The sequence below is a fragment of the Lissotriton helveticus genome, chromosome 8 (assembly GCF_964261635.1).
Source record: "Lissotriton helveticus chromosome 8, aLisHel1.1, whole genome shotgun sequence".
Taxonomy (NCBI): domain Eukaryota; kingdom Metazoa; phylum Chordata; class Amphibia; order Caudata; family Salamandridae; genus Lissotriton; species Lissotriton helveticus.
Window position 1 is genome coordinate 600,807,214 of NC_136069.1, and position 72,089 is coordinate 600,879,302.

The following is a 72,089-nucleotide window of genomic DNA, read 5'->3' on the forward strand; positions in this document are numbered from 1 at the left end:
AGACAACTACAGCTTAAGAGCCTGTATCATCGTGCTTGATGTGAGACCCAGGAGGGCTCTTAAGCAAGGGTCCTCTAGCAAGTCCCATAGAACACGGCGCACCAAAGCCAACTACTCAGCTCATAAAGACCCTGTGGTATTAATTTCCCTGCTACCACCTTCTTTAAAGGCTGTATTGCTGGACTACCGTACCTCAAATCAAACCTTCTCAGTGCATTTACCAAACTTAGGAACCCAACTTTTACCCACTTCATATGACTGCCCTACCTCAGGTTCCAAGCAAAATGAATCCCCAGATATTTGTAATCTTCAGCCTGCTCTAGCGTAGGGTTATCCAGAAATCAATTGAACTCTAGCGTACGCTTTGAGAAATTCAAAGTTTTTGTTTTCTCCACGTTTACAGAGAGAATTCTTTCTACATAGGTGTGCAAAGTTTCTAACTTTCCCTTCAACCCAATCAGGACGAAGTCGTCTGTATACGTTTAACAAGGGGGAAGCGCCCTGCCTATTTTGGAGAAGGAATCTGAACTGCCTAGCATTTTAGGAAGATCTGCGATGAAAAGGCTAAAGAGCTAGGGGGCCAGCACACAACCTGGCCTCAGTCCATTACTCACTGGGATTTTAACTGTTAGAGAGCCTAGGCCATTTATATTTACCTGTACCCAGTTATTCTCATGCAGTCGATGTTTCATTTTTAAAGGACCGTGGTCAATGCCCCAACATGCCAACTTATCCCACAGGAGCCCATGATTAACTCTATCAAAAACTGTCCTAATTGTATGTGGCTATACTCTATGGAGATTCATGGCTCCGTTATCTCTGGGAGCTATTTGGATGTGGCTGCTGATAGTGGTTTTACTCAGTTTATGGTTTGCAATTTTCATTGATTTGACTTTTGTTTGCCAGTTCTCACGTCTGGAGGTGAAGCCTTTCAGTAGGGAAGGGAGTTGCACGGCTCCAAGTTCATTCTATTTGTCCTCTCGGTTTTCGGTGTAATGTCATGCCCATAGCCATGACCGGTTTTAGGAGGCAGGCTATTTTACCATGAAGAGTGCGCGTCCGCTCAGCAGACGAGCTCAGCGGCTGTACCACTGTTGTATCGAAGGTGCACCTAAGACCCATCTGCTCCTGTCCACACCTGGATGGCACCAGTGACCCGGGGTCAACTCCCCTACATTGCACCAAACAGGAACTGCTGGATCACTTCGGGACCTCGCCTAATGCCTGAAGCCATTCACTGAGCCTCTACAATGTGGATTTGTGCTGCAAATGCTGTGGGTTCTCAGTTTCGGAACTTTCATTTCAAGGAAAATAAGCATGTCCATTCCGTTTTTTGTGCTCTTTTTCCTCAGGAAATTTCATTTTTGTGGAGAAATTTCTTTATTATGAATTGGTGTGCTTAAATATCCTCATTAAGTGAATATTATTATATTCTGTCTATGCTTATAATTTCTCTTGATTAGGCAGGTAGACCCTACGATTTTCTGCAATATACTGGTGTGCTCTGCCCCTCATAGAGTTGAAATCTTCTTCTCCTTACAGTGTATCCAACTCTGCTGTACTGCTTTTGAGGGTTTAAACCATGCACTGAAATGAAAGTTCCAGTTGGATATAATCAGAGAAAAATAACTAATGCGCAGAAAAAATGCTTCAAAACATTCTGAATGAAGGTGCCTTTAAGTATATATGCATGGTAGAATTAAAAAAGGTACAAAAGGGGGTGGTGATGGACGGAGCATCTGAACCAATCAAACACTCACACCCACTCAACAGATCTGGGTTTAATCCATCACCGTTCTTTAGCCCACTCTGCCACCCCAGTTCAGACATGGCCATATGCAAATCAGTCTGACCCTGTGCCTCATGGGAACAGTCCAGCCCGAACTGCCAAGCCATGCCTTCCCAGGACCGGAAACAAGCTTCTGAGGACCGGTTTCTGGCATTTCAGCCGTCTTCAGCCCGGCTTGCTTGAATCCGGTGGCAAAGTGAGCAAGGGACTCACGTCTGAGCATACCCTGCCAACTTATGGCGAACAAAGGGGTACAAAAGGGAGTGGTGATGGATGGAGCATCTGAACCAATCAAACACTCACACCCAGTCAACAGATCTGGGTTTAATCCATCACCGTTCTTTAGCCCACTCTGCCACCCCAGTTCAGACATGGCCATATGCAAATCAGTCTGACCCTGTGCCTCATGGGAACAGTCCAGCCCGAACTGCCAAGCCATTCCTTCCCAGGACCGGAAACAAGCTTCTGAGGACCGGTTTCTGGCATTTCAGCCGTCCTCAGCCCGGCTTGCTTGAATCCAGTGGCAAAGTGAGCAAGGGACTCACGTCTGAGCATACCCTGCCAACTTATGGCAAACAAAGTGGTACAAAAGGGGGTGGTGATGGACGGAGCATCTGAACCAATCACACACTCACACCCAGTCTACAGATCGGAACCCCCTTTTTTACCGCTTTTGGCCGCCATAAGTGTGGCAGGGTATGCTCAGACGTGAGTCCCTTGCTCTCTTTGCCACTGGATTCAAGCAAGCCGGGCTGAAGATGGCTGTAATGCCAGAAACCGGTCCTCGGAGGCTTATTTCCGGTCCAGGGAAGGTATGGCTTAGCAGTTCGGGCTGGACTGTTCCCATGAGGCATAGGGTCAGACTGATTTGCATATAGGCTTGTCTGAACTGGGGTGGCAGAGTGGGCTAAAGAACGGTGATGGATTAAAGCCAGATCTTTTGACTGGGTGTGAGTGTTTGATTGGTTCAGATGCTCCGTCCATCACCACCCCCTTTTGTACAGAATTAAAAAAGGGCTATTTCACCTGAGGAGGAAAAGCTTCTCTGTATTCAAAATGGCGGCCGCAGACTCAGAGAAGGAAAAAAGACTTCGATGACATTTTAGCACTGAAAGTGATGCAGCGTAGATGCAAAGAACGCCTCCAGCGACTCACCATATCGTGATGGAGAGATGCTCCAAGTCTTGTCCCTCGGTAAGCGCTGGAAGCACTCTCAAATTGCATGAAGGTACCCCGGTCTGCCGGAGCTCCGCCATCTTGAAACGGCACCGACACCAACCCCCCGCAATCAGTGACTCTGACACTGTTGTACATTAAAAATTGCGAATCACAATTTGAGACTTGCAATCAAGTGCAAATTGCAAGTCGCAACTGATCGTACATCTGGCCCTAAATGTTTCTATTTATGGATCTGGACTGGTTGCTCTTATCAGTATTTTTTCTTCCAGCATAATGTTTTCCTCCCCATATTTTTTTCCTTTTTCTACATGCACTTTCTTGCTACGAGTGGCTGGGATGGGTTGCATTTCCTCAGGTTTACGGAAAGAGCCAAGTTTACCAATCATGGTTTTCTTTAAAGGCCTGTAATCCATATGTTTCAGGGCAGTTTTCACAGCTGATTTGCCAGTTACATTTAATGAAACATCATGGCTAGGACCTCTGCAATAATTATGCATGGTAGGTGCAGAGTGTTTCCCTTTACAGCTTTTAGTTAGACTCTTCCCCCTCTTTTCCTTGTGTTTGTAATAACTGAACTTTGCACGTGCATGGAATATAAAGTATGAGAAATATGAGAATCTTAGACTCGTTTTTTCCCATAAAGTTCACCTCCATTGAGATCAAGGGACTGTTCTGACCACTTAAAGCAATGCACACATTTATAGAAATGCCAGAATTAGAATAATGCTTGCAAAAGGAAACACAGATATATTCAGAAATGAAGAATTGTTGTAGAGAATCGAGTATCCATTAGTAAATGTGAGATAATAGTTCCCTAACTGTACATTATAACAAGGAGTTTCTTGACGACAAAGAGGTATGAAATCCCCAGCCGAAAGCTTTTATGAGGTAAAGGAACTCCATGGTAACTTATAACAGCTGGAAGTATTCTATTTCTTATAATACATGGTATTAGGTAACCCCTTCTTTTATTGAATGTGACTTAATGTAGTGATATTTCTTGCATGGTACATCCTAGGCCCTGATTTGCCTTCTGGTGCTTCTGATTTTATTGGTACATTTGGGAATTTAGTGAAATAAAGCAATTACACAGAATCATATATAATTGGTCAAGTGGGAATGCCAAGTTTCAAATCCTAGACCTGGGCCACGAGTTCACATCGCCTGGGAAGGTAGGTGGGTTTCCGAGACGATGACCATTTAGTTATACACAGGTCCCTGGAACAGGTTCATTTACCAAATGAGCTACCTTCCCATTCTACTGGATTCTCGAAATATATTTTTAGCTAGGTTTGAAACTCCTCATTTAACGAGCTATAAATTAGTTTCTCCAGATTCAGGTACTGGTTGGATAATGGAAAGGAAGTGTTTAGCGATCAAATAAAATGTGGCTTTGTGGCTCGTGGCCAACCACCAACCAAGATGGCCGCACACTAAGCCAGCTCTGCGGCTGCATAGCATATAATCCCTTTTCACCTGACATTATCTGCATGTTTCGAGTTGGCCCAACCCCCGGATGTTAGCGGAAGATCGCATGCACCCCCAGTGGAGGCCAGGACTGATCGGGGATGACCTAGTATGAGGTTCGATGGAAGTGAGAGGCCGAACCGTCCGGCATCGCATGGTAGGCCCGGCTCAGGCAAGGAAGAGGAACAACGGAGACGTTGCCGGGTGCAACATTTGGACAAGACCGGAGCTCGGTCGCTCAGGGGCATGTGAATGGGACAGAAGCCTCCAGGAGAGTGCAGAGCTGCATGCAGTCAGCGAGGAGGGGAGCAGAACCGGAGATCAGCCACCCTACAAGTTGATGGCAGTGTGGCTCAGAGACGGGTGGAATCCTCGCCCTCCCCTCCCCCCAAGCAGAAGGAACTGGGAGAAGCTGGGGATCATTGGAGCAACGATCGGCCATATAGCTAATGGTGGGGGGAACTACCGGGAGCTAGTTGCACTAGATGAGGGGGACAAGGGGCCTGAATAATTTGGAAGAATCGGGGCAATTCGCAAGAGAGATTGGAGCCGAAGACTCTCTGGACCCAGAGGCCACATAGCACAGCATAAAGGAGAGACCGCTGAGGATTTTAATAAATGGACTGTGGCGAACTTTGAGTACCCTGAGCAGAGGGAGAGGCCAGAGAGGGAAAATGCTGAAGAAGTGGGAACTGGCCATGCAAAAGCAAGGAGAACTCACATGCGTAGGGAACGAAGAGCCTGCCCTGGGCCCAAAGGTGATCGTCCTGTGAAAATGGGTTGAAGATAAAAAGCGGCACGACAGTGGGCCCACTGATCATATAGAAGACTTAAAACCGACCCCTTGTCTGATGGGCATAGCCGGGCCCCAGGAGAGGTCAGAAAGGGCTACACTGTTGCTAGGTGAAAGGATCATAAAAGATAAGGGGTGAGGACAGCTACGGTGGTGACCTCCTCACCTGGATCTGGATAAGCGCCTTATTGAGGTCCCAGCGCGCCCAGAATGGAAGTTTAAGGGGAGAGACTGATCAAGACGAAATCAACTGGCCCGACAGTGAAGTGAATTGGGCACCTCGGAAGTGAGCTCCCACTAACCTAGTGACCCACTCGGAGAAAAGAATTCTGAAGGGCGACCACACAAGGAGGATTAATCACGTTGGACATGGTCAGGAATCGTGGGCCTAGACCCACACAAACAAATAAATTCAACACATATCCGATGAGCATGACATCCTCTGTGTCCCGGGATGGAGTGGACAGGTCTGGCTGCCCAGCCTGAAGAGGAACCCTTTATAAGAGAAATAATGGCAGCCATTAGGGCACCTTGGAACCAAAACTAGATACTGTGACCATAGACGTAAATCTGTTGAGCAGATCTCCACAACATTTCGGATAAAGTTAAAACGACTGAAACTCAGATTGCCGGGCTTGAGTCCACATGTAAGAGGATGGAAGAGTAGGTGAAGACACTGACAAAACAAAATGAAATCCTCGCAGCAAAGATTGAACACCAGGAAGGAAGATTATGTAGGAACAACATCAGAGTAGTGGGAGTACCAGACGGAATCAAGGGTCCAAGTTTTGATCATTTTATTGAAGACTTAATAATAAACACCTTACGCCCTAAAAGACTATCCAACTTCTTCTCAATAGAAAGGGCCTATAGAGCGCAGGGTCCAGGACCAAACCAACCAGGAGCACCTCCACAAACAATAATTGCAAGAGTACTTAATTATAGGGATCTAGATGAAATCCTGCAGGCAGTGCAAACACACCGTTATCTTCAAATTGAAAATGCGATGGTCCGGCTGTTTCCGGATTTCACCCTCCAAGTTCAGAAACAACTGCGGAGTTTTGAGGCGATCAAAAAAGTGTTGAGGGATAAGAACATCAAATATATGATGATGTACCCAGTTGCGCATAATTTCTAAAGGTAAATCCTGGCATTTCACCTCACTGTATAAAGCACGGATTTGGGTGGAGGGATGGAGACCAGTGACTTACAAAGGGAGGAACCCGACAACTGGAAGAAAACAGAGCCCATCAGATTAATGTCGGTCCCAGGAGCACACAGAGAGGCTGCACTCAGTCCGGTCCCCATGGGGGCTCCTGAGGAGCTCAGGGAATTATGTTGACCACGCTACATCCCCCACTTGTGTGGGCGATAAAGGACCTGGTATGATGAGATATAATGGAGGGTAAAAACTGAGGGGGGCGTAGGATTTTGTAACTTAAATGCATAATACCGACCTGAAAGGGGGAGTTCTGTGGAAGTAACACCATTCAACCCCTATGGAGAGGTCATGAATAAGGGATGGATTTGCACTGATATCCTGCAGAAATTGGTGATTGCGGCAAGCACAGCAACCCACGTTTCATTCAATCAGTTCAGTGGTGACAGGCACTCTGCAGGGCAGCAGGGAGGGGGGTTAGGGAGCGAGGTCTTTGAAATGTTGCTCCTAGTTAATTCACTGTATCACTGAGGGAGGGAGAAGACAAGAGACTGCCTAATGAGCCAACTAGGCATTAATGTATCCCCAACCTACCAGGGTAAGCGAGGGGAGACATATACCACACCTATGTTAGCATGGCAGGCACATGTAGAGGAGTATGGAACATCTGGGCCTGGAATGCCAATGGACTGGGGAATAAAATCAAGCGAACATTAGTATTACAATTTGTTAAAAGACTCTCCCGGGATGTGATCCTACGTCAGGAAACTCATCTAAAAGGTACACAATACAAGGCGATGTATCGCCTCAGATACACTATGGTGGCCCATTTAGGATTCACCACTGGCTCCAGAGGGTTGGGAATACTGCTTAAAAAATCATTGCCATACATAGTTCACTCCACATGGAATGATTCACAAGGTACTTACGTGGCCGTAACCGGCACATAAGAAGGGAAATCCATCCAGATCTGTTCCATGTATATTCCACCACACCTCTATGCATGCACCCTGCTGAAGATAAGATCCCTACTTTTGTAATGGCATCTGGAACACTGCTGCTGGGAGGGTACATGAATGATGGGATGGACCCGGAGATAGGCTGAAAAGAGGGGCCCATGGAGGTGGAAGTGGCCCATAGGCTCCTTTGTAGATGCCATGGGTACTGGTGAACCTTAGGAGGCAGCACAATCAAACTCAGAAATAATACACCTACCTGACCACGGCACACAGTAGCTACTCTTGCCTGGATTACCTACTCACACATGCCGCTACTGTGGTATTCTCTAGGGAGGCCAATCACTATGCAAGAGCAATCTCGGACCACTCCCCGATAGGGGTCCTTATGCAGGGTCCCCAAAGTAAATTCCCCGAATTGACACCTGGTATCTCCAGGACAAGGATATAAGGGAAAAGATAAGGGAAGGAGTTGAGTTGTATTTTGCGGAAAATCAGGACTCAGTGGATCGGCCTGGGTCATCTGGGAGGTGTGTAAAACTGTTTTCCGTGGACAGGTGCAGTCCTTAATAGGGGGGAAAAAGAAGGAACAGAAAGTAGAATATGATGAAGCAGAAAGAGAAGTATGGGGTACAGAAGAAAGAGTATTGGCAGAGTATTGGCAGAGGGCACGCCTCCCCGGGTTCATTTGTTGAAACCTGAACAGCACACATTCAGGGGGTTGGCAGAGAATAAGGCCATGTGCCATGCTCTAGCGACGCAAAGGCACTTGTAAAACGTAGGTGATAAGGCTGGTAAATTACTGGCCTGGCTTGGGTGCTAGAAGTAATTAAAAAAGAGGGCAGGATCCAGACATCCAATGCCCAGATAGCAGCGACTTTTGCAAGCTACTATGAGGAAGTATACACCTCAAGGGCCACCAAGACAGAACAGGAGTGCGAGATGTTCCTTCAGGGACTTAGCTTACGTACAATTGAGGCAGAGGATAAGGAAAGGCTGGACCTTGATCTAACGGAAGAAGTGACAGCAGTCAACCGTAAAATACAATCTGGTAAGGAGGCAGGCCCAAATGGACTGCCAATAGAATTGTATACACTTTGTGCATCCAGAGTAGCCAAACCTATGCTAGTAATGTACCAAGCAGCAGGCCTGCCTCCCTAGAGATCATAGAACAGCCGCAATAGTGGTAATCCATCAACAGGGCAAGCTAGCCGGGAAGTGTAGTTCTTACAGGCAAATATTACTTCTAAATGTAGAGACCAAAGTGCTGGCTAAGATCCTAACGAATAGGCTTAGCACGGTAATCACTTCCCTGGTACACCCAGATCAATTGGGCTGCATGCCCCACAGAAGCACCTGATTGAATTTGCGGCGCCTGTATGGAGTGCCTTATATGACCGGTTTAAAAGGGATGGGACCATCGGCCCTCGTGGCCTTAGATGCCAAAATGGCATTTGATAACATTAAGTAGAATTTTGCATGCGCAGTACTGTCCAGGTTGGGTATTGGACCTAAGTTTTGCGGATGGATTTGCCTCCTTTAAAGCTCCCCCTTGGCACGGCTCTGGGTGAATGGGGTAGAATTGAGGGAATTCACCTTAAGTGAGGATACAGGACGAGGGGTGTCTACTCTTGCCTATGCTATTTGCACTGGATCTAAAACGACTGGCAGAATGGGTTTGGACAAACACATAAATAAAAGGAATAAGGACACCGGGGGGATGGGTGGAGCATATTTTACTCTACGCAGATGACATTCTGGTTTATATTTCGTGACCCTATAGCTCTGTCAGCAGGATACTGCAAGTGTTTGAGGTGCTTGGATCCTTTTCTGGTTATAGTATAAACTGGTCCAAATCGGTGGTCTATCCGTTATCGGGGGGAACCTCGGCTCCCGCCCGACTGTACAGCTGAAGTGGAGTTGAACAGCTTCAAATACCTGGGAATACATGTAACCAGGGACCCACAAGATTAGTTCAGGTTGAACATGACCCTGCAACTAGCTAGGTTGAGGAAGGATGTAGCCCTTTGGATCTCGTTGCCTATCTCGTGGATGGGCAGAGCTGCTATTTTTAAAATGATGACACTCCCTAGATTCCTCTCTGTCTTCCAGAACACCCCATTTAGGATCCCACCAGACACATTCCGGAGAATACATAGGGAGGTTTCCTCACTATTGTGGAAGGGTTTGACTTCAAGAATACCACTTAAAAAACTCCAAAGGGGGGTCTTTGAGGGAGTACTAGGGGTCCCGGATATCAGGCTATACTACTGGGCCTCACAATTGCAGGTGGTTAATGATTGTGTCTTTGCTGACCAGGGGGAGCCAACCTACCACATGGACAGGTAGGCGATGGGTCAGGGCGGATATGACGAGATCCTGTATAAAAAAAAAACCAATGCATAATCTGCTGACATACACTCCCACAGTGACACAGGCCTGGAGGGAGCCAACACATTTCCTGGGACGGACCGATAAGATAACATCCCAAACTCCTTCCGCTATGGCATAGCGATGCGCTGAGCTAGGTGGGAAGCTTGAAGAGATTCACTAGTTGGGAAACGATCAGCCTAGACCATATGTAGGATTTATGGAGAGGGCAGTCCTTAATGTCTTTTGCAGACTTTCGTCAAGAATTTGGCACAGTTGAAACAGAATATTTTAAGTATCAGCAATTGGGGCATGCCCTTTGAAAACATATAATAGAAGGGGAACAAATACCTGAGGTGGCCCCATTAGAAGATATCCTACTGCTGGATCCCATGACCAAAAAGAGAATCTCCCTGGTCTACAAGAAATTACTAAACAACTCCCAGGACCCCCTTAAGAAACTAAGAGTGACATGGAGAAACGACCTAGGAGGTTTAGAGGATGATGGGTGGGTTGAGGCAATACAAAGTCCAAGAGAAGTCGCTATTAGATCTCACTTTTGTCTGGTACAACTGCGTATTCTACACAGATCTTATTACTCCAGGGCGGCTTTGTGCAGGATGGGGAGGGCGGAGACACCCCAATGTGTGCGTGTGTAACCATGAAGGGGCTGTCCCATAATGCAAGAATACTGGGCACAGGTAGCGGGGATAATCACACATGTAATAACGCAACAGGTCCCACTGGATGCCAAGAAGCTCCTCCGAACATCAGTGGGGAGGACCCATGGCCTAAGTTCCAAAATGTTTGGCTAACTCTGGAAGCAATGGTGGCAAAGAGGAATATAGTGAGAGCCTGGGGCCTGGCAGATCTACCGACTAGGGAGGAGTGGCAATCTGATATGCACTGGTGTCAGGCAGCAGAACGAGTGTTGTGCTAAAGCAGGGGGTGTTTTGGAAAGTGGGAGAAGATCTGGGGGAGTTGCAGGCATACAGTGGTCTCTGAGTTTGAGAATATCAGAGAATACTGGAAAATAGACAGTAGCTAAAAGGCCTTCTGATCATTTCCCACATGACCTCCCCCATCTCTCCCCTCTTTCATTCTGGAACGAGCATAACCAGTGATTTAACAATTTGGCTGTGAAAGCATCAGCAATGTGATACAAGTTTAATGATTGGATATTGGATGTCTGTAAAAAATAATATCAGTTGAATACCAATTGATGCTAAAACTCCTGTGTATGTATTATGATGCTAATGTGAATTAAATGAAGTAAAAAAAAGAAAAGAAATGTGGCTTTCGATGGTTAATTTGTTGTATTCGGAGGACCTTCATACCATGAGAATCGGTGGGGAAAAACAAATTGAAAGGGTTTATTTAATGTTTGTCTCCTTCCCCCATCTCTCTTCCCGGCTTCAATTGATGATGTGAGGAAGTGTACACCATGATAAAGTGACAGCCAAGAATTGCGATATCTATTACAGGCTAATAGCGAACATCCAGGCACAGAGCTCAATGCTTTAGGTTAACTACGACCTGAGCAGAAAGGTAGGACTCTGTTCTGAACATCAACCCAAAACTCTCTCCCAGCACCCAAGAATCTCCTGGAGTCCTGCCTCCTGGCAAACTACTAACTGCCTTTCTTTCTTTGCAAGGGTAAGGTGGGTGTTATCAAGACGTATACTCTGTGTTAGGGATCAAAAACATAGAATGATTCAAAGCAAATATGGCGACCGCCAAGAGAGGTCTGACGTTCTCCATTCTGTGCTAGGTCATGAGTAGCAATGGCATGAAAAAAGGCCAGAGGTATAGACACACACTGCTTGGTGATTTTTCAGTTTTTTTTATGCAGCTCAGCACAATGGCTCCTCCACTGCTTATACTTGTTGTTGTCTTCATGTTCCTTCCCTCAGGTTAGTTGTTAGAAGGAGCAGTCATACCTCTTCATTATTTTTACCAGTTGTTTCCCCTGGGCCCAGTCGCCTTTACCTCCTCTGGGACAGCAGTCCAGAGACCTGGTAGAAGGTGAGTAATAGGTGGGTAAAATTAAAATCCCTTTCCTGTGCATGTTTTTTTTTTATAAACTGTATTTAGATTCTGTTACCATCTCCTGATCTTGTTCTAATGTGTTATATGAATAAATAGGGCACAGTGAATCAGTGGAAGGACCTTGAAATTAAAGTTACTGGTGGTGACTGAACTGGGGAAAAGTTTATCGAGAGCAAAATAAACAATGACATTGTAAATAAACTTCTGCATCTCAGCTTGACTGTGAGCTGCAGAATTTGGAAGGAGAGATGCGGGCAGGTGGGGAAGAGCATGAGTGGCAGGGTGACTTCCATTTTGGAAAAACAGCATTTATGCATAACCTGAGGCCTATTTAAAACATGTTAAAAAAATGTTTTTCTACACATCATCTAATATTTGTTGCAATATTACTATATAAGTGTGTACATGTTAATGATGGACAAAAAAATAAAGCCACGAAAATCTTTCACACATATAAAGTGGAGATGTAAATGTATAGCAATAGCAATGAGATGTGTATTAGAGTGATCTCAGGGTTTGATACAAATCACAGTAATTTGCATGTAGATGACTTATCTAACATATTTGTAATATACAACTCTTTGATTTTTCCAAGTCAGGTGTCTGGGATTAGACTGAAGTACTTGAAACGGTTGTATGAGGTTGCAACACATATCATCATCATCATCACAAGCTTTATTTCGACACAAGAGTCATAACAGCAACATGAAACAAAGATAACACAGCCATGAAACTACATATAGATTAAAAGAGAAAGAAAAATTACAGCGACATAAATACAATTGTTTGTCATAAAATCGAGTTAAAACTAGAAAAAAATACATAGCTTTAAAATGCATGGAGAAAGCTTCAAGGTACTTGGGAGATTGCCAATATTTAAAAAGATAAAAATAAAGTGTTTGTGCGTGATAGTATTTTCAGCAGTAAACGTTGATAGTTTATAAAGTTGGCTGCTGGCTGAACAGATACAACTACTACATCATATTTACAAGTGCTTTTCTTCCTATCAGCCACACTTGGCCCAGATGCTTTGCCATACAACAAGATATAAGAGGTCTGGTGTCAGTTTTAAGAATGCGAAGTGCAACATGGTGATCCCGTGTTCCAAACTGCTGGCAAAGCGGGCTCAACCATTTTTCCTGCAGTAGTTTGTACGACGGACATGCAAACAGGATGTGTGCAATGCTTTCCACAGGGCAATCTTTTCCATTATTGGTGGACCATTTTGTCGTCACTTCCCCTACTGGGAGAGAGCCGTCCCTGATGTGCATATAGAGTACTCTATCTCTTGGCACTTTAATTAAGTCCAGGTAGGGCTCAAAGAAAGTATATACTTTGCTTATGTAAGTAGAACTCTGTTGTCAATTTACCCATATTAGTTCTTCTAATATCACGTTGGTCCACCCATTCCCAATAGAGGCGTATAAGTACCTCCCTCCTTGGAGGTTCCTGGCTGACCCAACAACCACTAAGCCCAATTGCCGAAAGCATATTTTTGGTATCGCGTATCCAGCCTATTTTCCCCCCGGTATCAAGCCTAGTAACCTCAGTGAGTGCCTCTGCGTATGGTGAGAGCTCAGGTGTCCTCCTAATGCGGCTCAGAATAGTAAAGGGCGCAACCTGGCTATGCCGCTTATCGACCGCCAACCCATGTCCAAAAATAGCGGGGTAAGGGGGATGTATTTTGGTGCTGACACTAGATCTCTTAGGAATTTATGTTCTGCTATGGAGAGCTCATCCAGTTTGTCATATCCCCAGACTTCGGCACCATGTAGGGCAGCACTGACCACCTTTGCATTGTATATATGGAGGGCTGGGGCTACAGGTCTTGTGTGGGAAAGGCGACGTACGCGTGTAGGCCATCAACAACTTACCCAGGTGCGGCCTCCATGACATTTTATCAGATATCCTTACACCTAAGTAGTCAAAGGTAACAACCTTTTTGAGGGGAGTCCCTCCTAAAAGTGGGCCCTTCCTGCATGCCCTATGAGGACTGAAGGCCATAAAGTTGGCTTTACTGGCATTTATAATAAGACCCGAGTTTCACAGAAGAGATGGAATCTGTCAACTAGGTGCTGTAGCCCTGCCGGGGTCTTAGATATCAACAACATGTCGTCCACGAACAACAAGGTTGGTATCTTTATCCCCCCCCCAGGGTAGGTGAATCCGCTGGCTCCTCTAAGAGGAAGTCTACTACACCATTCACATATAGAGAGAACAGGGTGGGTGCCAAGACTCAGCCCTGCCTTACACCTCGCTTGACAGGGATGCGCTCGGTAAGTTGACCCTGGTCTCCCCACCTAACCTGGGCAAAGGTCCCCTCATGCAATCGGATGAATAAGTTGAGGACAAAGGGGGGCATTCCCATTTTTCCGAGTGTGTCCCTAAGCCTGGACCTAAGGACCAGGTCAAAGGCAGTCTTCAGATCAATGAATCCTAAGTAAAGACTGCCTTAGCCTAGTACCATGATCTTCCAGTAAATCTGATGAAATCTAAATACTTGATCCATTGTCCCAGTCTTTGCTCTAAAATCCGCCTGAAACTGGGAAAGAATGTCCCTTTCTTCAGACCATCCCTGGATCCTTTGCACTAGCATCCAACCAAATACCTTCTGCATGGCATCAATCAAGCTTATTGGTCGATAGTTAGCGGGATCATCCCTGTCTCCCTTTTTGTATATTGGAACTATTTCGGCGGACTTCCATGTCGCTGGGACAACACATATCTTCACCACATAGTCGTAACTACGCATATACCATTACCATGCACGTCTTTACCACAATATACATAGAAATATGGTATGTGAACCATTACAACGTATATCATTACCATGCAGGTTTTTACCACACAACACAATGTTTTTACTATAAATATGGATACAAATATTAAAATGATATTTACATAGACATAATTATAATGTGAGACATATTTTTTTAAACATTTTAATGAAAACTTTTGCTAAGTGCATCACCACGCAACAGAACACAACACAATGCAACACAACACAAATCAACACTATGCATCACACGTCTTTGAACATTTTTTCAAGCTGATACTACCACACAACACAAAGCAAAGCAATGCAACACTGCACATATTATTCAAACATTATTATATATCAACGCAATACAACGCAAAATATCGGAGCGCTATGCAAATGTTTCCAAAAAAAAATGTTATGGAAAGCAACACTTCACAACATGGCACAAACATAATATAGAATAGTAAAGCACTTTTCACACTTGAAAATTCAGACTTATTCAAATTTCTGCATGAGCAAACACCCTGACCCCAACGAAAATGGCTGCCAAAGTCTGTAAAGAAGGTCAAATACACGTTACATTTCACCACAAAAATAATTATAACTTTAGTAATGTTTTGCTTGAGTATAAAACGTAGTTTCCAACACTAACTTTACTGTAGCTTATGGCTAACACTTAAAAAAAATATAAACAGAAGTCCACCATTTTGTAGACTGTGGTTAAAAAGGACAATTTCTTCCACTGAAGTCAATGGGAAACCGTGGGAAAATGTCTTAAAATTGCAAGTTTAAATGTTTAACCTTATTTAAAAATGTGTTTTATATTTATTTTAAATGTATATTTTATTTTATTTTCTAAATATTGTTAAGAAAAATAATAATTATGTTAAGGAAATTATTATTATTTTTTTTTAATATCTTTATTTGCATCAAATGGACACATGAGAAAAATAAGAACAAAAAAAAAACATCATTTACAAAATTAATCGATTTCTGTAGCAGCTATACATAAACATCAGATATTCCATAAGTAATAAACATAAAAGAGGTCATACAAAAAAGAAAAAATATTGTCACATACTATAGAAAAACACTACAGAAATGACAGGTGCTATTATTAAGCCATAAGCAAACCCCATATTCTGTCAACTTTAAGTTTAGCTTGTATACCCCTTGAAGCAGCAAGTGCAACCTCCATATTGTATGTTTCCTTAACTAGGCTCCACCATTCCATAACCGTAGGTGGATTTTTTTGAATCCAAGCTCTAGCAATAGTAAGTCTTGCACAGGTAATTAGGATATTCAGCAGGTCCCTAAATGCGATACCCCCACAGATACCCACCAAAACATCAGTGGGTGATAATATGATATTTTGAGCAAGTCTATCAGAAACCACCTTAATTATACCATCCCAATAATCCTTAAGATGAGAACAAGAAAAGAACATGTGGACAATATCAGCACCGCTCAAATCACATTTAGGACATTTCGTACGATCCCCAAAGTTGTTATTCGTTGTCCATTTAAGAATTCTCTCGGGAGTATGGTATAACTGACAAATAGTTTTAAACATTTGCAGTTTTAAGCTAGAAGATTGAACTGCCAGATTTAGGGCCATATGTAGGTAAATTGCCAATACCGAATCCTTAATACCGATTCATACCGAATCGGTATTAAGAATGAGGTAAACGTGATGTAGGTAAAAATTCGTTAAACATTACCGATTCGTTGCAAATCGGTATTAAATACCGATTGTGAACTGATCGGTAATAAAAATACATACCGAAAGGCTATTACCGAATCGGTGTTACCGAATCCACACCCAAAATCGGAATTACCGAATCGGTAATTCAAAAAATAGCGTTTTGGTGAATCAGCCAATCCTGATACACCCATTTACTTCCCAAACAGGAAGTTGCCACACCCAGCCAGGTGCACAGGGCCTGGAGCACACTGTGAGGCAGGCAGGCAGGCAGGAGAGCTGAGGAGCCAGCAGCAACACAGCCAAGAAAATAAAATAAAAAACCACTGAACAAGCATTGCAATGGCAAGCCAGGACAAGGAGAAGGAGGCAGGTGAAAGAAAAAGAAAACTCAAGTTCAGCGACAAGGAGCTTGAGATCCTGATCGAGGATGTCACCCAAGAGTACCACAAGCTGTTTGGAGCCCAGTCCCAACAAGTGCCAGACGCACAGAAGAGGCAAATATGGAGTGGCATTCGGGACAAGATCAATGCCATAGGTGTGACCCTGCGCACCATAGAGGACATCAGAAAGAGGTGGTACGACCTCAGAAAAGCAGCAAAACAGAGGATGGCAGAGAGACATAGGCTGGCTGGGAAAACTGGAGGAGGAAAAAATCGAGTCCCAGTGCCAACACCACTGGAACAGATGGTAGAGTCCACCATCCAGCGGGAGAGTGTGAGTGGCATAGAAGACGCAGACAGCTCCGCCAGAGCAGCTAGAAAACAAGGTAAGAAGCATGCCCAGCATGCTGCCCTAACCCCTCCCCAACCCCAACCCCCATAGTGGTAAATGTGCTCCCACTCCACACCATGTCTTACTGCTTACCTGCAATGCATTCTGGGTGATGTAGTCAGTGTGAAATCATGATCAGGACTGTCAGGGCAGCTAACACAATAGCATGGTAATAGAATTGGATAGGTCAGGATAACCACTGTGCACTGTTGGCATGTACTTTAATGCAATGGCATTGCAGACAGAGCATTGAGAATATTTACATTTGTGTCATTTCAGGCGAGTCATCTCGCAGTGCAGCTGAGGGCAGCAGAGGCAGGTCAGCCAGGCCAGAGGGGAGTGAACAGGATGAAGACAGCATGCCTGCAGGGAACACCAGCTCTGCGCCATCGCAGCCAGCCAATCCTCCACCACAGCCATCACCACAGCGCCAGGGAGGTCCGCAATCCCCTCTCACTCAGTCACCACTGCGACGTTCACCAACACCACCACCACCACCACAGTCAGGCAGGAGGCATGCCGTGAACACCCTCCAGCAGATGGAGGCGTCGGAGGAGGAGGGCAGCCAGCGCGCACAAAGTCCTATCGTAGAGAGATCCAACAGGGAGCGGGCTGGTTCTGCATCCGAGGGTGCGAACATCTCATCACGACGCCGCAGGGCAAGGCCAGACAGTCCAGTGGCAGTTGAGCAGGGTGACAGTGTGTTTGCTGGACTGGAAGGCAACATGCTGAAGGTCCAGCGCCTGCAATGGAGGGAGATGAAGTCATTACACAGGGAGGTGGCAAACATTAACAGACATATGCACAAGATGGAGAAGGGTATCAGTGCCATGGGGGAGAATATGTCTGCAGGGATGGAGAGGGTAGCAACCTCGGTGGACAACCTCTGCAGCCAGCTGGAGCAGGACCGTGTTGGCATGCGCCGGGAGAGACAGAGACTCCAGGACTATACCAAGTCGGTGAACCGGCTGGCCACTACGACATCACTGATGTGTCGCCGGTCCATCGCCATGCAGGAGGAGATGGCGCATTGCAGCAGGGATGTGGCCAGGGGGATGGTGTCCATGACCTCAGTGCTAGAGCTCATGCAGAATGCTAAGGCCTCAAATATGGAAGGGGGGGGGACAGTGAGGAGGCTACCAGCCGTGGTAGCATTACACCCTCACCCACCGAGTGCAGGAGGCGTAGTGGACGTAATGTCCCAGCACAGGAACGGTCCGACTCACAAGTCTGTGTCGATGGGGAACATGCACGTGCAGCACAGGGACGCAAGAAGTGAAGGACACTGGCTGTCCACATGCATGTGATGGGTGATGTAACCCATGTCCAATTGGACAATGCTCACAATGCTGGAGGTGTGCCAAATAAACACCTCTACATGTAATTTGAAATGCCTCAGTGTCGTTACTCACTCAGAAATAGTGTGATGTAATCTCTGCCCGTCTATGTCTCCCATCATGTTCAATAGCAGCACCAGCCGCGCTGGGCTCTGGCTGAGGGTTGTCCTCGTCCTCGTCGTCTGACTCAGTTAGTTCCACTGCTGTTCCTTTTTTAGTGGCCAGATTGTGTAGCATTGCACACGTAGCAATGATCTTGCAACATTTGATGGGGCTGTACAGACGCGCACCTCCTGTTTTGTGGAGGCAACGGAATCTGCTTTTGAGCAAACCAAAAGTGCGCTCCACCACGTTGCGTGTGCTCCTATGTGCCACATTGTATCTCCTCTCCCTTCGGGTGGTTGGGTTCAGATATGGTGTGAGGATAAAAGGCCGGAGGGCATATGCGCTGTCACCTATGATGAGAAGTAAGTGGCATTGATTGGTGTGACCAACAGCTTGTAATGCAAGAGGGAGATTGCTGTACTGTTCCTATGTAGGAAAAGGGGGGAGGGTTTAACTGGCATGACCGGAGGTGTTTGAATGGCACCTTGGGGCATCCATTATGTTGGATGTATTTGCCTCACACACCCCGAAGGATGTCATGCTTCATCATCGGCGTTTGCTCCTCGTCGGGGAGGCGGTGCAATCCCCGACGGGCTCACCTCGAGAGGGGCTCTTTGGCGGAGATCTTTTGTCCAACAGCCTTATGGTGAAGTGGGGGTGTGTGGGCAGGACTGTGTGTGATGATGGGATGATTGCTAAAATGTAGCTGGGGGTACCGGAATTCACTTTATTCTGGGGGTCCCCTGGCTGCAATTAAAACGTGGGGCTAGCTTACTAGGTGTCAACAAATTAGGTTGAGTGACACTAGTGAAGACTAGAGGTCATAAGTGGTCGACATGTTTCTCGCAGTGGGTCAAGTTACCCGCGATTCATCAGGACCTTATAACAAGTGAGAAGAGGGGAACATGCTCATGTCATGTATGTGGTGTGTGTTACCTCTGTGGGGTATCCTATGCCAAAAGGTCAGGGAAAACATGCCACATGAGGGTCGGCGGGATTAGATATCAGGGGCGAACCCATTAGGTGAGGCTCAGCATGCCTGTATCCTCGCTGTGTGACCTACCCGTCCCCGCCGACCCTCATGTGGCATGTTTTCCCTGACCTTTTGGCATAGGATACCCCATGAGCATGTTCCCCTCTTCTCACTTGTTATAAGGTCCTGATGAATCGCGGGTAACTTGACCCACTGCGAGAAACATGTCGACCACTTATGACCTCTAGTCTTCACTAGTGTCACTCAACCTAATTTGTTGACACCTAGTAAGCTAGCCCCACGTTTTAATTGCAGCCAGGGGACCCCCAGAATAAAGTGAATTCCGGTACCCCCAGCTACATTTTAGCAATCATCCCATCATCACACACAGTCCTGCCCACACACCCCCACTTCACCATAAGGCTGTTGGACAAAAGATCTCCGCCAAAGAGCCCCTCTCGAGGTGAGCCCGTCGGGGATTGCACCGCCTCCCCGACGAGGAGCAAACGCCGATGATGAAGCATGACATCCTTCGGGGTGTGTGAGGCAAATACATCCAACATAATGGATGCCCCAAGGTGCCATTCAAACACCTCCGGTCATGCCAGTTAAACCCTCCCCCCTTTTCCTACATAGGAACAGTACCGCAATCTCCCTCTTGCATTCCTTGTACTAAATACGGACACAAGCTGTTACTGGACCTTCCACCACCCTGAGTGGTAATTGGTGTCCGTTGATCAAGAGATCAATCTTCCTCCCTCTTTCTTGATAAATACCAACAGCTTGTGCCAGGGTGTACATCAGGGTGTGTGACATTTACTTACCAAGTATGTATCCGTCGGCAAATTCACCAGCAAGCAGACATGTATGTATGCCACTGTTCCTGAAGATGTAAGCATCGTGGGTACTCCCGGGGTATTTTGCCATGATGTCTGTTATTATGTGTTTGGCATTGCAGATCACCTGCACATTGATTGAGTGGGTGGATTTGCGGTTCCTGTAAATGTATTCACTTGCTGCAGGTGGGCAGATGGGAATGTGGGTCCCATCGATGCAGCCGATCACGTGGGGGAAGTGGGCAAGTTGATAGAACTCCAGCTTGGTTCTCTGCAGCTCCGCCTGCGTACTGGGGAAGGATATGTAATCGGCCAGTAGGACTCAATAGCCAGAGGATCTTTGTTAGGTTTCAAGACCAACGTAACTGTAGCCTCCAACCAAGTTTGAGGGATAGGTTCTCCTGTCAAATATATTTTATTAAATAAGATTGTAAGGACAGGCAGAACAATATCTGAACCTATTTGGTAAACTTCAATTGGAAGCCCGTCTGGGCATGCTGCCTTTCCCTTCGCCATTTTTCTTAACTGGTTATGTACCTCTCCCTCCTTAACCACTTGGATGCTAATGACAAGGGTAACTCGTCATGGAGTTTCCATTGATTTCAATGGAAATTACATGAAGAAGAACAAATACCCTTAGCATCCAAGTGGTTTTAATATTAGAACTCAAAAAGGAACTATCTGCCGCTGTTAGCTGAGGTAAATCAAGTTGTTCCAGCCAATTCCCGGCACTTTGGGGTAAAGGGTCGCTATCCACTGTATATAGTTTTTGCATAAAAGTTTTTATCTCATCGAATATCTGGTCGTTATTATACAATATAGTGCCTGTACTATTGATTTTTAACCCACTTATTTGGTTTCTGGCCCTATCCGTCCTAGCCTTCCACGCTAAGAGACGTCCACACTTTTCTCCGTACGAGAAGTTCTGCAACTTACTCGCATCCCACCTATCCTTAATAATCTTATCAAGACTAGCCTGATATTTCGCTTTTAATCCCTCTAACTCTTTCTGAATAAAAACCAGGTTCTCCTGCTGATCTAGCGATGCCATCTGCAACTGCTGTTCCTTTTGTTTTATTAAGGATACAGAGTCCTCCTCCGCTTTTCTCCTGACCTTATTCCTACTAATCATAGCAGTAGTAAAATAACCCCTTAAGTACGATTTAAAAGCTTCCCACACTATTTGGTCAGATGCAGTGGCACTATTAAACCTGAACTATTCAGCCATCTGCTTCAAGATATTATCTTTTAAATCTTCTTGGAGAAGTAGGGATCTATCTAAAGTCCACCGTCTACTCCGCATCTCCTGCTGAATCTTAATTACTATCTCAACTATTGAATGATCAGATAGAATAGCTGGGATTTAAGAAATGGTATCGATCGCCGGAAAAATACCTTGGTCTACTAAGAAAAAATCGATACGTGAATGGTGTCTATGTCTATGGCTATAAAACGAATAATCTCTATTTTTAATCCTCCAAACATCGAATATATTAAAATCTTTCATAATATTTTTCAATTCTCTCTTCGATTTGTATGGAGGAGAATAAACAACCCTGGAGGTGCGGTCTAGGCTTGAATCAAAAACTAAATTAAAATCGCCTCCAAGGATGACAGGTATACTCATAGCGGATAGGCTAATTTTCAAATTTAGGAGAGGTCTGGCGAGTCTTGGTTAGGTCCATAATATGCTGCGCAGGCAAATCTCACATTATCCATGATCAGGGAGGCGGTTAACCATCTACCTGAACAATCTGTTTCATGACTTTCTACCCTGATCCCACAATTAGCCCGAATAATCACTGCCACTCCCTTAGTGCTTCCACTTTGTCTAGAACAGAGCAAGTCTTGAATCCACTTTTGATTTTTAAAAGCTTCCCTGCATTCTAGTAGTTCAAGGTGGGTCTCTTCTAACAAAAGAATATGCGCCTCTGATTTATTCAAGAACTCGCAAATTCTATTCAATTTCCTTCCCTCTCTCAGACCATTCACGTTCCAAGTTATTATTTTTATTTTATTAGTAGTACTGACCATTGGATTCAGGTAGGTATTTCAAATGTGTCTCAACGCTAGGCCTACAATTTCTATTTAATAGAGTTTTCTCCAGTTTTTTGGTTCTATGAGGAATATATTTTCTTATTATCAGCCCCCCCTCCTACTCCCTCCCCCTTGAGGAACCCCCCCTCTTGGACTTTGGCGATCATATCGCCATTGTGAGATTCTGTCCCAAACTCGAATTCTACCTCTTTACAAGTGTTTACTAAGTGTGTTTACTAAATGATGTGCCTACCACTCTAAAACGTGACCTCAACCTTGGCTGATGAAGGGTGATGCGCTGAAACCGGTCCCAGGATGCTTCTTTCTGGTCCAGGGAAGACCTGGTTTGGCAGTTCGGGCTGGACTGTTCCCTCAAGGAACAGGGTCATGACTGATTTGCATATGGCTAGGTCCAAACTGGGTGGTGTGGTGAGCAACAGAATGGTGGATTAAACCCAGATCTTTGTAACTGGGTGTGAATGTTTTCATTGTCCAGCATTCTGTCCATCAATTGTTTCTTTTGCATATGTCGGCCTTAGTGGGAAGGGTATGCCTAGACGTGGGTCCCATGCTCACCACACAAATGGATTCAAGCTAGCCTGGCTGATGAAGGGGAAGCCCTGAAACCGGTCCCAGGATGCTTGTTTCCAGTCCAGGGAAGACTTGGTTTGGCAGTTCAGGCAGGACTGTTCCCACAAGGAACAGGGTCAAGACTGATTTGTTGCATATGACTGGGTCCAAACTGGGGTGGTGTGGTGAGCAAAAGAATTATGGATTAAACACAGATCTTTTTGACTGGGGGTGAATGTTTGCATTGTCCAGCATTCCGTCCATCAATTGTTTCTTTTGCATATGTCACCCTAATTGGGGAGGGTATGCCCAGACGTGGGTCCCGTGCTCACTACACCACTGGATTCAAGCTAGCCTGGCTGATGAAGGGCGATGCCCTGAAACAGCCCCAGGATGCTTGTTTCCCTTCGAGGGAAGACCTGGCTTGGCAGTTCGGGCTGGACTGTTCCCACAAGGAACAGGGTCAAGAATGATTTGCATATGGCTGGGCCCAAACTGGGGTGGTGTGGTGAGCAAAAGAATGATGGATTAAACCCAGATCTTTGTTTACTGGGGATGAATGTTTGCATTGTGCAGCATTCCTTCCATCAATTGTTTCCTCTGCACTTTGTAAATATGGCGCAACGTGGAGCATTTTGTATTCCGCCACAGCTTCACAAAAAGTGGCGCAGCAGTGGCGCAAAGGGCTCATAAATAAGCAGCTCATTTCTCTATTTAAAAGGATGGTGTGGCATGCATGCATTCCCACCAACCTTCTCTTTGGGTTTACCTCATCCTAAGAACTCAAAATTTCTATCTTTGATGTGCAAGCTCGTAACTCAGGATATGTGGTCACCGTGGCCTAAATCATTGAGGACATCAATACCTTAATCACTCTATGTGTTGATTGTTGTATAAGTCTTTTCCTCTGCTACTGTGTTTTCTTGATTTTCCTCACATGTCTTGTGTTTTATATTATGTAGGAGTGTAATTGTTTTAATGATTTATTGATGTGATTAAATCTATTTATACATTGTACATGGTTTCCTTTGATATTATGTTTTTTTAGGTCTTCTTTCATCTGTTTCTTTTTCTATTATCTCAGTATATGTTTGATGCCCACTTTATGGATTTTTATTGTGTATATAAGTATTGATCTAGAGCCACTGTTTGGACAATTATCATTATAACCCGTGGCTCTTGTACTAGGGTTGCCCCTGTGTGCTGAAAACATTAAGAGCTTTTTAAGCAATGCAAAGAGATTGGAAGAATATCCCCTTACGTGCCGGTAGCCAGTGAAGCTGAGCCAGAGCGAGAGAAACCAGAATTATATTTGAGAACTCTTTTTACCATACGTTCAGCGGCGTCTGCAAAACTTGTAACTTGTTTAAAAGTCTCTGCTGTAGGTTGAAATAAAATGTGTTGCAATAATCAAGCTTTAAAAGAGCTGTAATCACCAGTTGCTGTAGCTCATGGGGAATGAAGGAAACATCATCCTCAGAATGTTAAGAGTAAAAAGAGAAGAGGTCAGCTCAGTGGTATTTTTCTTGAATGTCAATTTATCATCAAAGGTAATACCAAGTTTTTAGCTTTGGAGACGGGTGTAGGCAAAGCACCCAATTCCTGTGGCCACCAAGTAGAGGACCAGAAAGAAATAATATTGCTGAATAAGAGCAGTTCAGTTTTCCTGGAATGGAGCTTTAGGCAATTGTTGGACATCCAATTGCTGATCTCCTTCATACAGCCAAATAATCTATTAGCTGAAACTTCTGGGTTGTTGGTCACTGAGACAGTTATCTGTGTGTCACCTGCATAGCTGGCCACAGAGAAACCTAGCTTTTTGATTGATATGACCAGTAGTAGAATAAGCGTAGGGCTCAAAGATGACTCCACATGGTAGCAAAAAGGCGTTAGAGGAAAAATCATCCAGAGCCACAGATTGCATCCTAACAGAGAGAAAGGATTTTAGTAAAGGCAGAGCTGCTCTGCTGATACCGAGAAAATGGAGTTGGTCAACCTGTATAACACGGTTGACTGTATTGAATGCAGCCGAGAGATCCAGAAGAATCAAGGGTGCATTTGATCCTGCATCTAGATTGATTCTCAATTCTTCTGAGGCTACTATTACGGCTTACTCCGTGCTGTGGTCAGCCCCAAAATCAAACTGTGAGTGATACAGAAGGCCATTGGTCTCCTGGACTGTGACCAATTCTTTGCTAAGCCCCTTCTCTATGATCCTAGAAGGAAAAGGAAGGTGAGAAATCGACCGATAGTTGTTTGGGTCCGAGGAACACAGATTAGGTTTCATAAATAACGGTAGAATGGATGCTATTTTCCAGGTCTTTGGAAATAGCCTTGGCTGATCATTTAATCTCATTTCATTAAAAATAAGAGCGAGTTGGTTGGCTAATACCTTGGGAGGCAAATGTGCAAACTTAGGGTGGCAATGATCCAGAGCAGAACCTGACTTTATTGATAGGACAAGGTCCAAAACTTGATCGGTCGATATGGATGAGAATGATGAGAGAAGAGCAGGAATATAGCCAGTACTATCATTCTTACTATGAGATCCTAATGGGCCTTCTAGATAAGCCTCCAATTTGAAAGGCTCCGGAAGGGAGGAGGTCAATATCTTTGTTGCAGTAAAGCCATTATAAATGCCTGCGACCTTAGCCACAAAGAAGGTTGCAATGGAATCACAGAGTTTGATTGCTAACAATTTTTGACTCACCAATGTTGGATCATTTTTTTTTACCGTGCCGAAGATCTCTTTTTTTTTTCCTTTTTATTTGATGTGTATAGTATGCTGCTTTTTCTTACATTGTTTGAGTCTTATACTCACTAATTTTTAAATTACTTTGTGGTCTGATATTTAAACAGACGTCAAATCTATGAAATAGAGTGTCGTTTAAGGAAATTGTACTCTACCGTATCTGAACCAAACCCATAACTACAATTTAAATTAGAAGATCAAAGTTATTTACTGAATACTACTGACAAAAAGTGAATGTTTCACAAATGACCTCAAGATATTTAAGCGATACAAAAGGGGATGATGGACAGAGCGTTTGAGCAAATCAATTACTCACCCCCAGACAACTGATCTGGGTTTAATCCATCACCATTCTTTAGCCCACTCAGCCACCCCATTTCAGACATGGCTATATGCAAATCAGTCTGACCCTGTGCCTTATGGGAACAGTCCAGCCCGAACTGCCAAGCCGTGTCTTCCATGGACCGGAAAAAAGCATCCTGGGACCGGTCTCGGATTCATAATCCTCATCAGCCAGGCTATCTTGAATCCAGTGGCCAAGTGAGCAAGGGACTCACGTCTGAGCATACCCTGCCACACTTAGGGCGAACAAAGCGATACAAAAGGGGATGATGGACGGAGCGTTTGAGCAAATCAAATACTCACCCCCAGTCAACTGATCTGGGTTTAATCCATCACCATTCTTTAGCCCACTCAGCCACCCCATTTCAGACATGGCTATATGCAAATCAGTCTGACCCTGTGCCTTATGGGAACAGTCCAGCCCGAACTGCCAAGCCATGTCTTCCATGGACCGGAAACAAGCATCCTGGGACCGGTCTCGGATTCATAATCCTCATCAGCCAGGCTATCTTGAATCCAGTGGCCAAGTGAGCAAGGGACTCACGTCTGAGCATACCCTGCCACACTTAGGGCGAACAAAGCGATACAAAAGGGGATGATGGACGGAGCGTTTGAGCAAATCAATTACTCACCCCCAGTCAACTGATCTGGGTTTAATCCATCACCATTCTTTAGCCCACTCAGCCACCCAATTTCAGACATGGCTATATGCAAATCAGTCTGACCCTGTGCCTTATGGGAACAGTCCAGCCCGAACTGCCAAGCCATGTCTTCCATGGACCGGAAACAAGCATCCTGGGACCAGTCTCGGATTCATAATCCTCATCAGCCAGGCTATCTTGAATCCAGTGGCCAAGTGAGCAAGGGACTCACGTCTGAGCATACCCTGCCACACTTAGGGCGAACAAAGCGATACAAAAGGGGATGATGGACGGAGCGTTTGAGCAAATCAATTACTCACCCCCAGTGAACTGATCTGGGTTTAATCCATCACCATTCTTTAGCCCACTCAGCCACCCCATTTCAGACATGGCTATATGCAAATCAGTCTGACCCTGTGCCTTATGGGAACAGTCCAGCCCGAACTGCCAAGCCAAGTCTTCCATGGACCGGAAACAAGCATCCTGGGACCGGTCTCGGATTCATAATCCTCATCAGCCAGGCTATCTTGAATCCAGTGGCCAAGTGAGCAAGGGACTCACGTCTGAGCATACCCTGCCACACTTAGGGCGAACAAAGCGATACAAAAGGGGGTGAAGGACGGAGCGTTTGAGCAAATCAATTTCTCACCCCCAGTCAACTGATCTGGGTTTAATCCATCACCATTCTTTAGCCCACTCAGCCACCCCATTTCAGACATGGCTATATGCAAATCAGTCTGACCCTGTGCCTTATGGGAACAGTCCAGCCCGAACTGCCAAGCCATGTCTTCCATGGACCGGAAACAAGCATCCTGGGACCGGTCTCGGATTCATAATCCTCATCAGGCACGTTATCTTGAATCCAGTGGCCAAGTGAGCAAGGGACTCACGTCTGAGCATACCCTGCCACACTTAGGGCGAACAAAGCGATACAAAAGGGGATGATGGACGGAGCGTTTGAGCAAATCAAATACTCACCCCCAGTCAACTGATCTGGGTTTAATCCATCACCATTCTTTAGCCCACTCAGCCACCCCATTTCAGACATGGCTATATGCAAATCAGTCTGACCCTGTGCCTTATGGGAACAGTCCAGCCCGAACTGCCAAGCCATGTCTTCCATGGACCGGAAACAAGCATCCTGGGACCGGTCTCGGATTCATAATCCTCATCAGCCAGGCTATCTTGAATCCAGTGGCCAAGTGAGCAAGGGTCTCACGTCTGAGCATACCCTGCCACACTTAGGGCGAACAAAGCGATACAAAAGGGGATGATGGACGGAGCGTTTGAGCAAATCAAATACTCACCCCCAGTCAACTGATCTGGGTTTAATCCATCACCATTCTTTAGCCCACTCAGCCACCCCATTTCAGACATGGCTATATGCAAATCAGTCTGACCCTGTGCCTTATGGGAACAGTCCAGCCCGAACTGCCAAGCCATGTCTTCCCTGGACCGGAAACAAGCATCCTGGGACCGGTCTCGGATTCATAATCCTGATCAGCCAGGCTATCTTGAATCCAGTGGCCAAGTGAGCAAGGGACTCACGTCTGAGCATACCCTGCCACACTTAGGGCGAACAAAGCGATACAAAAGGGGATGATGGACGGAGCGTTTGAGCAAATCAAATACTCACCCCCAGTCAACTGATCTGGGTTTAATCCATCACCATTCTTTAGCCCACTCAGCCACCCCATTTCAGACATAGCTATATGCAAATCAGTCTGACCCTGTGCCTTATGGGAACAGTCCAGCCCAAACTGCCAAGCAATGTCTTCCATGGACCGGAAACAAGCATCCTGGGACCGGTCTCGGATTCATAATCCTCATCAACCAGGCTATCTTGAATCCAGTGGCCAAGTGAGCAAGGGACTCACGTCTGAGCATACCCTGCCACACTTAGGGCGAACAAAGCGACTGGACTGTTCCCATGAGGCACAGGGTCAGAGCTGATTTGCATATAGCCAGTGTCTAACCCAGGGTGGTGTGGAGTGCAAAAAAACGATGGATTTAGGCCCAGATCCTTGTACTGGGGTGAATGTATGACATTGTTCTACATTCTGTCCATCAACTGTGTTTTTTGCAATTTTCACCCCGAGTGGGCTGGGGATGCTCAGACGTGAGTCCCAGGCTCTCCACACCACTGGAGTCAAGCTATCCAGGCTGAATGAAGGCTGATAGCCAGAAACCAGTCCTTGGATGCTTGATTCCGGTCTGGGAAAGACATGGCTTGGTAGTTCGGACTGGACTGTTCCCATGAGGCACAGGGTCAGAGCTGATTTGCATATAGCCAGTGTCTAACCCAGGGTGGTGTGGAGTGCAAAAAAACGATGGATTTAGGCCCAGATCCTTGTACTGGGGTGAATGTATGACATTGTTCTACATTCTGTCCATCAACTGTGTTTTTTGCAATTTTCACCCCGAGTGGGCTGGGGATGCTCAGACGTGAGTCCCAGGCTCTCCACACCACTGGAGTCAAGCTATCCAGGCTGAATGAAGGCTGATAGCCAGAAACCGGTCCTTGGATGCTTGATTCCGGTCTGGGAAAGACATGGCTTGGTAGTTCGGACTGGACTGTTCCCATGAGGCACAGGGTCAGAGCTGATTTGCATATAGCCAGTGTCTAACCCAAGGTGGTGTGGAGTGCAAAAAAACGATGGATTTAGGCCCAGATCCTTGTACTGGGGTGAATGTATGACATTGTTCTACATTCTGTCCATCAACTGTGTTTTTTGCAATTTTCACCCCGAGTGGGCTGGGGATGCTCAGACGTGAGTCCCAGGCTCTCCACACCACTGGAGTCAAGCTATCCAGGCTGAATGAAGGCTGATAGCCAGAAACCGGTCCTTGGATGCTTGATTCCGGTCTGGGAAAGACATGGCTTGGTAGTTCGGACTGGACTGTTCCCATGAGGCACAGGGTCAGAGCTGATTTGCATATAGCCAGTGTCTAACCCAGGGTGGTGTGGAGTTCAAAAAAACGATGGATTTAGGCCCAGATCCTTGTACTGGGGTGAATGTATGACATTGTTCTACATTCTGTCCATCAACTGTGTTTTTTGCAATTTTCACCCCGAGTGGGCTGGGGATGCTCAGACGTGAGTCCCAGGCTCTCCACACCACTGGAGTCAAGCTATCCAGGCTGAATGAAGGCTGATAGCCAGAAACCGGTCCTTGGATGCTTGATTCCGGTCTGGGAAAGACATGGCTTGGTAGTTCGGACTGGACTGTTCCCATGAGGCACAGGGTCAGAGCTGATTTGCATATAGCCAGTGTCTAACCCAGGGTGGTGTGGAGTGCAAAAAAACGATGGATTTAGGCCCAGATCCTTGTACTGGGGTGAATGTATGACATTGTTCTACATTCTGTGCATCAACTGTGTTTTTTGCAATTTTCACCCCGAGTGGGCTGGGGATGCTCAGACGTGAGTCCCAGGCTCTCCACACCACTGGAGTCAAGCTATCCAGGCTGAATGAAGGCTGATAGCCAGAAACCGGTCCTTGGATGCTTGATTCCGGTCTGGGAAAGACATGGCTTGGTAGTTCGGACTGGACTGTTCCCATGAGGCACAGGGTCAGAGCTGATTTGCATATAGCCAGTGTCTAACCCAGGGTGGTGTGGAGTTAAAAAAAACGATGGATTTAGGCCCAGATCCTTGTACTGGGGTGAATGTATGACATTGTTCTACATTCTGTCCATCAACTGTGTTTTTTGCAATTTTCACCCCGAGTGGGCTGGGGATGCTCAGACGTGAGTCCCAGGCTCTCCACACCACTGGAGTCAAGCTATCCAGGCTGAATGAAGGCTGATAGCCAGAAACCGGTCCTTGGATGCTTGATTCCGGTCTGGGAAAGACATGCCTTGGTAGTTCGGACTGGACTGTTCCCATGAGGCAAAGGGTCAGAGCTGATTTGCATATAGCCAGTGTCTAACCCAGGGTGGTGTGGTGCAAAAAAAACGAAGGATTTAGGCCCAGATCCTTGTACTGGGGTGAATGTATGAAATTGTTCTACATTCTGTCCATCAACTGTGTTTTTTGCAATTTTCACCCCGAGTGGGCTGGGGATGCTCAGACGTGAGTCCCAGGCTCTCCACACCACTGGAGTCAAGCTATCCAGGCTGAATGAAGGCTGATAGCCAGAAACCGGTCCTTGGATGCTTGATTCCGGTCTGGGAAAGACATGGCTTGGTAGTTCGGACTGGACTGTTCCCATGAGGCACAGGGTCAGAGCTGATTTGCATATAGCCAGTGTCTAACCCAGGGTGGTGTGGAGTGCAAAAAAACGATGGATTTAGGCCCAGATCCTTGTACTGGGGTGAATGTATGACATTGTTCTACATTCTGTGCATCAACTGTGTTTTTTGCAATTTTCACCCCGAGTGGGCTGGGGATGCTCAGACGTGAGTCCCAGGCTCTCCACACCACTGGAGTCAAGCTATCCAGGCTGAATGAAGGCTGATAGCCAGAAACCGGTCCTTGGATGCTTGATTCCGGTCTGGGAAAGACATGGCTTGGTAGTTCGGACTGGACTGTTCCCATGAGGCACAGGGTCAGAGCTGATTTGCATATAGCCAGTGTCTAACCCAGGGTGGTGTGGAGTTCAAAAAAACGATGGATTTAGGCCCAGATCCTTGTACTGGGGTGAATGTATGACATTGTTCTACATTCTGTCCATCAACTGTGTTTTTTGCAATTTTCACCCAGAGTGGGCTGGGGATGCTCAGACGTGAGTCCCAGGCTCTCCACACCACTGGAGTCAAGCTATCCAGGCTGAATGAAGGCTGATAGCCAGAAACCGGTCCTTGGATGCTTGATTCCGGTCTGGGAAAGACATGGCTTGGTAGTTCGGACTGGACTGTTCCCATGAGGCAAAGGGTCAGAGCTGATTTGCATATAGCCAGTGTCTAACCCAGGGTGGTGAGGAGTGCAAAAAAACGATGGATTTAGGCCCAGATCCTTGTACTGGGGTGAATGTATGAAATTGTTCTACATTCTGTCCATCAACTGTGTTTTTTGCAATTTTCACCCCGAGTGGGCAGGGGATGCTCAGACGTGAGTCCCAGGCTCTCCACACCACTGGAGTCAAGCTATCCAGGCTGAATGAAGGCTGATAGCCAGAAACCGGTCCTTGGATGCTTGATTCCGGTCTGGGAAAGACATGGCTTGGTAGTTCGGACTGGACTGTTCCCATGAGGCACAGGGTCAGAGCTGATTTGCATATAGCCAGTGTCTAACCCAGGGTGGTGTGGAGTGCAAAAAAACGATGGATTTAGGCCCAGATCCTTGTACTGTGGTGAATGTATGACATTGTTCTACATTCTGTCCATCAACTGTGTTTTTTGCAATTTTCACCCCGAGTGGGCTGGGGATGCTCAGACGTGAGTCCCAGGCTCTCCACACCACTGGAGTCAAGCTATCCAGGCTGAATGAAGGCTGATAGCCAGAAACCGGTCCTTGGATGCTTGATTCCGGTCTGGGAAAGACATGGCTTGGTAGTTCGGACTGGACTGTTCCCATGAGGCACAGGGTCAGAGCTGATTTGCATATAGCCAGTGTCTAACCCAGGGTGGTGTGGAGTGCAAAAAAACGATGGATTTAGGCCCAGATCCTTGTACTGGGGTGAATGTATGACATTGTTCTACATTCTGTGCATCAACTGTGTTTTTTGCAATTTTCACCCCGAGTGGGCTGGGGATGCTCAGACGTGAGTCCCAGGCTCTCCACACCACTGGAGTCAAGCTATCCAGGCTGAATGAAGGCTGATAGCCAGAAACCGGTCCTTGGATGCTTGATTCCGGTCTGGGAAAGACATGGCTTGGTAGTTCGGACTGGACTGTTCCCATGAGGCACAGGGTCAGAGCTGATTTGCATATAGCCAGTGTCTAACCCAGGGTGGTGTGGAGTTCAAAAAAACGATGGATTTAGGCCCAGATCCTTGTACTGGGGTGAATGTATGACATTGTTCTACATTCTGTCCATCAACTGTGTTTTTTGCAATTTTCACCCAGAGTGGGCTGGGGATGCTCAGACGTGAGTCCCAGGCTCTCCACACCACTGGAGTCAAGCTATCCAGGCTGAATGAAGGCTGATAGCCAGAAACCGGTCCTTGGATGCTTGATTCCGGTCTGGGAAAGACATGGCTTGGTAGTTCGGACTGGACTGTTCTCATGAGGCAAAGGGTCAGAGCTGATTTGCATATAGCCAGTGTCTAACCCAGGGTGGTGAGGAGTGCAAAAAAACGATGGATTTAGGCCCCGATCCTTGTACTGGGGTGAATGTATGAAATTGTTCTACATTCTGTCCATCAACTGTGTTTTTTGCAATTTTCACCCCGAGTGGGCAGGGGATGCTCAGACGTGAGTCCCAGGCTCTCCACACCACTGGAGTCAAGCTATCCAGGCTGAATGAAGGCTGATAGCCAGAAACCGGTCCTTGGATGCTTGATTCCGGTCTGGGAAAGACATGGCTTGGTAGTTCGGACTGGACTGTTCCCATGAGGCACAGGGTCAGAGCTGATTTGCATATAGCCAGTGTCTAACCCAGGGTGGTGTGGAGTGCAAAAAAACGATGGATTTAGGCCCAGATCCTTGTACTGGGGTGAATGTATGACATTGTTCTACATTCTGTCCATCAACTGTGTTTTTTGCAATTTTCACCCCGAGTGGGCTGGGGATGCTCAGACGTGAGTCCCAGGCTCTCCACACCACTGGAGTCAAGCTATCCAGGCTGAATGAAGGCTGATAGCCAGAAACCGGTCCTTGGATGCTTGATTCCGGTCTGGGAAAGACATGGCTTGGTAGTTCGGACTGGACTGTTCCCATGAGGCACAGGGTCAGAGCTGATTTGCATATAGCCAGTGTCTAACCCAGGGTGGTGTGGAGTGCAAAACAACGATGGATTTAGGCCCAGATCCTTGTACTGGGGTGAATGTATGACATTGTTCTACATTCTGTCCATCAACTGTGTTTTTTGCAATTTTCACCCCGAGTGGGCTGGGGATGCTCAGACGTGAGTCCCAGGCTCTCCACACCACTGGAGTCAAGCTATCCAGGCTGAATGAAGGCTGATAGCCAGAAACCGGTCCTTGGATGCTTGATTCCGGTCTGGGAAAGACATGGCTTGGTAGTTCGGACTGGACTGTTCCCATGAGGCACAGGGTCAGAGCTGATTTGCATATAGCCAGTGTCTAACCCAGGGTGGTGTGGAGTGCAAAAAAACGATGGATTTAGGCCCAGATCCTTGTACTGTGGTGAATATATGACATTGTTCTACATTCTGTCCATCAACTGTGTTTTTTGCAATTTTCACCCCGAGTGGGCTGGGGATGCTCAGACGTGAGTCCCAGGCTCTCCACACCACTGGAGTCAAGCTATCCAGGCTGAATGAAGGCTGATAGCCAGAAACCGGTCCTTGGATGCTTGATTCCGGTCTGGGAAAGACATGGCTTGGTAGTTCGGACTGGACTGCTCCCATGAGGCACAGGGTCAGAGCTGATTTGCATATAGCCAGTGTCTAACCCAGGGTGGTGCGGAGTGCAAAAAAACGATGGATTTAGGCCCAGATCCTTGTACTGGGGTGAATGTATGACATTGTTCTACATTCTGTCCATCAACTGTCTTTTTTGCAATTTTCACCCCGAGTGGGCTGGGGATGCTCAGACGTGAGTCCCAGGCTCTCCACACCACTGGAGTCAAGCTATCCAGGCTGAATGAAGGCTGATAGCCAGAAACCGGTCCTTGGATGCTTGATTCCGGTCTGGGAAAGACATGGCTTGGTAGTTCGGACTGGACTGTTCCCATGAGGCACAGGGTCAGATCTGATTTGCATATAGCCAGTGTCTAACCCAGGGTGGTGTGGAGTGCAAAAAAACGATGGATTTAGGCCCAGATCCTTGTACTGGGGTGAATGTATGACATTGTTCTACATTCTGTCCATCAACTGTGTTTTTTGCAATTCTCAAGATATTTAAAGCCTCAAAAATGTATTGTACTATCTAATTAATCGATGTTTGAGGTAAAACAATTCTATAGAATTTGTCACAGGACCGCCTTGCAATTTTGAAGCTGCAATTTACTCATCAGATTATCAGGTTTATATTATAACTCAATTTTATAACAAACTGAAACAAATGATTAAGGTTAGTCTACTGATCTGACAGATCAATGGAAAAGTATGTGATGAGGTGGGGTCTAACGCTAGCTTTTATTACTAAAACTGTGTCAACCATAAGGTGTTTCATCATGCTTATTACACTCCGGGAAGATTATCTAAAATGTTCTCCCAATTAATGCACAGCTGTCCATGGTGCAGTCATATGTTAATGTTAATGTTATGGGGGATTTATAAAGCGCGCGGCTACTCCGAGGAGTGTCCCGGCTCTGATAAAGTCCCCCTTGAAAAAAGAGACACTAGTCACTCACCATCCTGCACATCTTCACAGCTGATGGAACAGCCAGGTCTTGAGTTGGCGTCTGAAACGAAGAAGCTCAGGTTCTTGTCTAAGGGAAGGATGCAACAAATTCCATAGTCTGCCCACTACCACCTGGAAGGAACGACCCCCCATCCTGGTCTGAGAGAATTTTGACACCAATAACAGATGTTGTGTCAATGACCTCAAGGTCCTGGCTGGGGTGTAGGGTAAAACTCTCTTCCTGATGTACTGAGTCCCACTATTATGCAGCGCCTTAAAGGCCAACACAAGAGACTTAAAATCAATCCTGTTTTTCATTGATAACCAGTGAAGAGTTTTTTAATGACTCGGCATGTGAGACCTAGGCCCAGCCAGAGAAATCGCTCTGGCTGCCGCATTTTGCACGGCCTGAAGGCGTCCCAGTAAGTAATTTGGAATGCCCAGGTAAAGTACATTGGCATAATCCAGCCTTGACATAATCAAGGCTTGGACTACCGTCTTCCTATGGGACAGTGGTAGCAGTGGTAAGAAGTTCCTCATCATTTTTAGGAGCCTAAAACACGTGCCAGCCACAGATTGAACCTGTGACTTCTTAGAGAGATCCGAGTCAAGCATGACTCCAAGATTCTTCACAGTGGTGACAGGACTGGATGGAGATGGTTGATCCTGGGGCCACCAATTACGCCATTAATCTCCAGGGGTATGACCCCAAAAAATAATTTCGGTTTTGGCAGACTTGCATGACAGTTGATTCTGTCAAAACCAGTCAAATACCTTAGTCAGGCACTGGTGTATAAGACTTTCATTAAATGGCTTATCCTTTTCAAACATGAACAATAGTTGGGAGTCATCGGCGTACGTTATAATCTTAGCCCCGAGTTTCTCCGCTTAAGGTGCCAGTTGTGCCATATAAATATTAAAAAGAGTTGGACTCAGAACTGAGCCATGAGGCACTCGACATTCAGCGAAGGAATATCAGCTGAAAAAGGTGGGGATCAGACAGATTTCTGACGGTCTTTCAAAAAAGCGGAAAACCACCTAAGAACCGTGCCCCTGATGCCACATTCCCTGAGTCTCTGAAGGAGCCGTCCGTGGGGCACGGTATCAAAAGCCGTGTTAGCCGATATTAATGTAAACCATATGCATATGTTTTTTTATAGTTCATTGATCATCCCCTTCTGGTATTCAATCAGTGAGTGGTTAAAAGAAATATTGAGGGTGGCAGCAGTGACTGATGAATCCTTGGTTCTTTTTGTAGCTAGTAATGAACATATCAACAAAACAGTAGTAACAGACATGCAGTTCTTTCTGCTTCAAAGGCTAAGTTATCATTGGCTAAAGCATGGAATTCATACAGCTCCACAGTTCAGGATATGGCTGAGGGAATGAAAAAAGATGCAAGTATGATGGCTTTTGCAATTGCCAAAAAAGAAACTCAGAGCAAGTAGAAAGCAGAGATTTGGAATATTATTTGTGCACAGATGGAGACAATGTGGATCATACTTAGTTACACCTGTTTGTTGCAAAGGCTGATATGTTATATTTTGCACAGTTGCAGTTTTGAAATAAGTATTTATGGAATTGTTGGTAGGTAATATGTACATTGAAACTATTGCTTTCTTCTGGGGGCGTGGCCGAGCCCTCCATGATGGCGGATCGCTTCTTCTAGAACTCCGGCTGCTGGCCCGCATCAATAGTAGCCCATGTAATCCCCTCACCTTATCCAGCGGCAGTGGGGGCAGAATTCGGAACTGGAACACCTCAGGGCTGTCCCGATATGCCCAGAATTCCGAGATGGGGTTCCAGTGGCATCTGAAGCGCTCCATTTGTGCTCCCTGTGCGCGGCCCGACAAAATGGCAGCCGCCGGGTAGAGTGACGGCGCCTGAGAGCAACCAGATCCCGGTGGCTCACGACCAGAGGTCTCCAGCGACGAGCCTGCGGGCCCAAGGTGAGGCAGCAGTGTCCTTGCGCCGGCGATCTGGCGCCGGTCGACACCTGCGGAGCCGAGGGAAGAGGGGCCTGCGGCGCTCTGACAGACTGCACCACCGGCGGGGTGCCCATCCCCGCCGGGTTATAATGCCGCCGCTGCGGCCCTGAACATCAGTAGGAGCGCCAAGAAGAAGCTCGTCGGGTCACTCCATAATGCGACAAAGCCAGCCGCTCCAGTGAAGAGAGAACGAGCGTCCCCCTACTCGGGGGACCCCGGCGGGGCCCAGAGCGAACTCCCCCCCCCTCCAGCGGGCCCCCCAACTGAGGCCGTGTCTCCCACGTTGTACTCCCTGCAGAGGAGAGGCCGCATGCATCAGGGGTGCCGCGAAGAGACTACGCGGTAAGGAGGCCCGCCACGCGCACCCTGGAACACCCAGCAGAAGACGGTGCTGCCCCGGTGGCTGCGGGTGCCCAGAAGGCCTAGCGGGGTGAGAGGAAGCGTCAGGAGTAGCCCATCATCACCGAGCCTCAGTTTCTCCCTGAGCAATACCCAGTTCCTCACCAGAGAACAGGAAGGGCCCAACGTGACACCCCAGTGCGTATGCGACGTATGGACACGGATGTGTGTCCCCCCCATTTCTTACCAGCTGATGGCCCAAAGAACACGAGTGAGCGGAGGGGGGCGAGCCAGCGGGTGACAGCCATGCGAGAGCTGTGGGAACCCGGACGACCTTAGCATAGAGGGTCGGGAGACCGACGTGGCGACCTCCCCCCACGGAACAGAGGGGCCATAAGGGAGGGCGAGTTCTCAGCGGTGACGCCGCGGCACGACACGCGACTCACCAGGGCTGTTCGCCGCGGGATCGAAGTCACGGTTTTGCCGTGCCTCTTGACCCCACCTCCTGAGAACAGCAGCTACTGATTAATGGAGGAGTAGCGCCCTGGTCTGTTAGACCTGCACAAAGCGCGTGTAGTGGACCTGATGGCGCGGTGTGTGGCCACGAACGCTCAACCCTGCCTGCCCGCCATTGGCCCCGTAGTCTCCTATAGAGGATTCAGAGCCCCCCATCATGGACCGTCAGTGAGCGGTGGGGACCACCCAGGCGGTAGACCAACTGATGATGACGCCTCAGCCGCCAGCCCCGACTAAACCGCGAGACGAGCACGCCAGTGAAGCCGCCACGTCCAGGAAATTAGACCAAGTCCTCGCGGCTATAGAACATTCCAGAGTGGCGATGGAGAACAAATTTTACACTCTAGCTGCTGATCTCAATCTCCTCTGAGATGACCACAGGAAGCTGATGGACAAAGTCACCCAGGGTGAAAAGACAGTGCAGGCATTGGAACCGCAAGTACAGCAACACCACCGCGACCTTGCAGACCTACAATCCCGGGTCAAGGCCCTGGAGTATAAGACGGACGATTTGGAGGGACGCTCCCGGAGGAGCAACATCCGAGTCATGAGTCTTCCAGAGGGGTGGAGGGAGCCGACCCAATACAATCCATCACGGACTGGATCGCGACCTTTACACCTGCCAAAGACTTGACCCCCTATTTTTCCATTGAACGAGCACACCGGGTACCAGGGCGCAAGCCCAAGCCGGGCTTGCCCCCGCGACCGTTCCTGCTGAAACTCCTACACTTTCGAGGCAGGGACGCCATTCTCCGGGCGGCTAAGACACATGGGCGACTGCAGGTGGAGGATAAACAAGTGATGCTCTTCCCCAACTACTCCTGAGCAGTACAGCAACAGAGGGCCACCTTCCAGGCGGTAATGCGCACACTTCGCCAAAAGAGCGTCCAGTATGCCCTCCTGTTCCCGGCCAAACTCAAGATCATCCACGATGGCGCTACACATTTCTTCACAGACCCAAAAGAGGCGGATGCTTGGGTGGAGCAACATGTCTCTCACCGCCCGACCATGGCAGACACACAAGGCAGTCAACCTGGGCGGCGGTCGCGGAGACAGGGCCGGAAAGTCACCCTGACGCAACTCAGTGTCCGATCTAGTAAGACTGGGACTGGTTTCCCAGACCTTACACAGATCATAGCGGAGCGCAGAAAGGCGATCCAGGCGGTGTCCGCTCTCGGCTCCGTGGAGGTGGGGTGGGATGTGGAGGGAGAACCCCGCCTGTTCAGCTCTGAAGAGGAGGTCAGCGATGCACCGGCCTCCTGTGAAGGTTCCATATCGCCCCCGATAGTGACGCCTCAGACTGCGGACCTGCTGGTGTAACAGTGATGGGAAAACCGGGACCACACGGTATCATGGCGTATCTCGCAATGGACCGCCATGTATACCCTCTACCGCCCAGTAGGTCGTCTACGAAGATGAGTTAGCTATTGGGGCTCCACACGAACTCGGTGCTACACAGCAATGCCCCAAATCTGTCCCAAAGAGCCGAAATGCCTGAGACACCAGAGGGAACACTTACGAAGCCAATCTAACTTAATAGCAGAGCCGGCAGCAATAAAGAAGATACCCAGCCACAACAACGGACTAAAGAACTCACATGACGAACCGTTTGGATGTATTGCCCCATGCAATAGGTCCCCCTCGTTGGGAATGTTCCCCAGAGTTATGGTTTACCCCCCTTTACTTTTTTACTTTCCTGGGCACCATGGAGCTGGCGGGAGGAGGTGGGCATGATCACTGCACACGCCCCCGGATTGATGAGGTGGGGGAGGGCCAAAGGGAGGGACAGGTTGGGAGGATATGGTCATTCCACAGAAACTGCGAACTAATCAGGTGAAGCATGGTGCCTAAATTGCCGAACACAGACCTCAAATTTATGTCCCTGGGGGTATGCACACGACCCCTAAGAGATACTTGATATATACCTACATCAAACGGCATCAGGCACAGGTGGCCCTCCTACAGGAGACGCACCTGACGGAACAAGAGGTGGGCCGCCTTCATAGAAAGTGGCGGGGCATTGTGTGCGCCACGAAATATTCCGCCTTTGCCAGGGGCACATTATTATGTATTAGACCTGGCGTGCCATTCAAAGAACAGGCCAGACTGATAGACAAGGACGGGAGATATGTAAGAAGTAAGAAGGCCAACCGATACTTTTGGGTAGTGGGTATGCTCCGAATACAGAGCAAGACCAATACTGGGGCAAGCTAACCGCAGTGCTAGCCCGTAACACAGCGATGCCTTGGCTCCTAGGGGAGGACTACAACTGCACACTAGATCTACACTTAGAGAGGTCGCACCCTCCCCCACCACATTCCCCGGCACACAAACAAACAGAACATTTCCGCAAATGGGTGGAGCATTGGGCGCTGGCAGACGCCTGGAGAGTGCAGAATCCGACTGCCAGATTGTACTCCTTTCACTCCATTCCTCACGACCTACGAGTGAGACTTGACAAGTTTCTGTGCTCCGCAGATGTTCTGCCTAAAATACAACACACTGACTATCTGGGGCGTATAGTATAAGATCATGACGCACACACCGTGACCCTTCGCTGGAGACCACCCCACCCCCCGGTCCCCACATGGAGACTCCCCCAGGAATGCCTTACTGACCAGGCCTTTCGCCAAAAACACGGGGAATTCATCCAGGAACACTTTCTACACAATACAGGCTCCACCTCATCCAGAGCAACAGAGTGGGATGCATACAAGGTTAGCGCCCGTGGACACTGTATTCAACAGGTAGTAAGGGTACGGAGAACACTGGAGCAGGCATTACATACGACAGAGAACGCGATGGCAGTTTTGTCCTGCGACGCAGACCAGGGGACGGCCACAATTGAGCAGGTTGCGGCGGCGAAACTCGCACATGCAGAAACACTACGAGACTTACGAAAATAAAATTTCCAAATGTACGCAACATGGGCACACAAGGAGGGCAACAGAGCAGGGGCGCTTCTAGCGTGGGTGGCCAAACATGACACAACCTCACACCCCATCACAGAGTTAGTGGATGAGGCAGGGCGCCTCCACACCTCCCAACTAGATATCCTGAGAATATTCCGCACCTACTACGCAGAAGTGTACCGTAACCCCGCACCGGCGACGCCATGCACGCTAACACAATTTATGGGCGCACTAACGCTCCCCACAATCTCCTCGACAGATAAGAAGAAACTAGACAGTAAGATCACATCCTCCGACATTAAGCGCGCTATTGGGTCTCTTGCAAGGAGGAAAACACCGGGAATGGATGGGTTCCCATTGGAATACTATAGCACATTTGCGGCCCAGATAGTGCCCCACCTAACGTCCACATACGAGGAAGCCCTATCAAAGGGTATCCTGCCCGCATCCTTCCGCGAATCCTTGATGGTGACATTTCTAAAACCCCACAGAGACCCCACGCACCCGTCCTCGTACAGACCCATCGCAGATTGTAAAATTCTGGGAAAGATCTTAGCAGACCGCTATAGCCAAATTCTCCCAGCCCTAGTACATCCTGATCAATGCGGATTCGTACCCAGGCGTAACACCTCACATAATCTGAGACGGCTCTTCCATATCCAGGACAGAGCGCAAGACAGATTCCCCCATGCAGCATGCCTGATCTTCGATCTGGAGAAGGCGTTTGACCCTTTGATGTAGCCTCACTTGTTTGAGGTCCTCCGGAAGCTGAATATTGGCCGCATTTTAATGGCATACACAAAACTCTTATATGAGGGACTCACCTTCCGGATGAGAGTTGGCAAGCTTATCTCTGCTCCATTCCCGTAGAGAGAGGGACCAGACAGGGGTGCCCACTCTCCCCCCGCTTGGAGGGAGCGACATGGGGGGTTCCGATCGCGGGTAGGACCCACTGCGTATCATTATACGCAGACGATCTGCTAATTTATGTCCGAGACGTAACGGGAGATCTTCTACCTCGATATGGAACACACTGCAAGACTTCGGAGACACCTCATATCTCAGGGTCAACTGGGAGAAGTTGAACATTTACCCACTCAGCCCCCACCTGGCACCGCACGACGTAGTGATGGGCACTCAGTCCTTAAAATGGAGCGAGGCGGCCCCAGATACCTAGGAGTGCGGCTCTATCATTCCCCGACAGATTTATACGAAGGCAATCACCTTAACGTGCTGGCGAGTCTGCGATCTGCGGTGGGTTTCTGGAAGACTTTGCCCCTGGCACCTATCGGCCGGGTGGCCATAGCAAAAACTATAATGGTACCCAGATTGCTTTACCATTTCGCCAACCTCCCAGTGATCCCGCCCTGGTCATTCTTCCGGGAACTGGATACCCTGCTTACTACGCTAATATGGGGCAACGGTCGGCGCAGAGTAGCTTTGCGTACACTATACTTGCCCACCACCGGCGGAGGCCTGGGAGCCCCGTCCTTTGAATCATACTTCCTCACTGCGCAGCTTCAATGGCTGTCCCACTGGACGGCAGAGAGATGCATCAGGGAGACGATAACGGAGGCCGGCAGGATATCTCTTCTGGTCATTAGAAGGATGCTCTTGCCTGGAACCAAATCGACCCGCACACACCTGAATCAGGTCTCCATAGCGCGCAAATGTATGATGCGCATCCATAGAATGTCGAAAGACAGGCCACTCTATTCCCCACTGCTTTCCTTGGTGGGTCTCCCTCGAGGGGAAAAATATTACACTGCTAGGGCCCTACAAATCTGGACTGATCACGACGTAACGGAGATGGAAGCGTTGTTCCACGAAGGACACTTGAGAACCTACGAGCAGCTGGTCGACTGGTATGATCTCCCGCGCTGACAATTTTTAACGCATAGGCAACTTTTGGATAGTACTCGCCCGTTCTGGAATTTACTGGACGGAGAACCACCCACGCACCCGGTACTCCACACGATACTCCGTATAGGAGCTGGCAGACACCTAGTCACATGGCACTACAAGGCCATCAGAGAATTGACTAATGTCTCCCTTGATAGCCTAAGGCAATCCTGGGAAGACGATGTTGGCAGGGTATTTCATGACAGGAATGGACGTGCTCTCTGGAATATACGAAGAAAGTGTCCAGGAACGCGCAGTTCAAAAACATACAGTTTAACATACTCCATCGGGCCTACCTCACACCAGACAAACTGCACCGGTACTATCCGGACACACAATTTAACCGCCCCCGCTATCAAGCAATGGAGGCGAACTTCAGGCATATGTTCTGGGACTGCCCATCCCTGCAACAATACTGGACCAAGATACACCAAACACTCCTCACACTGGTTAACCTGCCACACATTGATACATGGGAGGTCTGCGCAATGGGAACCTACAAAAGGAAAAAATCTGAAAAATTGCAACAGCGATATGCATCCCTCGCCCTGGTCCTTGCGAAGCGAGTTATCGCTATGCACTGGAGAGCCCCCTCGGGCCCCCCGGAAGCAGCCTGGAGAGGAGCGGTAGGCAAGTGGGGGACGGCAGAAGAGGATATTCTGTGGGAAGAAGAAGTGAAGGGTGCACGCAAACATCCCATCTGCCTAGAATGGGCACAGCTGCTCATCCAATTTAAACAAGAGACAACACTAGATGATACATCTAGGCCATCCCCACCTCAATCCCGCGGTTCCTCACAGCACCCCAACACACCTAGTCAGATGATGAGAAACTAAGCTCCCTGACAAACCGGACGTGACATGCCGAGCGCCTACCCCTCATGGGGACATTGCCCGCTACCCCCAACAGAATGCTGTTATATACCTAGTGTAACTTCTAGTTCTCCTGAATTACTTTTTGTATGGACCTTATGGACAGAAACCTGAAGGTTAGCTTTGAAACCTTAGGGTCAAGATCATGATTTGTGATCTGATACACATCTCTAAAACTAGGTTTCCATTAGTAGTGACTGTATGGAAGCTTCTAATAAAACATGTAATTAGCAAGTTTATAAATACCAAGTGTATGCCTAAATTCACTACAAACCTGCTGAGTCTTTAGCAAAACTGCTTGTTCATCCCAGGGCTCCACCTAAAGTATGATCTGTTATGTAGGAATCGAATGAGGGAGACCACAATCCTAGGAGGTAAGTATGATAATGATAACCATTTTTAAGAGATGATTGATCTTCCTAAACTTTCAGATATGATTAGTTATCTTTAATACAAATGTATTTTGCTTGCACAACTAGATGATTTTGGATTTCTCAGCATGTGATCAGCCAAAATGTTGGGGCATATTTTGACCATGTTTTGTAAACAAAATATGATGACATTTTCAAGAGGGAAATTAACATATACAGAGTAAAGATACCTGTACCCATCCGCTGGCATGACTGTTCGTCAGCCTGGTCTAGACTTCAGCGGTATGACTGACGAATCTCTGTCAAAACTCTACCGTCTCCATCGCTCTCATTGTACTCTGTCAGCAGAGTATTGCTGTAAAGCTGCAGAAGGAGGCTTTGCAGACATGACTCTGCTCAGCCAATTGTGACTTTGCTTTCTGTCTGTGTCTTCATAGTGGTTAACCCTCCATACCTGAGCTGGTGGTATTGAAAGTATAAAAGGCTCAAGCACAGCCCCCGTACCTTATCTACTCAATCAAGGAAGACCTGATTCTGCAAGGCTTTGGCTGTCTGCTGCTCGATTTTGATAATGAGACAAGACAACCAACACAGAATAGAAGGTAAAAAAAACTGTTGCATCGCATCGGAGCTGACTCCTCTTTTCAAAATGAATGTTTTTGCCTTTAAATGTTTATTTTCTTAAAGAAGCATACCATATCTACATGTTAGCCTCTCTTAGGGGCTTATTACGATGTCTGGGGTCCGACACAGATGGCTCGTCGGTGTCGGACCCACCAATATCTGCCCTGGTGGTCCGCCAGCCGCATTACGATGTGGCGGGCAGAGGCATCGGGCAGAGGAACTGTCCGACATGCTTCTGACGGGCTCAAGGAAGCCGTCATTTTGGGCACAGCCATAGGGATTACAATATATTTTTCTGCCTGCCCTTTCATGGCGGTTCACCCACCATGAAAAGGCAGGTGGAAAGTGACTTTGGGGGGCCCCTAGCAGGGCCCCCTTCGCCCTGGCTCTCCGCTATGAGGCATGGGGGCACCAAACCATCCCTGCACCATGCTTCAGGCACCGCATGGTGCTGCCACACAGTGCACGGCAGCCAGACCACCGACTTCTAGCCGGGCGGTCCTGCTTCCGCCGCGGTGCCGGTCGGATGAGAGTCCGACTGGCATCGTAAAAGGCCCCTAATCTCTGTTCTTCATAAATGCCTCATGAAAATGCTAATGTTGATTGTTAACTTATACATTTGTCCATTGGTACCTTTTTACATAAATGTTGTATTTACTAATTTTCAAGAATGTGTAGTATAACGATGCTTTACTGTTGCCATTTCATCAATCTCGAAAAAAAAGGTCTATTTTAAAAAGTTAAAAAGATTAAATGCCTTTTAACATGGCATTCTAAAAACTATAAGTACAAAAATAAATATTTTTTCTACATTATTGCTGACACAAACTTTAAAAAAAAATAAGAATCTTATCAGACGTTTATTAGTTTTTGTGTCACTTTCTATTGCCCAAAACATAAAGCACCAATGATAATCAAGGGTTGTGTTACTTCAGGCCCAAATACAAATTTTCGTCTGACTGCAATGGAGCTCTGCTCCGATACACTTACAAACAAGGCTCGGTCGATATTTCTACCTTTGCACTTTGTCTTTCAAATGGAGCATGGAAGCCTTAGCGGTTACAAGTAGCAGGCTGTGTCCAGATAAGGCTCCATGAGCTGGGCTAACTTTTTGAGATGTCCTGCGCAAATACATTTGGTGCTGAGAAGGACCAAGCAAAGAACTACTACAATCTGTGGGGCATATTATCAAGAACGGCGTTATGAATTATCGCCGGTTTAGCGGCAGAAAACTGCAGCTAAAGCGACGATAACAGGCTTGATTATATGCCCTGGAAAATTCCAATAGAAGTCCATGTTCTGGTGTGAACATGGACTTCTATTGGAATTCTCCAGGGCATATTATCAAGCCCATAATCGCGGCTTAAGTGGCAGTTTTCTCTCGCTAAACCGGCGATAATTTTAACGCCGTCCTTGATACTATGCCCCTTTATTCGGTCTGTGAGGCACCCTTGCTGGCCTCATCTTGCAGATTTCTCCCAGTCAGAGTTCAGAGTCAATACTTAATTTAAGTACGCAATCATTTTTGGTGTTTCTCTATTTTTTCAAAAATATAGACCCTTCTTCTTCCTAAGCTTAGCATGGCTTCAAGGACAACAGCTCAGACCTACCACTTGCTCCAGCAGTGCACATTTGCATGGCCCACCGTTTTTCATTTTTTGTATTTTGGTTAAAATTGTATAAACCAGCTTGAGGATTATGTGTGTGCAGACACACACAGGAGGGCTGGGACCATTGCTAAGTCCAGCAACTCATTCTCCTGACTTCCAGTGGCATTTTCTCCTGTTTTTCATGTATCTATTGCAGATATATTAAAAAAATTTAATAAATAGGTAACACATTGGATGTATTGGTGCATTTAGAATTCATCTTATTTAATTGTCTTCACAATATACTGTGTGCAAAAGTATCACATCTATACTTTAAATATTTTTCATTCACATGACCACACAGCTGTCTTTGTAAAAAGTCCACATTTGTAAAGCGCACAATCACCCGTAAGGGTCTCTAGGCGCTGGGGGGCCGTCGGGAAGATTAAGCGAGCTATTGCCCAGAGTCACATGGTGCTGGGCTACCCTGCCGCCGGAGCCGGGGATCGAACCGTGGTCCCCAGATTCCAGCGTCAGTCGCCCTGGCCGCGGCGCCACACCTCTTCCACAAGTTGAGTCATTTCGGAGGTTTCTCTATCGCACTGTAAAGCCATATGTAGAACCTGAATGTTTTTTCAATTGCTAAAGTTCTGAAAAATGCATAAATCACTCAAAAGTATGTTACAAAATGGGCTGTGAACTATATTAATGTGTGTCAAAAATGTTTTAAAGTCCACATAATACTCACATTACTTATGTTTCACCTTTGTAAGAATTTTGGTTTCTGGGTGAGAGGGTGAAACCCTAGTTATGCAAGCAACCATGGTCCTTGTCAGGGTGAAACCACAAACCCCAAATTAACATGGGCTTAACCCTCTGGCAACTTGGCACAAAAGCAGTCATGCTTAACTTGGAGGCAATGTGTAAAGTATTTATGCAGCACTTCAAACAGTAACAAAGGGAAAACACAACACAAGAAAAATCCCACATCAATTTAGAAACATTGAGGAAGATGTAATACATGATTAAAAACCAAAATGATGAAAATTCAATCAGTAGTACCAGAGATATGTAATTTTAAGGATTTAAGTGAAAATAGTGCCAAAAAGCACAAAACACCAACTATAGGTATCTGGTCGAGCCAAAATGGGACAAAGTCACAAGTTCAGACCCACCGCGATGGAGCACATACCAGATACAGTGACCCAGTTAGGCAGCTGTACAAGAGTACCTTAAATACTGTTTGTGGAGTAATGCCGAATTCCGTGAGGAGGATTGTTCTCATGAGGGGCTTGCAATGCGAAGTCCTGCATCGAGATGGGTTGCGCAGCGGCTGTATCTAAAGAAGCTGCGGGGCTTGTGAAGCGGAGTCCTGCTTTGTTGTAGAGGATGCCGGCAACAAGGGGCTTGCGATGTTAAGACCTGCTTCGAGGATGTATTGCACTGCAGAACTTTCTGGAAAGCTGTGAGCGGTAATGTGAAGTGCTGCACCAAGGGAAAACCATGCAGCGGTCCTGATGTGGTGTTTGGTGAGGCAATGCATCATGCAGCAGCTCCGATGCAGCATTTCTGGTCAGCAATGTGTCGCTCTGAGGCCTTGATAGGTTGGTTCAGCTGTGACCACAGTTGAGGCTGGTAGAGCACCTTCAGGTCCACTTCCAAGGGTCCAGGACTGGGGTGGCACCACTTGGGAGGGTAGGATGCATAGCTGGCCGAGTCCAGGTGCTGGGCAGATGGAGGAAGCCTGTTCTGTCCCTTAGGCTTCTGTTTAGGAGGCCAGCACACTAGCCCTTGGTGTCACTCCAGTGTTCCTCGGTTCAAGATGCAAGTCCAGTCCTTCACTCAGGCAGGAGGGCAGCAGGGCAGCAGAGTGGGAGTCCGTATTTCTGCATTGCAGCACAAGATTCATTCATCTGAGTTTTCTACAGGTCCATATGTTTACTCAAGAGTTAGGGTCTGAGGCTGATTATTTATACCTGATGCCCACTTTGAATTAGGAGACGCTGCTAGAGGGTTCCACCCCCTAGAGATGCTTGAAATTTCCTGTCTCCCTGCCCTGGCCCCAGATTGTTTGGGGTCACATTAGACTAGTGCCAAACCCTTTGTGAGAGACCGCAGGCAGGGCCTTTCTGATTTGAAAGCGTGGTAGGTGACAGCTCTTCCCCCTCGTTAACTCACAGTGGGCCATCGGCCTGCACCTAGCTTCTCTTTGTCTCACTGTCTGAGAGCAATACTCAAAGACCAACTCCCAACTACACCTAGTCATGTAAGCCAGGATAAAGGCAGCAGACACCAAATGGCTAAGACAAGACAATGCCAACTTCCTAAAGTGATATTTTTAGAATTGTAACTAAAAATTTGACTTTACTATTAGAGAAGGTTCTTATTTAAAATTCTTTAGATACCATACTTGACCAGTCTACCTGCTCCCAATCGAAAGTTATCACCTATTATATGTGAAAAGGTAACCCAGTGTTATTCTATGGGTGAGGTAGGCCATGTAGTAGTGAAAAACAAACTTAGGGGCATATTAGCAAGAACCTCGTTAAAATTATCGCGGTTTTAGTGGCAAGAAACTGCAGCTAAAACAGCAATAATGGGATTGCTAATATGCGTTATAGAATTCCAATAGAAGCCCAGGTTAGATGTCCTGCACATCTAACCTGGGCTTCTATTGAAATTCTATAACGCATATTAGCAAGGCCAATATCGCCGTTTAAGCGTCAGTTTCCTGCCACAAAAATGGTGATAATTTTAACGAGGTTCTTGCTAATATGCCCCTTAGTTTTTCACTACCAGGATATGTAAAACTTAAAAGTACAAGTCTCACTTTTTAAATACACTGTACACTGACCTCTGGGCTGTGTAGAGCCTACCTTATGGATGACTTATATCTATTAAAAGGAAGGTTTGAGCCATATATGTAATTTTGATTACCTTTGAAATCCCATAGATTCACACATGGTTATTTAGGATGACATTTGTCAAATGTTAAGTTTCACTATAGTCAAAGGCACTATGTCAACATATGTTTTTAAGAACAGCACATAGATGTACTAACTGTTAAAACTGTTTTGTCACCATGTTTTAAATATACTCATGTATACTTTCTATCTTACATTTAGAGGTTTTCAGTACATATAGTATGCTGGGTAGATATCTGTCTGTCACTGTTCTCACTCTTCAATATCCTAATCCAATGAAGTTTCGCCTTCTAGATAGTCACTTCAATTTACCTTTCAAACATGCCTTCCCAACTGTATCTTTCTCTTTGTTATCAACACATATGACATTTACTGTATTAGACCATATACACATTCAATGTGCATTTGCTTACTCTCAGAGTTTTCATTTCTTGAACATTAGTCAACCATTTATGTAAAAAATATATTATCATAATTGTATAATTGAAAGAACAACCAATGGTCAAATAAATAAATTGTAAAATTTAGTAAGGGGACCCAAAAAAGGTCCGAAAGAAAGATATTCTTCCATTCAGGGTTCCAAAACAAAGGTTGTCCAAGAAATTTGTAAGAGTCCTATCACAGTCGATATTGCTCAGCTTTTGAATCTCTGCTTGCCTCCCAACCCGCGCATAATCCTCCTCATAAAGGTGCTGTTGTTGCTTCTAGAGCAAATGGAATCAAGGCAACGTAATGTGTCAAAGTGGAGAGGCTCAACATTTTCAGAGGTTTAGGGATTGCCAGGGATTCATGGAAGGTAGGTGCATTAAGAGTTTGGGTTGAAAGTTGTTGTTTGGAGAGTGATGCTGAACTGAAGTTTACTGGTTGAATTGGGTGGGTATTGGTGCTTGGATGAGGGCATGGGTCAGAGTGTAGGGCTGCAACCAGGGGTGGTGGTGGTTTTGGGTGGGTGTTGGTGCTTGGTTGAGGGTGTGGGTTTGGGTGTGGTGTTGGGGTCAAGGTGGGTGGTGGTTGAGGGTGGGTGGTGTTGTTTGGGTGATTGTGTGGCTTTGATAGAGGTGCTGGGTTCAGAGATGGTCGTGTTATGGATAGGTGATGCATGTGGTGCTGGTCAGGGGTGGTGGTTGTTTTGGGTGGGTGTTGGTTCTTGGGTGAGAGTATGGTTTGGGTGTGTTTTGCAAGGATCTGGGTTGGTGGTTTTGGGTGGGTGGTGGTTCTTGGACGAGGGTGTGGCTTTTTGTCAGGGGCCCAGGTGTTGCCCATTCACTCCACTGCCTTGTACTGCTAATCTAGGTAATACTGTGGAATGTATCAAAGCCCTCTGCATTGTGATCTGTGGACTAAACTATATTATGATACCACTGTAACAATGAGAGGGGACTGTGATCCGTAATGTTTGAACTGTATAAATGCAATGATACCGCTGTACCAATGAGACTTGTCTCACTCTCAACACCTAGCACTGTACCATGTAAAGTATGTTCCATTTATATTGTCATGATCTTAGGTTATATCAAGCCACAATCTTAGCCCCCAGCAGAAGAACCTTGGTTTCTGGTATTTTTGTGAACAGTGTTTCTACTGCTCCCTGTTCACTACCACAAGATTTGCCGAATACCACAAGATTACAGCATATCCTGCATTCCAATTGCAGCCCAGGCATTCTCCTCTCGACATCAGGAACTCAGGACTTCTGGTTGCAGCCCCTCATTTCCTGCAGCATCTCTCCTTCAGCTCACATGGTGACAAAAAACAGGCAGCATTTCAGAAAGCGCTCACCAATGCTCAAAGAACATTGAGAGCAAGGTAAAATCTGCATTAGGATGACTCTGATTTATACATAAGAAGGTATTATAAGACAAGGAACGCTTTACAAATTATCGACATTGATGTTTGAAGAAACATTCAACAATGGTTCACCATAGGTGTGAATACGATAATCAGTAACAGTGAACAGTGACTCTCGGCAATTCATCATGGCAGTCACTTTTTAGAATGTGTGCACAGCAGATGTAAATAAAACATCCACTTATGAGACTGATGTATAATCAACTATACTATGTTACTTGTAACTGGGTTCTATGGCTGTTGGTTTTAACTGGTAGATATAGCAGTGTACCTGATGTAATTGTCCCATATGTTTTCTCATAGACCACAAACCATTGAAGCTCTTCACAATTAGAAGAATACGGAGAAGTTATCTACTCTTATTGTGTAGCCTTCCAGTTGATTGCAGGTATACCTTGGTGAAATAACATAACACAGTGGGTGGGGGGTAACACCAATATTGAACACTTGAATACCCAACTAACTGACTCATCTTCCCATAGGTCAACAGAAGGAAAGACAAGAGAGGGAAAACTACATCCTGATGGCCCTCCTCCCCGAGCTTTATTTGTAATTCCAGGAGTTAATCATTAATCCTCGAAGAACAGTTAGGGCACTAGGCGGTGGGTCCCTATCGCCTCTGCAATACTGCAGTGAAAGTCGTCAGGTAAGGATTTCTGTCACTAATCTGACACTTTGGTAGAAATGCTGGGCTCAGGGTTGGTGGATATTTTGTGTGGGTATTGGTGCTTGGTTTTGGATGTGGTGTTATGACTTTGGGTGGTGATTGTTTGGGGTGGGTGGTGGTGCTTGGGTGAGGTGAGGGTGTTGATGTTACTGATGATGGGGAACAAAGAAGTAGATGATACTACAATGTTGTCTGTTCCATCAGCACATGGGGCTGGCATGATATGGAGGCCTCTGTGTCTGATGAGATACTTACTGGCCTCCTGGCCAGCCCTACCCCTCAGGCGTGCTTCCACCATCAAACTCCCAGTGGCTGTCCTCTCCCCCAGATCCTTGACTAATGTCTCCTTCTCTAGATCCAGAGGTGGATGAAAGAAAAACAATTAATTGCAGTATGCACAGTGAATATGTTTCCTAATTCGTAAATTTATTTTCGTTCATCAGGAACAGCAGACTAAACTGCAACTACATTAAAATTTGAACATACTTTATTATTATTTTTATGGCCTGAATTTAAATTTAAAACCAAAGGGGATGATGGACAGAGTGTTGAACATTGCAAGCACTCACCCGAGTCAACTCATCTGGGTTTAATCCATCATAATTCTTTAGCTCATTCCGCCACCCCAGTTCAGACATGGCCATTTGAAAATCAGTCTGACCCTGTGCCTCATGGGAACAGTCCAGCCCGAACTGCCAAACCATGTCTTCCCTGGACCGGAAACAAGCATCCATGGACCGAATTTGGCAGACAGAATACTCTGTCAACACATGCCTGATATCCCCTCCGCCATGTTACAAGTGTCATAGGATATCATGCACTTGTAATATTGTGGCCAGGATATGTTTCACATTGTGATAGTGCATTGTGTGTCCCAAATTCAGAATCAGTAACATAGTAATCTCTGTACTATAGAAAATACAATAAGACATATTTCTTTGATCTATAATAACTGACAAAGCTTCTTGGAGTTTGGATCAGGTTTCGGCCCACCCATTTCCTTCATACGGAATTCTGAATGTTTTTACTTAATTGTTTTCTGATCTTTTATGTATACACACATTGTCTGACAGTTGACATCAGAGTCTTTACTTGGAATCTGCATAAATGATTAATGACACAGGTCATAATAGTTTAACTTACTAAAGTGATGTGCTCCCCAATAACCTATGTAGGAAAAAGGTCAAAGCTCGATAATATACATTTTATATAGCACACACAAATCACATATCATAATGAAAAGTTAACATGGTTGAAAAAAAGTTAGAACTCCAAATTTTCAAAAGTCGAGATCTTTGGAAGTGAGGTATCAGTCTGAGAAAGTAACCTGTTAATTGAACCTGAAAAAAACAATAAGTGACATAGATATTTATTAATCCAAATCATACACTTACTGCTCCATGGCCTTCAGCTCCCCATTCAGCTTTGGGTAGGTCACAACAAGTATACGGAGTATCATGGGGTGAAAGGACCCCATCCCCACTCCTTTTTCCAGGAGGACTTTCTGAGCCGGACCTTTGCTGTTATTCTGGTCCAGTGTCGGAGGTACTCCCACAGCTTTCGGCAGTGCAAGCTTCAGGGCAAGTGTGGCACCTACAGACTCCCAGTTGCCCACAATTGCCAGGCAATTCCCAGCCAAATCTTTGATTTTGTTGATGAGGTCTAGCTGGGGCAGAGGGTGGCATAAAAACATTGAAAAACAACATCAGTCTCCATACATATTAAATCTTATTCATCTAAAACAATTGTGAACAAATACTTGTTCAAAGATTGAACTGTAGACCTAAACATACTTTCAAGGCTCATACAATCCCAAACCATAAATATAGCATGGAAATGAAGTTTTAGAACAGTGCCCTGTAATTCTAAAGGAAAGTGAACAAAAGGTAACATTTCTGTCTCACACTCGAACCATAGATTGTTAAACTAGCTTGAAAAGTTGCACTACTCTTTTCATGTTAATAAACAAGAATGTTTCAAATAATTTTGCAGCTGGTGGGTTTTGTTGATATCTGATGTCTCAGATTCAGGATGTCTATGTTTTACAATATTTCAACCTTACTTTTTGTAGCATCTTTGTGTTTTCGTACAGAAAGAATACATGTTTGCTTACTAAGAACGCAAGGCAGCAAACATATAATCACATTTGCCATTACAGATGGAAAAATGTGATGCCCAAAACCTGTGAAGGTTAAAAACAAAGAGATTAATTTTAGAGTAGTCAGAACATTTGTTTCTAGCTTTTTCCAAATGATGTTATGTGTCCTGTCTTCTTTTAAAAACCCTAATTATTTTTTGGCAACAGACATAATTGAAAAATAATGAAGTCACTTTGTGATATGCTCTTACATTGTATAACATCTCTAACACCCCCAATTGTTTTTTTGAAGCTGTTTTCTTATTAATGCATCATAAAGAGACTATTTTAAAATGTTGTGAATCATACACTTTATGCAGCACATGTACATGTCTTACAAATTTTTAGAATGACAAACATAATTGGATTCTCAAATCAACTTTGAACACTATTATTAATGCATACATTGTCGAGCCTTACAATATATTTTGCTCTGTATTGGCGCCACTTTGACTTTTCTTTTAAGCTTAACCATAATTTTCTCCAATCACAATTACGTTACCCTTTTGTCATAAACAATTCTCCGCACTGTGTGCATACTCTCAACCAGCCAGTTAAAGCCTAAGTGGGCAACACTGTCAGGTATCAATTGAACATTACGGCTTTCAATTAATCATTTCCATGATGCTCAATTTGCATCCATCAATCTTAAAAAATGGGGTCAAAAGGATAACAATGATTAAATGCATGATTTCATAATATTTTTTATGCTAGCAGTAATTATCTTTATTTTATTTATGATACCATCTCGTCATATCCCAATTTCAGCACTACGGGGCATACTTATGAGTCCCAGAGCGTCGCTCTTGCACCACACAGCATGGTTCGAAAGTCACGCAACTCAAAATGAGATTTATGAAGCCACGCAAGGCCACCTTGCGTGAACCTGCGTGTCTTCACAAACCTCAAGGAATGTATACAGCGCAAATCACCACAATGCATTGCTCTGCTCCAGGAAGGAGTTTCCATGGCTATTTCGTTGTTTTTCCCATGCAACAGTCATTGTTTATGAGGCATTCCCATATTTAGAACAAGAACAGGTAGACCTGGGAATGCGCTAAAAAGATACGCCACCACTGTAGAGGTGTAATGAGGAGAAATATCTTTGTTAGATATTTAATATCCAGAAGGGTGGGCAAAATACTAACAAGAGATTTGGAAATTTTGAAAAGTGAAGAGATAATCAAAGCACACATAGGTGAAAGACCAAGTATTTCATATCGCAGGAGTACAAATATCAAAGTCATAGTGCTTCAAAGTCATTTTCAGTCAAGAATGCAAAACTTATGGCTAGGCAAATAACGTAATTGCTTTTTTTCTATGTTACATCTGCAAAACATGCAAATATAGTCTAAGAAGAACATCTTATGATATCCTGTTTCGGAAAAAAACATATGAAATCATGAAATATATCTCATGCAAGGCAGATCATGTTTTATACTGCACAGAATGTACCTGCCACAGGAGATACATTGGCAGTATGATCATCCAAGTAAAAAAAAAATTCATTCTAGAACACATGAGGGCTATTAATAACAATGACTTTAAGTACCCAGTTGCACATCATTTTCAGGAGAAACTTGGGGGAGATTGAACACTCATGAGATATTATGGCCTGGATAGGGTTAGGGAACATCAGAGACAGGGTGATCAATGATTGGAGCTTGAATACATTATACATTTGGAAGCTATAGACCCAGGGGGCCTTAACATGAGTGAGGATCTGGTGGTACATTTGGAAGTAAAGAACAGTGACATTTGGTTGGTGTTCTCTTTCTTTTGAGTCTCCAAGTCACTGGAGAAAAGAGTTTATCTAGTGATGTGTTCTTTGTCTACTTTCTTGCTTGGTGAATCCCCCTGGGAAAAGGGGATGGTTATGATCAGTTGTGATTTTTCAAGCAATTGCCCACTATGGCATCAATTGTTTGGATAGGGATCTGCAAATAGGGGTATGTTTACAAACAAAATCATGCAGCGCAGCAAGTCACTTCACTTCAGAAAGCTTTATTTAGACATTGATGTCATCAAAGCACATACAACAAGGCATAAATCTTATATGGGAAACTGTAGCAATATGTACAAGTGAGCCAACCATTAGACATTTCATCCAAAGAAGGGATCACGTCATTATTACCTCCTTGAATCACATAACATACTCTGATTACAGTGATAGCTGTAACGTGTGATATATTAAGTAGCAGCACACAAAGTTTAAGAACCACAGAATGAGCCATACAACCGAGAATTAATAATTAATAGAAACCTAATAAAAGTATTGAGCTATAAAATCAGGCGTGTAATAAAACTCATTCTTAGATGAATGTGATAAAAAGTTAAAATATTATTAGCACAGTGTAAAATGCAACTACTAAAAATTTCATATAATGAGATTCAATTGATGATACCCTTTAAGATCTGATTATTCAGCAACAGGGGCAAAAACAGTTAGCAAAGGTGCATAATTATTCTATGTTAATACACTTTTTAATGTAATGCACCAAACCCACTTTAAAAATGTGGCTAGGGGAACAGCATAACAAAGCAAGGGGTCAGTCATTAAGATTCTTAGCGCTCCGCTGCTTTGCCTGGTGCCCAAGTTCTTACATAAAGGTACTAGCCAGGTCTTTCGTGGGATGGCATAGGCAGGACATACAAAGAGAACATGGGTACAGGTCTCTGTTTGTTCAACACAATGACGTACTCTTGTTATCTCCCAAATCTGACCACTTGGAAGTAAAGGATTTTAGCGGCAAAGAGCCAACTCTAAATTGAAAATAGAGTTTCCGGTCTAGGGGTTTGGATATAGTATCCCAGTATGGATCATGGTGGAGGCGAGGTTTTGCGAACAGAAACCCCCCAGTCAGCATCGTGCTGTCGCTCAGCCTGCTGGTGTTTTGTCCCACCATGTCCCAGTATTTACTCTTTAGTACAGCTTTAGACACAGACTGTAAATTGCTTGGATTCTCCTATAATTTATTCAAACCCATTGAGGCCAGTGCCCTCTTGATATCGTTCAGCCACCTTATCTTATGGTTGCGATAAGCAGCTATGACATCCCTGAGTCTGCTAGCGAAGGTAGTTAGCTAAGGTGTGACCCAGATTCTGCGCCAATATAGGATGGGACGAAGCCTTACTATATCTACTAAGGGATGCCTTCCCATATCACTAAGCTATGGGAGTGAGGGAGTACTCTTAGGAAGACTAGAAATTGCGCGAAATAACTATTTTCAGCCCTAGTCAGCTCTGTAAGATTTCCGTACCCCCATATTTCTGAGCCATGCAGAACTAAGCTAATTACCTTTGCACTGTATATCTGTATTACTGGGCTGACTGGTTTGGTCAGGGACAGCCTAAATTGTTTGCTTAAGGCACCGGCTAGCTGTCTATATTTTAATGCCATTATTTTCAGTATAGATTCTCCATTTTATCCTTTTCTCCATGGTGACACCTAGATACATAAATGCATCTACTTCCTCTAGTGCCACGCCCTCCATGGTAACTTTCTCCATGAATGATCGATGTTTGTTAAATCATAAGTTTTGTTTTATCTGCATAGATCTTAAGCCCTCTAAGTGTGCAGAATTCTTCAAACAGGCCCAGTGCACGCTGCAGTCTGCAGGGGCTCTTGGAAATGTTAAGGCTATTGTCCGCAAACATAAGCATTTGGACCTTGAAGCCAGCAAGGGATGGGGCATCAGTGGGTGTTGAGGCTAAAAATTTTGCAGCTTCATTAATAAAAAGGGAGAACAATGTGAGTGCTAGAACGCACCAATGACGCACTCCCTTATCAACCCAGAATAGGTCCGTAATTTCCTCCTGGGCACCCCAACGTATATGTGCAAATGTTGCTCTCGTGAAGGCGCACTAAAAAAGTTAACAAATTAGCGGCATACCTAGATCCCGTAACACCTCCCACAGTTTGCCACGAAATACTAGATCAAAAGCTGATTTAAAATCAACAAAAACTGTGTATATGCTGCCTTCCCCAATCACCACTGTCCGCCAATATATCAAAATAAATCGAAAAACTTGATTCACAGTACTAATATGGGCCCGAAAGCCAGCCTGCTGAAGAGTTAAGATGCTATTGTCATCAATCAATTCCTGGACCTTACCCAGAATAAGGTGTGCCACCATCGTCTGAATCAAGTCAATGAGGCTAATGGGCTGGTAATTCACAGGCTGGGATCTATCGCCCTTCTTGTATACCGGAATAATCTTGGCTCCCTTCCACGAATCAGGAATGGGGCTCCTTGGGCCAGACCATTTGCAAACAGTGTAATGTACCAGGTCCACCTTTCCCTATCATGTAGAAAAATATCTGCGGGAATACTGTCAATACTCAGAGTTCTACCCCCCATGATTGCATTATGGGCAACCATAACTTCAGAGGATTCAAATGCCAGATTTGAAGTCTGACTGGGTTTGCTCGATGGAGGTTCAGAGATCCCTGCATCATACTCCGAGTACTGTTGAGAAAAATGTTTTACCCAGTGATCAGGGGTTACATGATTTTCCAGTCGTGGAGGTTTTGCCACACTTTACAAGGGCCCAGAAGTGTTGATGATTACTTCTTGTGCATGCTAACCTCAATTCTTGCCACCTTTGCTCGTCCCATTCTCTTTTAGCTTTGCTCTGCGCGGTTCTGTAAGCATGCCTAGCTTCCCTAATAGAATCTAAGTTGTGTGTTCTAATAGCTACCCCTGGAGATTTACAGGCTTTACTGCATTCTTTATTATACCAGGTTTGCCTCTTTTGTTTGATAGAACCTTTGCTTCTGTAGGGTTTCTGGAAATGGGTCCGCACTTTATCAAAAAGTGAGGCATGGATGGTGGTAATTAGGCCTATTGGTTGATCGATATCACGAAGGCCCTCTAGCACAATGATCGCCGCCTCAACATCTCTGCTGATAGTTGACAATGCCTCTGGGTCACCAATTATGTTGGACCATTTGAGTCTCCTCATGTCATTACTGATCATTAGGTCTCTAGTGGTCACGCAACTAACTGGACGGACAGGAACATCTGAAGGCAAAAGGGTGAGAATTGCAGAGAGTGGATTATGATCACTCTCATCCCTTTCTAAAATGGCCATATCGATTAGGGTATGCCACAGAGGTAGCGGGGAGGTAATCAATACGGCTAGTATCGAACCCGTTATTAAATGTGTTAGTCCCTCTTCTGTCAGATTTGGTTCTACTATCTCTTTAACACTTGGATGCTAATGACAAGGGTAACTCGTCATGGAGTTTCCATTGATTTCAATGGAAATTACATGAAGAGGGTGCAAAGCCCTTAGCATCCAAGTGGTTAAGCACAGTGCCTTCAATTGGATTCCTGCTTAAGTCCAATGTTTGATTGGATCAATCTACAATTTAGGAATGCCCCAGGCAGCGTCCTTGTCCTCTGCATGGTCGTTATCATCCCTGTCCATTGGCTCAAAGGTAGAGTTAAAATCACCTGCTATAATAACCAAGGATTCACCTGATCTTCCACCCTGGAGCTCATCTAAGGCCTCTACAGTAGTAGATTTCCTCCCTCCTCTAGCCCCTCTTGCATATACATTATAAATGTCAAGGATGCTAGATGAGCTACACGTCAATTGGGTGGCAAGAATGTCAGGGCTACTTGATGAAAGCTCCCGGACAGAGAGGCACATACCTTGGCGAATCCATGTCGTTAGACCCCCTGAGGGGTGCCCCTTACGTCCAGTTACAGCAGGAGCATAAAAATTAAGATAGCCTGTGCAGTAGTCCGGGGCAGTGGACAACGTTTCCTGAAATAAACAGATATCATACTGTTCTACAAAATTGTTCCAGGACTCGGAAACGGTTTTGGACCTAATCCCTGTGATAGTCCAATGCATAAAGGACGTTTGGTGTAATACAGGTGGGGGAGCTGACTGGGTACCTATTCCATTAGTTGAGTTTTCCAATGAGGACCTCACCTCTCAATGCCCACAGAGTCCATGAGCAGGGAGGTTGGATATATACTCTTGGTTGAGGCTGTACTTTCTGATTGAGAGGCAGAATTCCTGTCCCGGGCCAGGGAGGAGGATTGCCTCGCTACTAAAAAGCAGAAGTGCAGTAGTCAATCAATTTCCTGGCAGGGGGATAATCTAATGGCAGGAAGAGAAACAGGTCAATGAGGTGCAGATGGAATTATCTCAGGAGGTGAATGTTTAATGCAGATGTTAGATTTTGTTAAATGATCAGTGCGTAGGTCAAATGTCACCAGATTTTCAGGCAGTTCTGATGATGGAATGAAGTGCTATGGTATCCGTTAGTTTTTTAATGATGAGGGAATGCACACCTTTCTTTTTTGAAACTCCTTTGTTCGTGTCCATTTTTTTCTTCCATCCCTTGAACTGATTGCGTGCAGGTCGACTGATAGGCATGCCCTGCTGCCACGTAGTTACAAAAACATAAGTGATGAGGGACTGACTAGCCCCTAAGTCAAATGCACAGCTTTGTGCCGCTATTTGAGCGTTCACTTTTAAATCACACATCCTGTTTAACCTTAATCCTTTTTGATCCAAATTTAGCCATCATTTATCTCCATTTATATTCATTCATATTTATACTTCGGTAATGCCACAATCCAACATTCAGAGTTTTCTGCCAATTTCCAGTTTTCTAATATTCACACAGGGCCCATTTGGTGCCTTTCAGAAAGAATATGAATGATGCAAAAGTCCATCGCAAGCAGTGTTTATTTTATTTCATAAAAGGAACCCAATGCATTTCGGGCCATCGTGAGCCCTTCGTCGGGGGTCACTACAACATGAATCAAAAGAATATATACTTTAATACCACTTTTACGATAATATGAGCTACATTACAATTCCAATGTGCAAAGGTTTTGACCACCTAATCACTATTTTAAAAAAAGCCAACAAACATGATTCCAGAGTACGTAATCCCACCAGGTTTCCCTCTGAGTTAATTCCGTCATTACCCTCCGTTCCTTCACCTTCAAAATGTTAACCCAGCTTTCCCTGCTTATTAATTAAATTGAGTGCTCCTCGTTGTTCTCCACTCTATCACCCATTCTACTCGTTAAGATAATTGCTTGTTTGAAAGGGGATCCCTATGCTTATCCAGTATATAGATTATATTTATTACTCGACTTATTTTGCGCTGCGTTTATTTTTTTTTTTTTAAAAAGGTTATACACGGACATTCTTGGCTTACAAGTCACTCGTGTGCACATTCTCCCTTTACGTTTATCTAAACTCACCCACCCCTCCACGTACCTGCTGCGCAGCTAAAATGATGTCTCCCTCTCTCCTCGTTGTAGCTCCACCTGCTTATGGAGTATCCCTATCCGCCCGTATGTTTTATAGCGTCTCCCTGGTAATCTCCCTTCTTATTGGCCCCGAATCTCCAACTTCCTTTGCTTATCGCCTGACCCTGTGAGGAAACTACTCTACCCAGAATACATGTCTTTTTTTCGTGATATGATCCATAAACATTATACACATGTGAATGTGGCAATTTTATATCCTTGCTTATTATGTCTGTCCATATGATTTGTAGTATTTAAAACCAGTGCGATGAACTTTAGTTGTTAATCTAAATGTTGTTTATGCATGTTGCTCTTTGTCTTCTTTCGTGATATCCGTCTTCATCGTGGGTGCAGACCCTAGGTAGGGCTTTAGTTACGAAAGTTTTTTAATGATGAGGGAATGAACACCTTTCTTTTTTGAAACTCCTCGAAATGCATTGGGTTCCTTTTATGAAATAAAATAAACACTGCTTGCGATGGACTTTTGCATCATTCATATTCTTTCTGAAAGGCACCAAATGGGCCCTGTTTGAATATTAGAAAACTGGAAATTGGCAGAAAACTCTGAATGTTGGATTGTGGCATTACCGAAGTATAAATATGAATGAATATAAATGGAGATAAATGATGGCTAAATTTGGATCAAAAAGGATTAAGGTTAAACAGGATGTGTGATTTAAAAGTGCACGCTCAAATAGCGGCACAAAGCTGTGCATTTGACTTAGGGGCTAGTCAGTCCCTCATCACTTATGGTATCCGTTAGGCCATCCTTAGTTAGGCATCTATATGCCCCTTTGATATCTTCCCTAATGATGGACCAACACCCTCTTACATGCTGGATCCATGGATGCTTTTGTTAATTAGAGAGGTTTGGTCCTCCCTCCTGGAACTGGCTGAAAGTTTGAGAACACCCGTCAAATATACCCCCTTAGCCTTTGTCTTTTTAATGCTATTGACCGTGTTCTTTGTAAGATTAGATGTTTTTTCCCTAGAGACAGTGGGTTCAACTAGGGTGCCAATGGCTATATTAAAATTGGAGCATTGTCGCTGGACTGCCACCCTGTTTGTAGTATCTCTCTCGTGGATGGTTTTCAGCAACCCACTTTGGTAACATGGTTGCGGATAGAGCCTCTCCCCTACCTCCCTTCCAGAACCAATGGTCCCCACCCTTGGCCCCTCAGGTGCCACACTAGCCAAACTCATACAACCTACTTTCTCCTGGGCAGCTAAGTTAGATAATGGAAAGCTCATTTATCTTTTCATATGGTGTATCTTAGATAGGGCCATGGACAAAGAGTCAGAAAGACAAGAGGGTTGCGGGAAGGGTCCATGCCTAAGATGGCATTAACCACTGTGCTGGGGAACCTGCCTTGGGTTGAAGAGAGCCCTGGGGTGATAAATAAATGATCCAGACTTGCTCTAGGAGCTGGGGTTTTGATCGATAGGTCAATCAACCTACCGCCGTTCGCTACACAGCTAGCAATACTATTAGGGGCATTATCCGGAGTTTAGTGAATCTAGGCCTGCAACACTGTGAAACTAATATTACATGAGAAATCCTTTAAAAGAGACGTGTCTGTGTTCTCACAAGGGGTTTGGTTAGAGGGATGCGCAGATACAGATGCCGGCTGCATGCCCAAGTTTAAGCTTAGGGCCTTCGTGAACATGGTTGGAATAAGCCTGGTTTCAGCATGATTACAAGTTTCTGCCTGGTCAGATAATGTTAATGACTTGCTTGTTCCTGCAGGATCAAGTAAGACCTCACAATCCAATAATAATACACTTGAGTACCCCTTTTTTACCAACTGCTCTGGTACTAACAGCATTCTTTTTCACTTTCTTTTTATGGACTAGTCCCAGTCCTCCCTCAGCTGCTTTCCGTTCTCCCATCTGGGCACCTCAGACACCACACAGAGTCATTAGCCAGATAGCCACGGTACCTTCAAGTTCTAAAGTCCAGAAATCTCCGCTTGGGATGAGTTTTTAAATGGTTACAGGGAGAAAAAGTACAAATTCCAAGAGTCACACCGATACACCAGCCAAGAGAGTGAGCCCAGCTCGGCCTCATTCGTCTGTGGACAGGAGCAAACTGGCCCGCCCTTGGCCCATGAGTCACACGGGCGTGGCTCCGGCGCACGTCCAGCACTGCGGGGGCCACTAGTTGTTTAAATGCGACTCCAGGCGCGGTGAACGGGTGTCGGGACTCCCAGGTGCTGAGTGTTGTGGGGATTGAAGTCCCCTGGTTCCTCCCTCCTCACACGAGATCACGGGCTGTAAGCAGCTCCCACACTGCAGGGGCTACAAGTTGTTTAAATGCGCCTCCGGAGCATAGGAAACGGGCGTCAGCACCTCCAGGCACTGAGTGTTGTGGGGATTGAAGTCCCCTGGCTCCTCTCTCCTCACACGGGCTCCCGGGCTGTAAGCGGCTCCTTGCGTGTCAGGGAAAAGGCAGGAATGAGCCATATTTAAAGGAATATGATGCGTTCTTGTCCTTTCCTGTGTGCCGGCGCACAATGAGCTGCCTAGAGCCACTGGAGGCACCCTTGCACTATGGTGCAAGGATGTCCGCGTTGTATGCAATATTGTGTTTGTGCAGGAAGGGGTAACCTTTCTGAACAAAGCAATTCTGAGAGGCTTTTTCCTCTTTTTGCTTGTGCTATAGAATGCAGCACGCTTAGAAAGAGGAAAGAAAAGAAAGAACTACATTAGTATTTAGAAGCAATTTAGAGATTGTGTGAAAGCCTCTGCTAGACCAATCTAGCCAATACAGTGATTTACCTTCCTTTAAAAGCCATTTGTTATTCCAAATAGGACTTTGAACTAAGTGCTCGTAAGAGGATGGATCAACAATTAGATATGGCGTGAATAAGGAGCAAGAGTGAGAGATAAGAGAGGGTATCCAATACATCAATAAATACCACAATTTAGATTTTGAGTACGGTCATAAAAACGACCCTGGCATTGCTTAATGCCAAATGCTTTGTCATGAAGGGTAAAATCAGTGAAGTTACCCCCCTAGAGATTAAGACAGCCTCAGATATTGTAAGGATATTTGAGAGCACTTCCCATTCCAGAGAAAGCAACTTAGAAGCTTGTAGATGGCTACAAAATATTTCCCAAAGATTTTTATAGGTAACATCATAAGATAGAATATAATAATAGTAAGTAGTACCATTTTAATTGTATCAAAATGATCACATCATGACAAATATAATAGTGTCAGTTTGGTCATTTCGGAGATATGAAATTCCATATTAGATTTTAGTGCATCTTTAAGAATATTACTACAACAAACACCTAGGCACTTTATTTTACCTGGGTTCCAAGATAATCCCATTTCACCACAGGGGCTTTTGAAACAGAATTTGTTCAATGGCATTGCTTCGGATATACTCACATTGAGCTTGTGACAGGACAACTCTTTAAAGAAGGATAGAAGAGAGAATTCTGGCTTAGAAACATGTAGAAGAATGCCATCTGTGTATGCTGTATATTTCATATGCACATCGTTTAAATGGAAACCAGAGATATCATTAGAGTGCGTTTATCAATAGAAAAGGGTACAAGGGTAAGGATAAATAATAGAGGTGATAAGGGGCATCCTTCTCGCATACCGCTATATAAAGGAAAGTATGGAGACTGGACTACATTGACAATGACAGAAGAGCAGGGTGAAGAGTAGGGTAAGGAGATTAGTTTGTAAAATTTGAGGGCCAAGACCATGCAAGCGAAGAGCATGTGTGAGAAATTGCTTTCTCAGCATCAAACTTTAGCGCCATGAAAGAATGCTTAAGCTTTGGAGCCTTACTAAGAATATTAAGAAAAACATGTGAGTTGTCAACTATATTTCTATTCTTAATAAAATCCAATTGCTCGATACCAACAAGATCAGGAATATAATCATTAAGGCGGAGGTCTAAGGCTTTAGAGAATATCTTGCAATCTGTATTGGATATAGGATGATAGTTTTGATGTTGGGGTAAATCACGACCCAGTTTTGGAATGAGATAGAGCATAGCTTCAGTGAAAGAACCAGAAGAATTATTTAATGAAAGGAAATGCTGAAGTAGTTTAAATAGTTTAGGGAAACATAATTTGGAAAAGTGTTGAAAAAATATGACAGTGAAACCATCTAGGCTGGGCGCTTTCCCCGTGGAAAGGTGTTTGACAGCAATAAATAATTCTTCAATAAGAAGTGGTTGTTCAAGCACAGAAAAATCAGTATGATTTGACTTATGCATTGAGGGGTGAGAGAAAAAGGATCCAATGGATTCTTCAGAAGGTGAATGTTCAGCAGTATACAAAGATTGATAATAATCTGCAAAGCAACGAGCAATGTTGTTGTCAAGAAATATGTTAGCACCAGATGAATTGGAAATTGATTTAATATATGATTTTTCCTTCTACCTTTCTGATCATTGGCTAATAGAGAATCCATTTTATTTCTATCCCAATAATACCTTACGTTGATTTTAAGAAGAAGACCACTTGCCTTTTCGGTAGTAGATTTGATAAATTGAATCTTGGCATCTACTGAAGCAACCAAATCAGATTTCTTATTTTTAGAGGTATAAAATGTATGTTCTATTTGTTTGATTGTGAAAAAAATGGAACCAGATTCATTTTCCATTGCTTTAATTTTATTAGAAACATAGCTAATACTGAAGCCCCTAGAGGCAGCCTTAAAGGCATCTCAGACAAAGTGAAATGAAGTATCTCAAGTATCGTTGGAAGCAAAAAAGTAGTGATAAAGGCTTCATAAAAAGAGACAAATACTTTACTGGATAATAGGCTATTATAAAGAGCCAACAAGATTTGGGAGAGGTATCCGGAAGAATATTCAGATCAGTACTTACAAGAACGTGATCTGAGAACAAAATTGAGCCGATCTCAAAATGAACTAGTTGTTGGGTCAAACTGTTACTAAGAAAGATGTAGTCAATTCTAGGTTGGGGATTTTGAGGGGCCAAGTAAAATGAGAATTCTCTGAGAGTAGGGTTAACCAGTGGCGGTCTGTGCAGGTAACAGCAGTGGGACGGTGGGGCCGTGTAAGAGGGGGGGATTCTGAGGGACAAGGCAGAGGGAAAATTAAAGAAATAATTAATTTTCCCTTGGCATCGTTCCTTGGAATCCCCCTTACATGGCCCCACTGCCACACCGCTGTTACCTGCACTTACAGCGGCTGGGGTGAACTAGTCTCCAGGAATCAGATAAATCATTATGTGAAATAGTGTGCTTAAAAATGTTGTGGGCTTTATGAAAGGGAGGAACGTAGAAGTGGAATGTCTATCAAGGAATGAGTCTAGGATTTGATTGCAACCTCCTCCGAAAATGAAGTTTGCAGTGGAATGTAGTGCAATCTTTTGAGAAATGTTTCTCCAAAAAGTTGGGTCAGGGTGTGAAGGGCCATAAAAATTCAAATAGTGAAAGTAACCTCATCACTTTACATTTTAACCAAACCCCACCTACCCTCCTCATCCTTTTCCTGAGAAACAAGCAAAATGTTTAAACATTTATGACACAAAACCACACTGCTTTTGTGAAGGACAAAGGGGAAAAAATAAAGCTCACCCACCCATTGTTTCTTGAGCATGGTAATTTCTGCATCTGTGAGAGGGGTCTCTTGAAGTAATGCTAAGTGGCATTTTAATATAGAGCGGGGAGACAAAACCTGTTTTCACTTTATATGATGTTCTAAACCTTCAATATTCCGTTTTTTTATTTTGAGTGGCATTTTAAATGAAGTCTTGAGGTAACAACAAAATAATACACAGAGTACCTAATTGAAAATATAATGTGTTTCCACCCGAGAAACAGAAGAGGATGGAGAAGATAGGTAAAAGAAAAAAATGGAAACAAGAAAAATAAATAGGGAAGAAACCCCTAAAGAAAGATAGAACCAAGAAGGCAACACAGGAAGTACAATATAACTCGGTTACAGCAATGACAGTAATGAGAAAAGAAGAAATCCCGGGGGACATGGAGAGAGCGGGCGCCTAAAGAAGATGATGCCAGGCTTGGCTCCGGCGGCATAAAAAGGAATACAATGAGCTTAGAAAAGACTATAGAATACCACTGGAGGGAGACACAAAGGTAGAAACAGTACAAAAACATTTGAAATATATATGTTAATCAGGTACAAAGAAATGGACAAATGATACAACATAGGCAGGCAACATGAAGATGGATGAATATTCCATATGTAGGCCCAATATTAAAATACCAAGGGAGAAAACAGAATGTTAAATGAGTAATTACTTTAAGTAAATATAGTATCTGAAAGAAAAAAGCACAAGGTTAAGCATAATAACATGCAGTATGTCAGAAAAGAAGTCATATTTTGGCCATAGCGCCAATTTCCATATCCTCATTTCAAAGAAGCGAGGAATCGCTTCTGTCTGGCAGCCGTTGCATTTGAAACATCCTTCGAGAAACATACCTTGTGACCAGACCATTGCAAGGGCCCATCTTGTTTTGTAGCGGAAAGAATACTCATTAAATCGGTGTGCTGCAAAGAAAATAATGATGCCTTATGCCCCTCGGTCAAGAATTGGAATCAGAAGGTTTGTGACCCAAACGTTGAGCCCTTTGAATGTTTAGCATGTTGTTCTCCTATAAATGGTCTATGGAAGGGAGTGCCTTTTGCAAGAAGAATTTCATATTGGTCCAATCTGAGTGCTCTGGAATGCCATAAAGATGCAGATTGTTCCTTCGATTTCTGTTTTACAAATCCTCTGTGGCTCTCTTGAGTTGTTCAATTTCCTTTGTCACCTGAGAAACATCTGGAATAAAGTTTTCTACCTCAATGATACGCTGCTCTACAACTGAAAGACGTTGATCATGCATGGACCATTTCCCCTCAATGCGTGTAAGAGCAGCGTTCGTTTCTACCACAATGGATTTTAAAGCTTATATTTCTTCCATAACATTCTCTACATTCATCTTCATTAATAAAAGGCTGCAAAATAAGAAATGCTCCCACATTAAAGTGAAGAAGAATGTCTGCATGTAAATGAGGCTCTTACTGTTCTTGAAATATTGCAAAAACAGTATCCAGGAATAAAAGGAAAGCATCTGCAGGCTCTTACCTGAAAATTCCATAGGAGTCGTGAATGGAGGCCGTTCACTGCACGCCGCACAGTGTGAGGTAGAAAAACAGTTCTGCTAATGCAAAAATGGGCAAAAATATCTTGATATTAAGGTGCCCACCGGCCGACCACATAATCCAGTGATCTAAGATCGATATTGCATGTAAAACTTAATTTCAGCAAGAAAGAAGCCGGAGCCGTTCAACACAATGAAAGCCCGACAGCCATCTTGGTTGCGCTCATGATGCGCTCTCAGGTATCAGTATTCTGATACACTTAGCTTTTATTCTTTCCAGGACTCTTCCAACAGACAGTCACAGAGAAGGGGATGAGGCAAACAAGATAGGAGGAATACGTGAAACAAAAAAGAGATTCACAGCACTCCTCTGATGTCATCATAAAAAGGAAGAGAAACTTCCAAGGCAAAAACAACACTTTAAAAAGAAGAAAGTGGCAGGAATTTCTGCTAAATATGCCACAAATACTCAGGATGCTTCTCCATAACAAGATGTGGGTGAAAACACTGCATGACAGTGCAGCACAGGTCACAATAGTTCACCAGATTCTTCAAGAGTGTCTGGTGGCGAGATCGACTAATGACTATATTCAAGTTGAAACTCCAGACTAGTGGTTAAGCCCTCCGGACAGACTTTATGATTTGGCCATCCAATGCGAGAATGATATGCAGCGCACTATTAAAGTAATATTCTGGGAGAATTTGACAAATGCTTATGACATTCTCTTGGCTGTGGTTGATTGGCTGCCTGAGTTTGTAAGAAAAGTGGCAATGGGGAAGGAGGTAATGTTAACATCCTTTTCAGTTCTTGTTCCCAACGAAGTTACGGATGCATATGCCACCGAATGGGCTTTAGCACAAGCCCTGCTTATATTGTAACCTAGCAGGTTGGGAGAACGACTTGCCTTATCATATTATGCCCATAAGGTCCAGCTCGCAGGTGCAACCACAATACTCTATTAAGCATGAAGCTAAACAACCTGTTAGGGAAATTATATCACAATTAGAATATGTAGTTGTAATTGAGCCTTGTATATCTCCTATGAATAATCCACTATATCCTGTAGCAAACCAGATCATTCCTACCATATAGTCTTAGACTATAGACATTTAAACAGTCACACACGCACCTTTGCTATACAAAATTCTCATAGCGCAGCTTTAATGAATAACATTGATCATAACATAAACAAAACTACATTGGACATTTCCAATGTTTTTTCTGTCAAAATATAGCACCTAAAAGCAGAGATATGATAGCATTTACCTCTTTAGGCTGAGAAAGAAAATTCAGTGGGCTCCCAGAAGGGTATAAGAATAGTCCAGATCTGTTTGCTGCCCATGTAACGTCAATTTTACAAGAAATTGACACAGAAGCATCATACATTGATTACATTTACCTCACAGAAGAAGATTGACGAGCACACTTGGCCAGAGTAGATAGCATAATTTTGGGATTTGCTGGACAGGGCTATATACTAAATTAAAAAAATAATCTAAAATTGCTTTTCTTAGCGCCCTATTTTTAGTATATGAATTATCAAAGGAAGGCAGAAATCTTACTCCACACTTCATAGAAACGTGTGTTTTTCTCCAGCCACCAAATACATAAAAAAAGCTACAATTACTTTTCGGCTTTCTAAACTTTGGTAGAACATAATACCAGATTACGCACAGCAGATTATACCGTTACACGATTTTATTTGTCCTGATTTTTCAGACAAACATTGGACTTCCGAACATACTACTGAAAACATTGCAAACAAACATGCTGGCATCAAAATATTGTCACACTTGTTGTCACGGTTGTGAAAAAAAAATATTGTCACACTTGTGTAAACAAAACTAATTTAGTCACCGCCTCATTGCGGGTTCTACTCGCTATACATACGGCAACATGCGGATTGCATATAAATCACCTTTATACTCCAATGCAGAAATGTGTTTTTTATCGATTGAAAAATTGCTGATTGCAGCTCAAACAGATGTTGTAAAGGAATGCCAATTGGCTAAAGGGAAATGCATAATTGTGGTATCGCCCATACCAGCCTTAAAGTCTGTTACAAAAGCAAGCATTCCTAATAATAAAGCCTTACGTCCATGATGGATCCAGTGGACCACTTCCTTGTCAGCTACTGATGTAGATGATGTCTTTGACCATACACTAAGAACATAGAAATTTCTCCAGTATGAATAAGAATACCCCATGTTGAATGAAATTTTGCCTCTAGATCAGTATGATTTCATAACATATATTAATTGTTCAGTCCAGCCCGTGATTGATACTAAGCATAAATACACATCAGCATGTACTGCCATGAAGGGTGTCATGAGAGATGGTGAATTTCAGGCACAAAAAACATAGACAGAAAGTTTGGGTGACTGTACCGCTCACTTGCATGAACTGAAAGCTTTGGTTCTGCCATGAAGGGTGTCATGAGAGATGGTGAATTTCAGGCACAAAAACATAGACAGAAAGTTTGGGTGACTGTACCGCTCACTTGGATGAACTGAAAGCTTTGGTTCTGGCACTTCTGAATATGAATCCAGAATTCCCATCACTTATTGTGTCTGTTTTCTGTTTCTGCGCCCAGTCCTATGATGATAATTTACACTATTGGCGCTTGAATGGATACAGAGACTCTAAAGGTAACACTGTCAAACATAGGTTGCTTTGGGGAAAGGTAGCAGCTCTTAAATATGTTTTGCCATGTGTTGGTGTACAGGATGTAGGGAATTCAGCCAAAGTGGCAGTTCAGACAGTTTTATTAGCTGTGATTACTCATTCACATACAAGAATAGATGAAGACTTTTTGGCTGTGGTCATAAACTAAATTAATTTATTCAGATCCTTTTATTTCAAAATTGACTGTGCAAGGTTATGATTATTGGAAAAACAATATCGATTTGAAATCAATTTGGGGTACAAGAAACTGGCAGGTCCATGGCATGGATGCCTTATTTAGGGCGTGTTTGATACCTAGACAAATTATGTTTTTAAACAAAACAGTACAGCAGACTACGTGTCTTGGACTAGCTAATGTTAAGAATTTAAACACACCTAGAATTTCTTCTGTTTCTTCTGCACATTTTGATAATTGGAACCAATACATAAATATTACAGAAGAACAACATAATGAGATGGTGCAGAATGGTACATACAACTCTGCACTCTATGGTTCAGATGGGTGGTTAGTGTGGCCGTTTTTTTAAATAGTAGACCAGACCCAAGAGATGGTTTATTATAGGTAGTAACTACACATGGGTGTAGTTACTACCTATAGTTTGGGTAAGTTATGCCAGCAATGAATAGAACACTCCACATTGGCTGCTGTTAAACAACATGTATTCCTTCTTTCAGACAACACAGACTTGCAAGATTAGGTCCCAGATCTCCTTGTTCTCATAGGAAGAAAAATTTAGAAAAAGCTTTATCTGTTGTTGATAAAGTCATGACCACATTGTCTACTCAATTTATTCTTTGACTAATATTACGTTATCGGCATTTGATATCATACAAAATAACATGTCTGCCCTTTTACATGGCCAAAGTCAATTACAATCAATTGTGCAATAGAGTTGAACATTGCAGATTTTAAAATCAAAATGAGTGCAATGGAAATATTTGAAAGCAACAGAATTGTTTTTGTCTTATAACTTGTCATATATGAAACAGGTCATGGCAAAGAAAGATGCAACTTACACAATGCTTATGGTTAATACATGGTTTCATTTCTTTAAGGATCGTTACTTCTCAATTCTCGTCTTGTCTGAAACACTTTCAAGTGGTCAGATTTGAAGGGATTGATGGTAACTTTCTACATGAGACCTGGTTTCTTCCTTTCGAGTACAAATGTGTGAGTGGTGACAAAGGTTTTTCTTCGTGGGAATTAATGCAGAGTTTCCTTGAGCCATTCATTACTTTGTAAGTGATCAAGGTTGCTGTGGAATGAAGCCTGGTGCCCCTGTAACAGTTTCCACAGCCATGACTTGCTAACTAAAAGCCTT

At 44.9% G+C, this 72,089-nt stretch overlaps 1 long non-coding RNA gene across 1 annotated transcript; it reads left to right on the top strand.

Moving 5' to 3' along the window:
• The first annotated feature begins 44,345 nt into the window (after positions 1-44,345).
• LOC144771720 (uncharacterized) lies at positions 44,346-51,476 on the top strand. Its single transcript, XR_013599445.1, has 3 exons — positions 44,346-44,504; positions 51,191-51,275; positions 51,370-51,476. It is a non-coding gene; the product is annotated as an uncharacterized LOC144771720 (long non-coding RNA).
• Positions 51,477-72,089: the final 20,613 nt, after the last annotated feature.